General features: G+C 45.3%; 2 protein-coding genes and 1 long non-coding RNA gene across 9 annotated transcripts in view; 2 read left to right on the top strand and 1 right to left on the bottom strand.

Annotated features, from left to right (window-relative positions):
- The first annotated feature begins 32,114 nt into the window (after nucleotides 1-32,114).
- On the top strand, nucleotides 32,115-60,292 carry LOC125537997 (cysteine-rich receptor-like protein kinase 10). Its single transcript, XM_048701310.1, has 6 exons — nucleotides 32,115-32,575; nucleotides 58,392-58,457; nucleotides 59,097-59,320; nucleotides 59,419-59,656; nucleotides 59,751-59,901; nucleotides 59,996-60,292. The coding sequence occupies exons 1-6, from the start codon at nucleotides 32,115-32,117 to the stop codon at nucleotides 60,290-60,292; spliced, it is 1,437 nt and encodes a 478-aa protein (XP_048557267.1).
- A 7,487-nt stretch (nucleotides 60,293-67,779) lies between these two features.
- Nucleotides 67,780-72,089, bottom strand: part of LOC125539856 — an 8,662-nt gene continuing 4,352 nt past the window's right edge. The window contains exon 2 of the long non-coding RNA XR_007297065.1: nucleotides 67,780-68,134. This is a non-coding gene — a long non-coding RNA (uncharacterized LOC125539856). The remainder of the gene's footprint in view (nucleotides 68,135-72,089) is intronic.
- The window catches only part of LOC125539855 (G-type lectin S-receptor-like serine/threonine-protein kinase B120), a 4,761-nt gene continuing 3,747 nt past the window's right edge, over nucleotides 71,076-72,089 (top strand). For 2 of the 7 annotated variants that reach the window (XM_048703385.1, XM_048703384.1), the window contains exon 1: nucleotides 71,077-72,089. This exon is cut by the window's right edge and continues 518 nt beyond it. In XM_048703385.1, coding sequence (XP_048559342.1) covers nucleotides 71,344-72,089 — 746 coding nt within the window. In that variant the 5' untranslated portion in view covers nucleotides 71,077-71,343. The other 5 variants (XM_048703390.1, XM_048703386.1, XM_048703387.1 and 2 more) reach the window with 4 other exon arrangements.

The following is a 72,089-nucleotide window of genomic DNA, read 5'->3' as shown; positions in this document are numbered from 1 at the left end:
ACCACGCCGCGCGGAGAGCACCACGGCGGTGTACGACGGCGAGGCCTGGGAAGGGGACGACTCAGAGCCGGGGAAGACGCAGCAGTGGATGCCCACGTGAAGAGGAGTACGAGGGTTCACTGGTTCGGCTGCGGTATGAGCCTGCTGTCACCGCAGAATAACAGGGGGTGTGGGTGAGTAGAGGGATGGCCTGGCTAGTGGTGGGAGTAGTAGGGGGCGGTGAGGCCTCCGTGGCATCACAACCGGCCACGGGAGACAGGAGCACGCGGCACGACCGGTGCTGGTTTGGGCGGCTGGAGCAAGAAGACCAGAGGTTGAAGAAGCACTACGGCCGTTGGATGAATATCGTACGATAACAGGAGCTAGAATCGTTCATATTGACTAAGTTGACAAAGCCCTCCGTCCCCGTCAACTTGGTAGGCCCACAAGTCAGCCTCCCACTATGCTGGGTTCCAGCTGGCAGGGGGAATATTCATTTTTTTGTGCGTAATAAGGAGGCACTTCCTTGCGTGCGAAGATTGCTGGTGGGTCCGACATGTCAGCGGGGGCACTTTATTTCACGAAATATAGAGGCCCTTCCCGTGGGTCCCAGATGTCAGGTGGAGGAATCATTATTTTGCGCGTAATAAGGAGGCATTTCCTTGTGTGCGGCCGTGGACCCAACTGTCAGCCTCTCCATGCACAGTCTACTTCCGATGGTGTCGTTCGTTGACCACGTTGACCACGCAACGCCGAGCGCATCCAAGGTGGTGGACGACGGCGAGGTCCCGGACAGCAACGAGCCGGAGATGGGAAGACGCGGGAGTAGAGTCGCAGACAGAGAGGTGTACGAGATTTAACGGGTTCTAGTGCGGTGTGGTTCGGCAGTCGGTGGAGAAGGACAGGAGGTGTGGAGGGGTGGAGGGATGGCGTGGCCAACGGTGGAGTAGCGCTTCATAGCGAAGCGTGCTAAGTAGAGTTGTTAGCAGCAGGAGGCGGGAGGTGGTCCCGGCAGCGCTGGAGGAAGAAGACGAGAGATTGAAGATGGATGTCGGTCGTTGGATGTAAATCCAACGGCTAACATGTCAGAATCCTTTGTTGACTAAATTTACAATGACTTGCATTGGCTTCGACCTATTGACCCACATTTCAGCCTCCAAAAATGTGGCACATATTCAACCCATTTTTCAGAATTTACAGTCTTTTTTGCGCGGTAGAATTTACAGTCAATTTGATCTTTTTTTGAATTACAGCCATTAGCTGGGCTGGGTGAACAAATAATGTAGCATCCATGCGGCCCGTTTATTTTATTTCCTAAAAAATTACAGCCCATTTGCACTGTCTCAAAATACACGATTTTGTTGGGCTGATTCTAATTATAATGTTGGGTTGGGCCAGCAATGTTATCAAAAAATAAAAAGGGGCTGAGCATTTTGTTATAAATATATTTAAATAATAAGTGATATTATTACAATCGTCCTTAAATTTACAGTCTTACCAAGCTTTATATAATAACATATAAAATAATTTTTTTAGAAAAACAGGGAGCATCTCCCCGGTTCCATTGCTGAGAACGAAACCACAACATATTCTGATACAGCAGCTCAAAGAGCAGTTCGAAAGCAAAGGTAGAAAAGCTACAAACTAGGGGGGTGGATGAACAAGTTCTCTGAATAACACAAATCACCAGAGCGGTGCCAAAGGCAGAGCGGATAGAGCACTCAAATGACACAATGAGGGTCCAGCGAAGCCTTCATCGTCTTCAGCCGAGGGGTCGTGTCAGCCTGCGGCGACCAGTAAGCAAGCGGAGACATCGGGCTGGAAGGAGTAGCATGATGGATGTCCCTATTTTTCGGCTCCAGGTGCCCATCATCTTCATCAGAGATCTTGAGACGAGCCCACGGGTCCAGCCCCAGAGCAGGTCGAGCCTTGTTCAGCCACAAGTGATCGCCAACGGTTTCTGGAGGGATCTTGTTAGGGTTTCCACGAAGCTCATCAACTTGTCCTTGTCCGATCCGGAGGAGAGAATCGCCCAGTTCCTCACCATGTTCCTGATCAACCTCAAGACCTGCAGAATGGAAATCCAGGAGGTGTTACTGAAAATCATAGCATTTCTATATTTCCAGAGGCACCAAAGGACAGCTGAGCTAACAGTGTTTTAAACTGGGCACTTTTTGGTAGCAATCCAGAATCTGGCGACAGATTCGAAGGATGAGCCAATCTGACTAGAGAAATATTCCTCAATGTGGGCCCATAGATGTTTAGCAACTATACATTCAAAAAATAGGTGAGAACAAGACACTTGTTCCAAGCAGTAAACACAATCAAGGGGTTTGATGATGTGTCTCTTCCTAAGGTTATCCCTAGTCATCAATTTGTTTTTGGAGAGAAGCCAGAGAAATACATGAATTTTAGGGGGAACTCGCAATTTCTAGACAGCAGGGATAAACATGGGTTGAACCCCTCTAAAGTTGATAACATGATAGAGGGAGCTGGAGGAATACTTCCCCTTATTGTCCAGCTGCCAAATCAGGGCATTCGGCTCGGCAGTAAAGGTAATGATTTTGGCAATTTCCTCCAACTGGAACCAATGTTCCATGAGACTATCGCTAAAGTTCCTTCTAAAAGTTCCTGCCAAATCAGGGCATTCAGCTCGGCAGTAAAGGTAAAAACATGGGATTATAGTGGAACATCGTCTTGAATCCTACAGGATTGTACGAGTGTTTGATTGTGCATAGAAACAACACAGAATTCTTTCAAATAGGTTTGAGTGGATGGGATGTTTCCTATGAAATCAAGTGCAAATGAATCATATGGAAAAATTCCTATGGTTTACAATTCTACGAATCAAACAACCAAGATAACAAAAATTCCTAATGATTAGAATCCTCCAAAATTCCTTTGAGAATCCTTTGAATCAAAGAAGCCCTTAATCTATTTTATGATTCATGGAATTGTGCGTTGTAAAGCATAAAGTAAAAACAAATGATGGCAATTCAACTAGAAAAAAGTTTGGGCAGTTATGATACGGAAGATTCTAGAACAAAAGAGAACCACTGTTGTTTTGAGGTTTGTGCATTATGCTTAAGTTCAACCATGGAGTCTGCTAGATTGTACATGTGGCAAAATCTGGTGGGGGCTAGAAGATGGTGCGACGGGCCGAGTGGAGGGAGACTATGAAGGAATGCACAAGTGCGAGATCGATATTTAGAGAGAGAGGGCGAACATGTGCACTGATGCACGCAGTGGCGGGGCCATGAAAAATAAATGAGCTAGGGGGCCAAGCATTGCTAATCCTTTACGAGGAGGGTCAATTCATGAACTTAAACCATTTTTAGCAGCAATTATCTAATGATCACATTCATATTAGCCTTGATATAAAGTGATGTTAGGGGGGAGGGGGCAGGGCCCTTACTGCCCCCTGTCTTCGCCATTGTGCACGCGTCTGAGAGATGAAGCGAAAGGCATGGATGATGAGAGGGGGACGTTGGATACATAATTAATGTGGGTGTATTAGCTATATATATGTTAATCCTATATAGAGAGGTACAGATTGATCGATGTGGATGTGGGAAAGAGGGTGAGACCTCACTGAATATATCGATTGATCGGTTTGTGTGGAAAACTATGAAAGACCTAGCTATATACACACATACATAGAGGAACATCGATCATTGCGCATGCACGCGTGAGAGATAAAGAATGCCCGATATGATGGAGAGGGGGATGTGTGTTGGTGTGTGTTGGGGAACGTAGTAATTTCAGAATTTTCCTACGCACACGCAAGATCATGGTGATGCATAGCAACGAGAGGGGAGAGTGTTGTCTACGTACCCTCGTAGACCGACAGCGGAAGCGTTATGACAACGCGGTTGATGTAGTCGTACGTCTTCACGGCCCGACCGATCAAGCACCGAAACTATGGCACCTCCGAGTTCTAGCACACGTTCAGCTCGATGACGATCCCCGGACTCCGATCCAGCAAAGTGTCGGGGAAGAGTTCCGTCAGCACGACGGTGTGGTGACGATCTTGATGTTCTACCATCGCAGGGCTTCGCCTAAGCACCGCTACAATACTATCGAGGATTATGGTGGAGGGGGGCACCGCACACGGCTAAGAGAACGATCATGAAGATCAACTTGTGTGTCTATGGGGTGTCCCTGCCCCCGTATATAAAGGAGTGGAGGAGGGGAGGACCGGCCCTCTCTATGGCGCGCCCTAGGGGAGTCCTACTCCCACCGTGAGTAGGTTCCATGTAGTAGGAGTAGGAGACAAGGAAGGGGAAGAGGGAAGAGAAGGAAGGAGGGGGCGCCGCCCCTCCCCCTAGTCCAATTCGGACTAGTCAATGGGGGGCGCGCGGCCTGCCTCTCTCTCTCCCCTAAAGCCCAATAAGGCCCATATACTTCTTCCCCCGTATTCCCGTAACTCCCCGGTACTCCGAAAAATACCCGACCCACTCGGAACCTTTCCGATGTCCGAATATAGTCGTCCAATATATCGATCTTTACGTCTCAACCATTTCGAGACTCCTCGTCATGTCCCCGATCTCATCCGGGACTCCGAACTCCTTTGGTACATCAAAAACTCATAAACTCATAATATAACTGTCATTGAAACCTTAAGCATGCGGACCCTATGGGTTCGAGAACAATGTAGACATGACCGATACACGTCTCCGGTCAATAACCAATAGCGGAACCTGGATGTTCATATTGGCTCCTACATTTTCTACGAAGATCTTTATCGGTCAGACCGCATAACAACATACGTTGTTCCCTTTGTCATCGGTATGTTACTTTCCCGAGATTCGATCATCGGTATCTCAATACCTAGTTCAATCTCGTTACCGGCAAGTCTCTTTACTCGTTCTGTAATACATCATCTCGCAACTAACTCATTAGTTGCAATGCTTGCAAGGCTTATGTGATGTGCATTACCGAGAGGGCCCAGAGATACCTCTCCGACAATCGGAGTGACAAATCCTAATCTCGAAATACGCCAACCCAACATGTACCTTTGGAGACACCTGTAGAGCTCCTTTATAATGACCCAGTTACGTTGTGACGTTTGGTGGCACACAAAGTGTTCCTCCAGTAAACGGGAGTTGCATAATCTCATAGTCATAGGAACATGTATAAGTCATGAAGAAAGCAATAGCAACATACTAAACGATCGAGTGCTAAGCTAACGGAATGGGTCAAGTCAATCACATCATGCTCCTAATGATGTGATCCCGTTAATCAAATAACAACTCTTTGTCTATGGTTAGGAAACATAACCATCTTTGATTGACGAGCTAGTCAAGTAGAGGCATACTAGTGACACTCTGTTTGTCTATGTATTCACACATGTATTATGTTTCCGGTTAATACAATTCTAGCATGAATAATAAACATTTATCATGAAATAAAGAAATAAATAATAACTTTATTATTGCCTCTAGGGCATATTTCCTTCAGTCTTCCACTTGCACTAGAGTCAATAATCTAGTTCACATTTCCATATGATTTAACACCAATAGTTCACATCATTATGTGACCAACACTCAAAGGGTTTACTAGAGTCAATAATCTAGTTCACATTGCTATGTGATTAACACCCAAAGAGTACTAAGGTGTGATCATGTTTTGCCTGTGAGAGAAGTTTAGTCAACGGGTCTGCCATATTCAGATCCGTATGTATTTTGTGAATTCTATGTCTACAATGCTCTGCACGGAGCTACTCTAGCTAATTGCTCCCACTTTCAATATGCATCTAGATTGAGATTTAGAATCATCTGGATCAGTGTCAAAGTTTGCATCGACGTAACCCTTTACGACGAACCTTTTGTCATCTCCATAATCGAGAAACATATCCTTATTCCACTAAGGATAATTTTGACCGCTGTCCAGTGATCTACTCCTAGATCACTATTGTACTCCCTTGCCAAACTCAGTGGTAGTGTATACAATAGATCTGGTACACAGCACGGCATACTTTATAGAACCTATGGTTGAGGCATAGGTAATGACTTTCATTCTCTTTCTATTTTCTGTTGTGGTCTGGTTTTGAGTCTTACTCAATTTCACACCTTGTAACACAGGCAAGAACTTTTCCTTTGACTGTTCCATTTTGAACTACTTCAAAATCTTGTCAAGGTATGTACTCATTGAAAAAACTTATCAAGCGTCTTGATCTATCTCTATAGATCTTGATGCTCAATATGTAAGCAGCTTCACCGAGGTCTTTCTTTGAAAAACTCCTTTGAAACACTCATTTATGCTTTGCAGAATAATTTTACATTATTTCCGATCAACAATATGTCATTCACATATACTTTTCAGAAATGTTGTAGTGCTCCCACTCACTTTCTTGTAAATACAGGCTTCACCACAAGTCTGTATAAAATTATATGCTTTGATCAACTTATCAAAGCATATATTCCAACTCCGAGATGCTTGCACCAGTCCATAGATGGATCGCTGGAGCTTGCACATTTTGTTAACACTTGTAGGATTGACAAAACTTTCTGGTTGCATCATATACAACTCTTCTTTAAGAAATCCATTAAGGATTGCAGTTTTGTTATCCATTTGCAAGATTTCATAAAATGTGGCAATTGCTAACATGATTTGGACAGACTTTAAGCATCGATACGAGTGAGAAAATCTCATCGTAGTCAATACCTTTGAACTTTGTCAAAAACCTTTTTCGACAATTCTAGCTTTGTAGATAGTAACACTACTATCAGCGTCCGTCTTCCTCTTGAAAATCCATTTATTTTCTATGGCTTCCCGATCATCGGGAAAGTCAACCAAAGTCTATACTTTGTTCTCATACATGGATCCTATCTCAGATTTCATGGCCTCAAACCATTTCGCGGAATATGGGCTCATCATCGCTTCCTCATAGTTCACAAGTTCGTCATGGTCTAGTGACATGACTTTCAGAACAGGATTACCGTACCACTCTGGTGCAGATCTCACTCTGGTTTACCTACGAGATTCGGTAGTAACTTGATCTGAAGTCATATGATCATCATCATTAGCTTCCTCACTAATTGGTGTATTAGTCACAGGAACAGATTTCTGTGATGAACTACTTTCCAATAAGGGAGAAGGTACAGTTACCTCATCAAGTTCTACTTTCCTCCCACTCACTTCTTTCGAGAGAAATTCCTTCTCTAGAAAGGATCCATTCTCAGCAATGAATAACTTGCCTTCGGATCTGTGATAGAAGGTGTACCCAACAGTCTCCTTTGTGTATCCTATGAAGACATATTTCTCTGATTTGGGTTTGAGCTTATCAGGATGAAACTTTTTCATATAAGCATCACAACCCCAAACTTTAAGAAATGACAACTTTGGTTTATTGCCAAAGCACAATTCAGATTGTGTTGTCTCAATGGACTTAGATGGTGACTTAGATGGTGCCCTTTTAAACGTGAATGCAGCTGTCTTTGATGCATAACCCCAAAACGATGTTGGTAAATCTGTAAGAAACATCATAGATTGCACTATATCCAATAAAGTACAGTTATGACGTTCGGACACACCATTATGCTATGGTGTTCCAGGTGGCACGAATTTGTGAAACTATTCCACATAGTTTTAATTGAAGACCAAACTCGTAACTTAAATATTTGTCTCTGCAATCAGATCGTAGAAACCATATTTTTCTTTTTATGATGATTTTCCACTTCACTCTGAAATTCTTTGAACTTTTGAAATGTTTCAAACTTATGTTTCATCAAGTAGATATACCCATATCTGCTCATGTGAAGGTCAAAAAATAACGATCCCCGCCGCGAGCTTCAACACTCATCGGATCGCATACATCAGTATGTATTATTTCCAATAAGTCAGGTGCTCGCTCCATTGTTCCGGAGAACGGAGTCTTTAGTCATCTTGCCCATAAGTCATGGTTCGCAAGCACCAAGTGATTCATAATCAAGTGATTCATAATCAAGTGATTCCAAAATCCCATTAGCATGGAGTTTCTTCGTGTGCTTTACACCAATATGACCTAAACGGCAGTGCCACAAATAAGTTGCACTATCATTATTAACTTCGCATCTTTTGGTTTCAATATTATGAATATGTGTATCCCTACGATCGAGATCCAGTGAAATATTTTCATTGGGTGTGTAACCATATAAGGTTTTATTCATGTAAACAGAACAACAATTTATTCTCTTACTTAAATGAATAACCGTATTACAATAAACATGATCAAATCATATTCATGCTCAACGCAAACACCAAATACCACTTATTTAGGTTCAACACTAATCGCAAAAGTATAGGTAATGTGCGATGATGATCATATCAATCTTGGAACCACTTCCAACACACATCGTCACTTCACCCTTAACTAGTCTCTGTTTATTCTGCAACTCCCGTTTCGAGTTACTAATCTTAGCAACTGAACTAGTATCAAATACTGAGGTGTTGCTATAAACACTAGTAAAGTACACATCAATAACATGTATATCAAATATACTTATGTTCACTTTGCCATCCTTCTTATCCACCAATCACTTGGGATAGTTCCGCTTTCAGTGACCAGTCCCTTTAAAGTAGAAGCACTTAGTCTTGGGCTTAGGACCAGACTTGGGCTTCTTCACTTGAGCAGCAACTTGCTTGCTGTTTTTCATGAAGTTCCCCTTTTTCCCTTTGCCCTTTTCTTGAAACTAGTGATCTTGTCAACCATCAACACTTGATGTTTTTCTCAATTTCTAACTTCATCGATTTCATCATCATGAAAAGCTCGGGAGTCGTTTTCGTCATCCCTTGCATACTATAGTTCATCACGAGGTTCTACTAACTTGGTGATGGTGACTAAAGAATTCTGTCAATCACTATTTTATCTGGAAGATTAACTCCCACTTGATTCAAGCGATTGTAGTACCCAGACAATCTGAGCACATGCTCACTAGTTGAGCGATTCTGCTCCATCTTTTAGCTATAGAACTTGTTGGAGACTTCATATCTCTCAACTCGGGTATTTGCTTGAAATATTAACTTCAACTCCTGGAACATCTCATATGGTCCATGACGTTCAAAACGTCTTTGAAGTCCCAATTCTAAGCCATTAAGCACGGTGCACTAAACTATCAAGTTGTCATCATATTGAGCTAGCCAAACGTTCATAACGTTTGCATGTGCTCCTGCAATAGGTCTATCACCTAGCGGTGCATCAAGGACATAATTCTTCTGTGCAGCAATGAGGATAAACCTCAGATCATGGATCCAATCCGCATCATTGCTACTAACATCTTTCAACACAATTTTCTCTAGGAACATATCAAAATAAACACAGGGAAGCAACAACGCGAGCTATTGATCTACAACATGATTTGCAAAATACTACCAGGACTAAGTTCATTAAGAACTCCCACTTAGACAGACATCTCTCTAGTCATCTAAGTGATCACGTGATCCAAATCAACTAAACCATGTCCGATCATCACGTGAGATGGAGTAGTTTTCAATGGTGAGCATCACTATGTTGATCATATCTACTATATGATTCACGTTCGACCTTTCGGTCTCCGTGTTCCGAGGCCATATCTGTATATGCTAGGCTCGTCAAGTTTAACCTGAGTATTCCGCGTGTGCAACTGTTTTGCACCCGTTGTATTTGAACGTAGAGCCTATCACACCCGATCATCACGTGGTGTCTCAGCACGAAGAACTTTCGCAACGGTGCATACTCAGGGAGAACACTTCTTGATAATTAGTGAGAGATCATCTTAAAATGCTACCGTCAAACTAAGCAAAATAAGATGTATAAAAGATAAACATCATATGCAATCAAAATATGTGACATGATATGGCCATCATCATCTTGCGCCTTTGATCATCATGTTGCGCCTTTGATCGTCACCGGCATGACACCATGATCTCCATCATCTTGATCTATATCAATGTGTCGTCACGTGGTTGTCTCGCCAACAATTGCTCTTGCAACTATTGCTATCGCATAGCGATAAAGTAAAGCAATTATTGGGCGCTTGCATCTTATGCAATAGAGAGACAACCATAAGGATTTTGCCAGTTGCCGATAACTTCAAAAAAAATGATCATCTCATACAACAACTTATATCTCATCATGTCTTGACCATGTCACATCACAACATGCCCTAGAAAAACAAGTTAGACGTCCTCTACTTTGTTTTCGCAAGTTTTACGTGGCTGCTACTGGGCTTAGTAAGAACTGTTCTTACCTACGCATCAAAAACCACAACGATAGTTTGTCAAGTTGGTGCTGTTTTAACCTTCAAGGACCGGCCGTAGCCACACTCAGTTCAACTAAAGTTGGAGAAACTGACACCCGCCAGCCACCTGTGTGCAAAGCACGTCGGTAGAACCAGTCTCGCGTAAGCGTACGCGTAATGTCGGTCCGGGCCGCTTCATCCAACAATACCGCCGAACCAAAGTATGACATGCTGGTAAGCAGTATGACTTATATCGCCCACAACTCACTTGTGTTCTACTCATGCATATAACATCAACACATAAAACCTAGGCTCGGATGCCACTGTTGGGGAACATAGTAATTTCAAAAATTTCCTACGCACACGCAAGATCATGGTGATGCATAGCAACGAGAGGGGAGAGTGTTGTCTACGTACCCTCATAGACCGACAGCGGAAGCGTTATGACAACGCGGTTGATGTAGTCGTACGTCTTCACGGCCAGACCGATCAAGCACCGAAACTACGGCACCTCCGAGTTCTAGCACACGTTCAGCTCGATGACGATCCCCGGACTCCGATTCAGCAAAGTGTCCGGGAAGAGTTCCGTCAGCCCGACGGTGTGGTGACGATCTTGATGTTCTACCGTCGTAAGGCTTCGCCTAAGCACCGCTACAATATTATCGAGGATTATGGTGGAGGGGGGCACCGCACACGGCTAAGAGAACGATCATGAAGATCAACTTGTGTGTCTATGGGGTGCCCCTGCCCCGTATATAAAGGAGTGGAGGAGGGGAGGGCCGGCCCTCTCTATGGCGCGCCCTAGGGGAGTCCTACTCCCACCGGGAGTAGGATTCCCCCTTTCCTAGTCCAACTAGGAGTCCTTCCATGTAGTAGGAGTAGGAGACAAGGAAGGGAAAGAGGGAAGAGAAGGAAGGAGGGGGCGCCGCCCCTCCCCCTAGTCCAATTCGGACTAGTCAATGGGGTGGGGGGCGCGCGGCCTGCCTCTCCCTCTCCCCTAAAGCCTAATAAGGCCCATATACTTCTTCCCCCGTATTCCCGTAACTCCCCGATACTCTGAAAAATACCAGAACAACTCGGAACCTTTCCGATGTCCGAATATAGTCGTCCAATATATCGATCTCTACGTCTCAACCATTTCGAGACTCCTCGTCATGTCCCCGATCTCATCCGGGACTCCGAACTCCTTCGATAAATCAAAACTCATAAACTCATAATATAACTGTCATTGAAACCTTAAGCATGTGGACCCTACGGGTTCGAGGATAATGTAGACATGACAGAGACAACGTCTCCGTCAATAACCAATAGCGGAACCTGGATGCTCATATTGCTCCCACATATTCTACGAAGATCTTTTATCGGTCAGACCGCATAACAACATACGTTGTTCCCTTTGTCATCGGTATGTTACTTGCCTGAAATTCGATCGTCAGTATCTCAATACCTAGTTCAATCTCGTTACCGGCAAGTCTCTTTACTCGTTCTGTAATACATCATCTCGCAACTAACTCATTAGTTGCAATGCTTGCAAGGCTTATGTGATGTGCATTACCGAGAGGGCCCAGAGATACCTCTCCGACAATCGGAGTGACAAATCCTAATCTCGAAATACGCCAACCCAACATGTACCTTTGGAGACACCTGTAGAGCTCCTTTATAATCACCCAGTTACGTTGTGACGTTTGGTAGCACACAAAGTGTTCCTCCGGTAAACGGGAGTTGCATAATCTCATAGTCATAGGAACATGTATAAGTCATGAAGAAAGCAATAGCAACATACTAAACGATCGCGTGCTAAGCTAACGGAATGGGTCAAGTCAATCACATCATTCTCCTAATGATGTGATCCCGTTAATCAAATAACAACTCTTTGTCTATGGTTAGGAAACATAACCATCTTTGATTAATGAGCTAGTCAAGTAGAGGCATACTAGTGCCACTCTGTTTGTCTATGTATTCACACATGTATTATGTTTCCGGTTAATACAATTCTAGCATGAATAATAAACATTTATCATGAAATAAGGAAATAAATAATAACTTTATTATTGCCTCTAGGGCATATTTCCTTCAGTGTGTGCCTTCATGGGAGATCGACCTGAAGAAAAAGATTGCATGCGTGCGATGGATAATGCCAACTAGTAGTGTGTGTGCATGCATGCACGAGAGAAGGTTAGTGGTACAATTATAAAGAGAAGGCTACTGCGTGGGTGTAAAAGAATAGCTGAATAGGTGAGGTCACAATCAATGTAAAGTTGAATTCAAATATTTGAATAAGAGATCCTGATGTTTGAAACCCATGCATGAATGAATATAACGGAGATCTGCGCGGTGTTGTTTGGAAACGAGCATGTTGTAATGTATACACATTGAACAAGGTCAGACTGATTTGAATTTGAGATACCGATGGCAGACATCATTTGGCCACGTCGCATCCGTGCATGGACACACTATTCTAATTGGAGATGATGGGCGGCTTTTGCATCACATATCTATATCTATACCCCTATATATATATATATATATATATATATATATATAGCAAAAGTGCCCGTGCGTTGCAACGGGTGAACAACGAAAAGTTCATATTATAAATTTTGACAATCAAGGCAATTTTTTTACATGGTAGATTCTGAACAAAAATATCATTTATAACTCTTAAATTTATTTAATTCAGTGCTAAAGATTAACCGGAGATAAAGGGATAAATTCAAGTATCACAGTTCAGAAAATTAATTGACAGCCATAGAAGTGATTTCTTTTCTATTGGGGGCAGGAATGTTAATAAAGCTTTCACTAATTTATATTAACATCGAGTAGATTCCAACATTTATTTCGCACGTTTGTCCATCTCTCACTTATGCCACGTTCTCACAAATATGTGCAAACTTCACATGTTTGCTGCTGATGTCATAGGTCCTTTCGTAATCGCTAAAATTCTCTTAAAAATCTTCTTGCGAGAATTGAATTGTTGTTCTGGTTGAATAATACGTGCTCCCAACTCAGAGACACCTCATAAGAATATTAATAACTGGGAACATTCAGATTTATTTTGTATAGTTGAATATCGATCAAATCAAAGACAGGAAGATTGTCATGTAGCAATCTGGAGCGAACAACTCGCCTTCTTTTCCTCTCTTCTTTCCCCCTGTTTACTTTGATCTTATCTTTATCACACGAGGACGGCTACAACACATCATAATATTCTCTAGCTTCTTCGGACTCTCCCTCCTCCATCTCTGCATTCATGCATAGGCATGGCAAGGCTCCGCGTGGCTTGTTCAGGTTTAATGATGCCATGACTTCACAATTTCGCACAAAGTTTGTGCAAACCTATATTAGAAAAGGAACAGAAAAATAAGCATCAGACTCACGCATCTTGTACCAAAAGCAAACAATTCATGTGTGCACTTAACACAGCAGGAGCTGATTGATCAGCATATGGTTACTGCACTACTGAGCCTAAGCTATACATTTTAAGCATCCAATAATCCAAACGGATGGCACAAACGAAGTAGCAACAGATAGCATTGTGATATCCATGCGCCACAACCACCCAAATGTAACATGTGGATAATATATATATGGCCAATCTTACTTTCATCTAAGAAAATAAAAATTATGTTTGCATGACAGAATATAACTTCTACAGCAGCCAAATCTTAAAGCAGGAAAACTAATGTGAGCACTTTTTTCCCATCAAGTTGTGATGTTGTCTCTTCTCCTCTAGCAATAATGTGGTCAATATCTTCTCCTTAGAACTGGATACCATTTCAGCAACAAATCTCACCATCAATTCATTCTTATTGGCAGCTAATAAAGAACACAACAACAAAAGCACATTAATACTTGTTCCACTTTAACATAAAAAATAATTACATTACATGCAGTGAGAAGAAACAAAAGCAACTTTTCTATTCTGGCAATCAATCTTGTTGAATGACCAAAGCATCTAAGTCAAGCTTCTTATATGCTCTCTCGATTACTTTTGCCTCAATAGTAATACTACAATGGAACATTTTCTGTATGGCACAACTAAAACATACCGCTACCCTTCTATTTCCAAATAGAAATTAAGAACCTCGGTGCAAAAACGGAAAGACATGAACTTTTTTGTTACAAGTTCTATATGCACGGTCTTCACCTTGCAAACCCACTCGAGTGTTCCTAAGAAATAGAAGAATTCAACCCCAAACACCATGGTAACAATAATAAAAGGGAACTATCGCATGGATGTGCTGGCAGTTTAACGTCTGACCATCTCGTTGTTGTGTCTACCGTACATCTGAAAGCATGTGCAGATGATGGTGGCATGACATGTCAAACTGCGAGTATCGTGCGGATGTAGCATCACTTGGTAGTGCATTCCATAAAGAAAATACTATTTGAGAAGACTATACCAGTCACTATCACAAAGAACTGCAATATTAACGGTGGAGAGATTGATCCCACCACTTTCCCTAGTTGAAAGCCAGAAGATGAACATTTCACTCTCTGGCTTGTTGAAAGCTTAAATAAAAGGATCACGATCACCGCCACCAGTTTTGCGATCAATCTAGCAATACTAATACCCTCTGTATGTTTGATAATCTCCCAAGATGTGTAAAAGATGGGTCATCTGCAGGATACACAACTGTGATAAAATACTGAAATGGCAGGCATACATAAGAAAATACGGGATAACCATATAAGATGGGTCACAAAACTCAAGATAGAATGTGAGCATGGACACAAAATCACCTCACAAGCAGAATTTCTGTAACTCATATTGCTATCATATTTTTATCATAGTCATGATCCTTTCTGAAGCAACCAAGCTAGGTGCATAAGTAACAGAGAGAATCAGTACCTCACAGAATATTAGTACTTCAGAGCCATGGGCCTTTAGCTTGGGAATACATTTATCTAACAGAACCATCTTTTCCTGTAGAAAGGGAAGTAATTTTCCTTATCTCAAAGAAAGGAACCATTTTTCCTGTAGAAAGCATCAAGCCTTGAGGAGGCGCACAAGGACGATGCCCTCGAGCTGCTTCAGGACTCCAAGGAGACCGCTGATACTGTGGTCCGCGGCAGGGCAGGGGAGGGTTGCTACCGGTGGAATCGTCGGGGCGCACGGCGGACATAAAAATTTACAAAACATTGTCACGTACTTTTATATATTTTTACTCACTACTGCAGTTAGTGAATCATGAAAATGTATTCAAGGACAAGACTGAATTCTATACACCAAATATATTTTTCAGGATGAGGATAGCATATACGTGAAGGACTGTTCTTTGTTGAGTCACCATCCCGACGGACGGTGGGCGGATGGTTCAGAATTCTTCAGATTCAGAAGCCTACAGATAGATAAGACACTGAACATGGTGAGGCAGACTTCAATTCAAAGATGAACCTAGCCTTCTTTGCTGCCCCACAGTTGAACGCCTGTTCTTCCCATTGAATTTTAGATTTATTACTTCACATTTTCTTTTTGTCTACTATTCTTCGAGCGAACTGGCGTTGCAGAAACTACATTGATGTATCTTTTGTTGATAAAAACACAAACTGGGCTATCCATGATGAAAGGCCGAAGAATAAAAAGAACAGTTACGGAGCGGCGATGGCCGCCAGGGGTACAAACCATGCCACAGACCTGCTGCACAAGCACTACGCGAGCAGGCCATCCACTCAGATGAATACGGCAGGCGAGTGATGCATAGAAAGACCACAAGGTACTGACAAATGTCTTTTCCATTCCTCCTTTGATTTTTCTTTGAGGTGAATCTCTCTCACCTGGGCTTGTTGGTCGAGGAAAGGGTGTGTGGCCACCAGTACAGCATGAAGAGATCTCACTGTGCGTGGTGGAGATGAGATGGTACTCCCGTCCCGCCTACTGCGAGTGCCGTATGGCGGCCTCGCGCCAGGTCCGGGCCTGCGAAAGAGCAGGAGCAGCACCAACGGTTGAGCATGGAGAGGATCCGCCGAGCAGGAGCATGACCAATTGCTCAAGCACGAAGAGGATCCGTCGCCGCGTGGGCAGCAACATCGACTCGCTGATCTGCCCCGCTATGGCCTTGGAGGTCTCCCTGCTGTTAGAGTATAGCGTACTGGTAGCCTAGCGTATGTATATGCATATGTACGCGTACAGAGCACGACCTGTGGTCAGTGCGTGCGTGTGAGTAGTGGGCATGTCGACCACGATCAGCCAGGGTAGTGGCGCACTATGATCTCTGAAACTGTATATAGTTCGAGCCTAGAGACCTAATACAAGTGCGTTGAATCCTATAGCTTCTCTTCCTTCTTCATGGTATCAGATACCGGCGACCGGCTCAATCCCTTCGCTCCGGTCGACGATCCCGCTTCCGCCGCTATGGAAAACAACCCCGACTCTCCCTCCTCTCCTGCTCCGGACGGCCCTGGCGCTCCCGTCGCCCCGCCTCCACCCGCTCTTCTCCCGGCCGCGCCCGTGGCTCCTGCTCCGGTCGGTCCTCCTCTGCCCGCGACTGCTGTCTCCCCCACGGTGCTGCAAACCATCGACATCCGGCGTCACGTCCCGGTCACCCTGGACCTCCTCGCCGGCAACTACGCGCAATGACGCCGCCACTTCGACACCGCGATCGGCATGTTCGGGCTCCGTGACCACGTGGACGCCGAGGCCGTTCCGCGCTTCGACGACCCCAACTGGGCCATGGCGGACCACGCCGTGGTTCACTGGTTGAACGCCACTGTCGCTCCTGATCTTCTGGATGCTGTGATGGCGGACGACGACACGGCCCTCACCGTCTGGCTGGCCATCGACGGGCTCTTCCGCGACAACCAGCTCGCCCGCGCTGTGTACATCGACGCCGAGTACCACGCTGTGGTGCAAGGCGATCTGACTGTCATGCAGTACTGCACCAAGCTCAAGACGTACGCCGACCAGCTCTGCGACCTTGGCCAGCCCATGTCCGAGTCGCACCAGGTCTTCCACCTCTTGCGTGGCCTCAACCGTCAATACCACGGCGCCATTCCCCACATTACGTCGCAGTCGCCCCTGCCCTCGCTCCTCCAGACGCGCTCCTTCCTACTTCTCGAGGAGCACCGCGCCGAGCAGACCGCGCGTCTCCAGGGCGCGCACGCGCTCTACGCCGGCCGTGGCACCACACCGTCGCCTCCCGCGCCACCTGCTGCTTCCCCACCTGACAACACCGGTGGTGGATGTGCGCGCGATGGCCGTGGCCGTCGCCGCGGTCGTGGCAACGGTGCTGGGGGTGCGCCGCCCTCGCCTGCGCCTGCGCCCCCCCGTATCCCCGGTCTGCCTGCTCCCGTCCCCGGCACCAACTCTTCGACGGGGCTCGTTCAGGCCTGGCCCATGCCGTGGCGTGCACCGGGGTCTGGCGTGCTTGGCCCCCGTCCTGGAACGCCGCCTCAACAGGCCATGTACGCTGCCCCCGCTGCTCCTGGTGCGCACGGCTACAGGCCTCCCCCTGGCTATGTGCCCCCATACGGCTACGCCCCGACGCCCGTCTACGCCGCTCCTCCTGCTGCGCCGCAACAGCAATCGCCCCTGGACATGGCCTCTCTCCAGGCCGCGCTTCACAGCGCCACGGCGGGGCCGTCGTCCTCCGGCAGCGCCTCCGAGTGGTACATGGATTCCGGTGCGGCGTCCCACATGACCAACTCTCCTGGTACACTTCAAACCCTCCTTCCCTCTTCTTCCTCTTCACACATCATAGTTGGCAGTGGTGAGCATCTGCCATCACGCACACCGGCACCGGATCCCTCATCTCCGGTACCTCTCCCATTCAACTACGCAACATCCTTATCTCTCCCTCCCTGATCAAAAACCTTCTCTCTGTCCGTCAGATTTGTCGAGACAACCCTGTTTCGGATGAGTTTGACTTGTTTGGTTTCTCTGTCAAGGACCTCCGAACTCGGGCGGTGATCCTGCGATGTGATTCCACTGGCGACCTCTACTCCGTGACGGCGCCGCCCAAACGCTCTGCGCTTCCCTTCGCCAGCGTTGTCACTGCTGCCTGGCTTCACCAACGGCTTGGTCATCTCGGTTCCGCCCAGCTTCAGCTCGTTGACAGTAGTTTTTCTTTCAGTAAAACTGCGCCGCATCCTTGCCATGCCTGTCAGCTTGGCAAACACGTGTGCCTCCCGTTTTCAGAGTCCGTCAGTTGTACTTATTTCCCCTTTCAACTATTGCATCTTGATCTATGGACAGCTCCAGTTTCTAGTGTTTCCAGTTATCAATTCTACCTTGTCATTCTTGATGATTACACACACTACGTTTGGACGTTTCCTCTCAAGCACAAATCTGATGTTCTCCCCATTCTGCGCGATTTCTATGCCTACGCCCGCACGGAGTTTCAGCTGCCGGTGTTCTCAGTCCAAACTAACAACGGCCGCGAGTTCGACAGCCATGCCTCCCGTGAGCTCCTTGCTTCCCAGGGCACTGTCCTCCAGTTGTCCTGCCCTTACACCAGCCAGCAAAACGGCAAGGCCGAACGCACTTTGCGCACTCTCAACGATAGCGTTCGCGCCCTCCTTTTCCACGCTTCGATGCCGCCGCAGTTCTGGGCTGAAGCTCTGAACACCGCCACCTATCTGCTGAATCAACGACCCTACCACCACAGCGCGCCGCGCACACCGCATGAACTCCTGCTCGGTGTTGCTCCCGACTACAGCTTCTTGCGCGTCTTCGGATGCCTCTGCTACCCAAACGTCGCCTCCACTGCACGCCACAAGCTCGACTACCGCTCGGTGGCCTGCGTCTTCCTCGGCTATCCTGCCGATCACCGCAGGTATCGATGTTCCGATCTTCAGTCTAAACGCGTGATCACCTCGCGCCATGTTTATTTCCATGAGGATATCTTTCCCTTTGCGCGTCGTGAGGCTGCTCCTTCACCGCAGCTTGGGGCTCAGCCGCAGCTCTGGGCTCCACCGATCCTGCAGCTTCTCCCCTCCTCGCCCGCGCCTCGCTGGAGCCCTCCTACGAGTGCTCGATCGCCCGCGCCTCCTCCGCATTCACCCGTGGCTGTTGGATCGTCTCTGGACGGCTCACGCGATCTCGCCTCTAGCGCGGGCTCGGCTCGTTCAAACAAGGGCGTCCGATCACCATCCAATGGCCGTGGCTCTTCCTCCTCAGCAGGACAGCGCTCTGCTTCAGATTCAGACATGGCGTCAGGTTCAGAGGCCAGTGGCCCGCGCGCTCCCACACCTGCTGCATCGCCTCGCCGCATGGTGACCAGCGCCCAGGCCGGGGTCTTCAAACCCAATCCCAAGTACTACGACGCCGCTGCTGCCTCCTCCACCACCTCGCTCTTGCCGCTGCCCAGCTCGGTCCGGGTTGCCGTGCGCGACCCCAACTGGCTCGCCGCCATGCGCGAAGAATTTGCTGCGCTTGTCACCAATCGGACCTAGGAGCTGGTTCCTCGGCTGCCCAACGCCAACTTGATCAGTGGCAAATGGGTGTTCAAGCACAAATTCCGCGTTGATGGCTCTCTCGAGCGGTACAAAGCGCGGTGGGTGGTCAGGGGCTTCAACCAGCGTGGTGGCGTGGACTACGATGAGACCTTCTCTCCGGTGGTCAAGCCGGCGACGATCCGCGCTGTCGTCACCATTGCTGCATCGCGCGGTTGGCCCGTTCATCAACTGGACGTCAAGAACGCATTTCTGCACGGGACGCTGGCGGAGGAGGTGTACTGCCTCCAGCCGGCCGGCTTCATCGACGAGCAACGGCCTCAACATGTCTGCCGCCTAGCCAAGTCGCTGTACGGGCCCAAGCAGGCCCCGCGCGCCTGGTTCCAGACGTTCGCCGCCTTCCTCAAGACGATCGGCTTCACCGCGACACGCTCTGACTCCTCGCTGTTCACCTACACGCGTGGCGCGGATGTGGCCTTCTCCTCTACGTCGACGACATCGTCCTCACCGCCTCGACCCCAGCTCTTCTCCAACGGATCGTCCTCGCACTCACCAATGAGTTCGCCATGAAGGACCTCGGTGACCTGCGGTTCTTCCTCGGCATTCAGGTGACGCGCACCGCGTCCGGCTTCTTCCTCTGCCAGCAACAGTACGCTGAGGACGTCCTCGAGCGCGCTGGCATGGACACTTGCAAGCCGTCACCCACGCCGATCGACACGAAGGGCAAGCTCCCGCAGGCTGCTGGCCCGCGCGCGGCCAATCCGTCTGGCTATCGCAGTATTGCCGGTGCCCTACAATACCTGACGATCACCAGGCCTGAGCTGGCGTATGCCGTCCAGCAGATATGCTTGCACATGCATGACCTGCGGGAGTGCCATCATGCTCTCATCAAGCGCGTGTTGCGCTACGTCCGGGGCACGCCCACGCTCGGTCTGCATCTCCGCGCTTCCTCCACACTCGATCTCCGTGGCTACACTAACGCTGACTGGGCCGGCTGCACGCACACCCGTCACTCGACGTCTGGGTTCTGCATCTACCTCGGCGACGCGCTCATCTCCTGGTCCTCCAAGCGTCAGGCCACCGTTTCTCACTCGAGCGCCGAAGCGGAGTATCGTGGCGTCGCCAACATCGTTGCAGAATGCATCTGGCTCCGGCAGCTCCTCGGCGAGCTTCTTCTTCCCATTCGCTCGGCGACTGTGGTCTACTGCGACAACGTGTCCGCCTGCTACCTCTCCGCCAACCCCGTCCACCATCGTCGCACGAAGCATGTCGAACTCGACATCCATTTCGTGCGGGAACGAGTGGCGCTCGGCCAGTTTCGCGTGCTTCACATCCCCACCACCCAGCAGCTCGCTGATGTCATGACGAAAGGCTTGCCCACGGACATTTTTCTTCAGTTCCGGGCCAGTCTTTGCATCTCGCGAGCCGACGCCAAGACTACGGGGGGGTGTTAGAGTATAGCGTACTGGTAGCCTAGCATATGTATATGCATGTGTACGCGTACAGAGCACGACCTGTGGTCAGTGCGTGCGTGCGAGTAGTGGGCATGTCGCCCACGATCAGCCAGGGTAGTGGCGCACTATGATCTCTGAAACTGTATATAGTTCGAGCCTGGAGAGCTAATACAAGTGCGTTGAATCCTATAGCTTCTCTTCCTTCTTCACCTGCCAGCCATGGAGGCGAGCCCCCACCTGCAAGGACTTTGCGCTGCCGTGCCGGAACCCTCCGTCTCTGCGCCTGGCTCCGGTGAGCTCCTTCCTAGGCCGCCCCCTTCTTCTCTCCCTGCTGCGGATGCCATGAATCTGCACAGAAAGCCGCGATCTGGCCTTGGTGGGTCGAGTGGCGTGGTCCGCACGCGCGAGACGCGTCGCCGCCGCTGCCGTCCCCATGCATCTCCTGGACTTGGGACGGGAAGAAGGCTGCCGGGGAGGTCGAAGATCGAGGGAGAGGGAGGAGCTGGAGAGATGGAGACCGCTGCTCCTGGCATGGAATTTGGTCGCGGACTCGGCGAGGAAGGCAGCGGCGCGCCCGCTCGTGCGTGGGAGGATGAAGGGGATCGTGTATGGGGAGGATAAAGGGGATCGGAGGAGGCCGGCGGCGTGCGGGGTGAGGTAGGCGGGGCGGACCGCTCGAGGGATAGCGTGGCTGCGTTTTCTTTTTTTCCTTCGTACCGGTTTGACTTGGACGGCGGGTTAGTTCCTAAAAAGCACAGGGACCTTTATGTAAAAACTCCACGACGGTGAATCCGGAGACTCAATGCATGCTTTATTATTAGGGAGAGATATATATTATTTTATATATTTTTATATTGTCTGCGGGTAACTTTAACTTTGAAAGATGGTCGTTGGATGAGGCGAGTCCGATGGTCCAAAGATGGCAAATTTGAGCACTACTGGCCGTTGGATATCATCTAGATTCCACCAGATTTTGCCACATGTATAATCTAGAAGACTCTATGGTTGAGCTTAAGCATAATGCACAAACATCAAAACACAAGAACTTCTCATTTGTTCTAGAATCTTCCGTATCAGAATTGCCCAAATGTTTTTCTACATGATTTGCCATTATTTGTTTTTACTTTATGTCTTACGACGCACAATTCCATGAATCTTAAAATAGATTAGCTTTCTTATAAAAACTAGATGATTTTGAGAACTATAAGAATTAAACGAACATCTACACCATGCATATATGACTCAAATCTTGCATGCTATAATGTGGTATTTATTCATAATTTGGTTGCCAAATCTCATGCGTGCAATGCACATGTACCTTACTCTAGTCTAAATGGTGTTTGTGTGTGTGTTGTGCGTGTTGAAGTGAAAATTGTCTTTTTTGGTACACGTTAAGCTTGTTCTTCTGAAATTTCAAGCCGCGCCTTGTTATGCCGAAAATTCAAGCTAGCGTCTCTGTCTATCGTGCTGGGAAACTCCCGCCTCTTCAACCCGCGCCTTATTAGCCTGAAATATTTAAGATATATCTTTGTCTCGTTGTGCTCTGACAACTCCCTCCATCTCAACCTGCGCCTTGCTATTCCGAACTTACAACGCGCGCGAAAACTCCCACCTCCTGTGAAATCCCGACACGGGAAATGCTCGTGGTACCCCTGAACCGAAAGAACCGCCTCAAATCGGTGGGGGTACTTTCATAACTTACCCCACATTTCGGACAAGCGTGTCTCTAAGCCATGGTTCCCCACTGCCATCCCATCTGCCCACCCATTCGTACACCGAGGCCGTGAAAACCCGCAACGAAACCCCACACCCTGCTCCGTCCGCCACCCAGCCGGAGCCTCTTCCCCGACGACGTCGTCCATAGCAACACCTCGACGTCCCTCATCCACCATACCGGATGAGGATCCATCGTCGATCTCATCATCCCGTCGGTTCAGCCACACCGTCCTCCACCTCCAAGGAGCTGCCCCGATATTCCCCTCGTCTTTCATGCCACCTCCATTCCCACACCGCCGTCTTCACCTGCACCACCGGAAGAGCATCATCATCACCGTATTCTCGGATGAAGCTGCGGCCTAATCGGCACCACCAAAGAGGTTGTACACTAATCGCCGCATTTTCTTCTTGATTCGATCTCATGGTGCTGCCGGCGCTCGGTCCCGAGCCGACACGGCGCAGCTCCATCCACGGCAGCGTTGCTGGCCACTTCCTCCACGATGTCGCTCCCTCGGCGGCGACGTCCACATCAGTAGGACCTGCTGCTGCTTTAGCTCTCGCTCGCGCTGCTGCTGTGCTCTTGCTCTTGGTCCCCTGCCTGGTCTGCTCTTGCTATTGCTCTTGCTCGCGCTGCTGCTCTCGCTCTTGCTCTTGCTTGTGATGCTGCTCCGATTTAGCTACACTTCACTCCGATGCCGCCGGGGTGAAGGAAGAACCAGCCGCAGCGGGGAGGGGGGCTCGCCGGAGAGGTACCCCACTATCTATCTTAGGGTTTAGGATGGGGGCGGTGGTCGCCGGCGGTGGCGGGGCGGTGGCGTGTGGATCGCTGGAGAAAAAGCTCGGCACAGGGGGGCCTAGAGGGATGGTCGGGGCAGCGGCGGACCGGCGGTGGGGAGTGTTTTCAGGGCGGGCGGGGCGGCGGGGGCGACGGGGGGCTGCTGTTTGGCCGGCTAAGGGGGGTGGAGGTTGAAGATAAACCGCAGGCCCTTGATTTCGTATCCAACGGCTGAAAAATCGACTGACCAGAGATAAAAAAGTTAGTCGACCGACGTGTAGCCTCACCTTGCTAGTGCGTCCAGTTTCGACAGCAAAATTCAGTTTCGACAACAAAATTCAGTTTCGATAGTTAAGTTCAGTTTCGACAGTTAAGTTCAGTTTCGACAGTTAAATTCAGTTTCAACAGTTAAGTTCAGAGATGAGCGGCTGATGTATTTTACATATAGCACTTTGTGTTTATGTATTTTACGTCATGTATTGGAGATGCTATTAGAATTCCACTCAGGTTAATGTTGTTCGTTGTCTCTCTTGTCCTGCTTCAGCCTCGGCGTCGTACAACTCACCAGAGCTGCTCCAACGACGAAACCCTCCATCATAGCAGAGCAGTACCTCGGGCTCCATCTCCAGACGCCTAAGATCTTCTTCCCCTCCTCCGACAGCCAAGTCAGCCGGAGCATCCTCACCGGCCAACCCAATCACGCTGAGATCGACATGGCTTCGCCAAAGAGGTTGTACACTTGTTGCATCTCTTTTTTACTCTACATGTTATATATATTGTCCACTGAGCACTCGTAGTAACGGGAAATACGATTATTTTATCCTACTATATGACAAGCAGTGAGGTACCAGGCAACTTAGCTATCTGTGATGGACTCTCTTGAACACCATCATTATTTATCTCTGCGCGTTTGAGCTGTGCATTTGTCGATGGGCCTGGCAGTTGAGCTAGTATGGCAGTGGCCTGGGTCCAAAGTAATAGAAGTAGCACAAAAACATTTTTTAGTGTAGGATTTTCCTTGCTCAAGCCTGCCTACTAGAATCGCCAGTGCTTGAAAGGAAAAGTGAATGAAAAACATCAGAATTGGAAAGTTTCCTATGGTACTACTTCTCATGAATTTGGTGCAAAGGAATGGAGCAAAGGAAAACTGTAGGATTTGTTCCTTTAGTGTCTCCTTGAAAGAAAAACTATAGGAATTCTAATTTCCACTTCTCCTCCTTTTCATATTCCTATTCATCAAGCACAAGACTAAGAGATAGTAGCATAATAGCATTATAACCATACATTTTCTTGTGGTTTGACTTAATCTCACCATGCTTTTTTGCATCCTTTGATCTTCCAATTGTTGTGAATCAAACACCCAGATTGGCAGAAATCTTGTGTTTTAAAATTCTCTGTTTTGCACATGCATTCCTATCCTATTCCTGTCTATTTTCAATCCCTGCATTGTTAGAATCCTCAAATTCAAACAAGCTCTTACTCAATTACTTCTGTTACAGATATGTGTCAAAGAAAACCTTGTGTGGTTTGTCCTGCTCCTGCGGCGCTGTGTTCCACCCCAGCTCAGCTGCTCCAACGACGGAAGGGTTCACCACAACAGGGATCCGCTCTCCAGACTTTCTTTCGCCGCCTCAGATCTTCTTCCCCGCCGCCGGCAGCCACGACAACTGCATTACCATCATCAACTGAGCAGGTGACCTTGAGGACTACACGGGTCCGCAAGAGAGGTCGCACTCTTCCGTGTCTGCTTACGTTATGCATCGCTTAATATGATGACATGCTACATTATCGTCGTGTTCACCTATTAGACTCCGAGTCAGGTCCAAACTAATGCTGAAACTTGAGTTTTTAAATGGTTGTGGGGTACATATTGGGGCAGCAATCAGTACTATATGTCTACTACCTGGTTAATCTCCGGTGTCTACTATGAGTTTCATGTTGGGTGCAAACAAACATTAAAGGAGCCAGTATCTGTATTTTTTAACTAAAGCTATTATCTGCCTGCTCTCATTGGTTTTGGGTCTATCCACAGTTTTCTACCATCACTCTGGATTTGTGCATGCACTCCTTACATAATCTCACTATGTTTTATTCCTATGCAAGCCAGTTATTGTACATAATGGAACAGATCATGTAGAGCAAAAGAGACGAGCCTTGTGTGGCAATAAAATTTCATGCAGACGTCGTTCCATGGTGGGCGCAAAGGCAGCCCCCCCTCCACCCATTTTGGATCGTAATCAAGAGGAAGATAACTATTATGAGGGGGATTCAGAAGGAGAAGACCACTCCTATTTACCCCAAGAGGTCTTCGCTCTAACTTGGCATGCTGATGTTGGTAATATCATGCATATGGTGCCTTGCATTGCTTACTGTATACATTAAAGATGTCATCTGCTTAGTTTACACATGCTTTGTGTCAATGCCATCTGTTTAGTTTCTTTATCGTATATGTGAATCAGGCAATGCCATCTTGTCTAGCCAGGCATCATATATGTGAATTTTGCAATGCCACCCTGGTTAGCTAGTCATCTTATATGTGAATTATATCATGCCATCATTTTTTTATTACGTGTTAAATTTGTCAACAATTTTAGTACATTCAATTAATCTTCCTGTGCATCAGCCATTTGGCACCGTCATGGAAAAATCTGGAGTGGAAACAAGGTCTTCAGAGAAGACAATGCTATCTGACGAAGCGCATGTCTTGCTGGTTACCGATAGCTCCTCAGAGGAGGATTCAGAGACAGATGACCAGTCATATCCCCCCCCCCCGAGGTGCATGCCCTAACTTGGCAGGGTTATGTTGCTCATATCGTGCGTATGGTATCTTGCATTGCTATGTCATTTGCTTAGTTTAGACATGCTTTGTGTGAATGCCACCTGTTTAGTGTCTAATTACCATATATGTGAATTATGCAATGCCATCTTGTTGCAAGACATTATATATGTGAATTATGCAATGTTATCTTGTTGCAAGGCATTATGTATGTGAATTATGCAATGCCATGTTGTTTAGGCAAGCATCATATATGTGAATTATATCATGCCATCCTTTTTTTTGTATTTCTCATTGCTTTTGTCGACAATGTTTGTATATTCAACTGCTCTTCCTGTGCATCAGCCATTTGAATTGGTGATGGAGAAATCTGGAGTGAAAACAAGGTCTTCAGAGCAGACAATGCTACCTGCTGAAGTAGATATCTTGCTGTTTACAGATAGCTCTTCAGAGGAGGATTAGGAGGTAGATGACCAGTCCTATTATCCCCCTGAGGTGTATGCTCAAACTTGGCAGGGTTATATTACTCATATAATGCATATGTTGTATTGCAATGCTTAGTTTTTACATCATATACACAATATTGAATGCCATCTCCTTAGTTGACACATCATATATGCGATTGCCCTCTGCTCACTTCCTTAGTATATAAATCATATATTTGAATTATGTCATGCCATGATGTTTACATAGACAGCATCTATCTGAATTATGGCATGCCAACCCATTTTCTAAAGACATAATATAGTTATATCATCTCATCCTTTTTACATAGTCATCATATTTAAATTATGTCATTCTATCCGTGAATTATATCATGCCATCATGTTTCCATCGACGGCATGTTTGTGATTTATGGCATGCCAACCACTTTAATAGACACATCGTATAGTTATATCATGTCATCCTGTTTACATAGTCATCATATTTTGAAGTATGTCATTCTATCATGTTTAGTTAGCCATCATACATGTGAAATTGTGTCATGCTATCCTGTTTAATTAGCCATCATATATGTGAAATTATGTCCTGCTATTCTGTTTGCTTAGACAACATAAATGTGAATTATTTCATGCCCTATTTTCTTCCCTACTATCCATTGCACCTGTCTATCTTACAATGTCTGTACATTCAATTACTTTTCTTGTTTATCAGCCATTTCAATTGGAGGGAGTGATGACAGTATCTGTGGGAGTAAAAACACGGTCTTCAGAAAAGATCGTGCTACCTGTTGATGCAGATAGAACCATGGTTGTACTTGCCCAAGAACCAGCCCCACCACACATAACCCACACTCATGCAGATTGTACCCCTACCCAGTTGGACAGAGAACCAGCTACACCCCTTCTAACCCCAACCCCAGCAGATAGACACCCAGTTCCCGTTGACACAGCACCGTCTCCACCACAGAGCACCCAAACACGAGCAGTTAGTAAGGCAACTGCAGTGCCCAAATCACGAGGACCACCACTCCGAACTCGAAGTCAACGCTTAAAGTAGAAGAAGAATTGTTCCCAGGTCAGGTTCCGTAGCTATGGTTCATACTACTTTGCTCTTGCATCACTGTATTTACTGATACCAACTAATTTCAAATTTGAAGGATGCAATTGAAACTCCAATGGCGCAAGAGGTATGTTTTAAACCTGTTTCTTCAATGTGTTTGGCTGTTTGCTGTTGTAACTTGCTCTATGTTGATTTCAGTTTCAATTGAATAAACAGTTATGTTCTCATGCCATGCACATTACAAGTGTTGTTATTGCTGTGTAGTTTCCCACGCTTATATTCTGTCTATGCTGCTTTGTCTTAAATAGATATGATTCGAACTGTATCTATCTTGATTTGGCAACATAAACTAGAATGATATAGACCATACAGTGACCATACTACATAGATATATGTTTGTTTCATGCTGTTATCCTGTCCACCTTACTACTGAACTGGTTTACCAAAATGAGTTTCATATACTACATTGTAAACCTGAGATGTGTTTGTTTGTTTCTCTTTTTTAGAACGCGGATAAAATATTGGAGAAGAGTACCCTGTTATGCAATGGTAAAGGAAGTAATGCGGATAAGGTTCAAGATAGTGAGATATCCTTGTTGGTCTCCAAGAAAGCTGATAAAAACTATATTGAAGACACTAAGACAACCCCAAAGTCCTGGCTTGATGTAGTGTTCGAGTTACTGGCTACCACTGCTAACACCAGCTCTTCGAACTCATTGCCTGAATCAGTTCGACTTCTTGAGTCTCAACTTCAAGTTGAAAGACATCGATCAGATGTTATGCGACAGGAAGCCGAAGGACTGAGGAAATCCCTGCAGAATTCAGATGCATACTTTCTGGTGCAACAGCAAGCGCTGGAGGACTTAAGCGCCAAACAAGAGAAACTTAATAAGCTTGCTAAGCATCTTGCCAACATTATGGGTACCCAGGATATTGTTTCTTGAGCTCTTCTGAAGTGGTTTGAGTTCTGGACTTGTTTTGCTGCGGCGTTTATATGCTGCTGTGTTCCCTATATTTGCACTAGTGGCGAACTTTGATGCCCAATGGATGTAATATGTGTAATAGCCGTGATAGCCTAGTGTAAGTTGCTTGCTTATTTATTTCCTTATTGTCTTGTTTATTTGTTTGCTTGCAGTCAGTGCAGTTCTTTTTCTGCGGTTTGCTAGTGGCTGCAATAACCTATTTTTTAAACTAGGCCACAATAACCATGTGCTAATATTTACTGTAGTGACACTGGGCCTCCTATGGGCCGTAGAAACAGTGGGCCTTCTACGGGTCGTAGAAACAGTGGGCCTTCTATGGGCCGTAGAAACAATGGGCCTTCTACGGGCCGTATCATCAATGGGCCTTCTACGGGCCGTATCATCAATGGGCCTTCTACGGGCCGTATCATCAATGGGCCTTATATGGGCCGTATGATCGATTGTCCAAACATGTGCCAAACAGACCACATTCTGGCCGTAAACGGGCTAGAGTTGGAATCGTCCGTTCATGGGCCGACCATAACGGGCCATCGTTAATAGGCTGTATTTGATGACGCCATGAAAACGGCCCAACGTATTAACGGACCACAAACGGGCCGACTGTAACCACGGGCTGAATTTGGCCCACAAGCAGAAAATGACAGTAACAAGCCGTAAGTAAACGAATGCTGGAAATGAGCCCAAGAATAAATGGGCTCTGAGAAGGCCGAAAGATAACATGGACTGGAGACGGCCCAACGGAATAATGGGCCGTTAATGGGTATAAAGTGATACACTGTTCATTACGGGCCAGTTTCACCATGGGTCGTTAATGGGTGTAAAGTGATACACTGTTCATTACGGGCCAGTTTCAGCACGGGCTGCTAATGGGCTAAGAGTTACAAAGGGCCTCATATGGGCCGAAAGACGTCATGGGCTATACATGGGCCAGAAGTGAAAACGGGCTGGAATCTATTGGACGGCCCAGATGACGCTACTGGGCCTAATTCGGATAGGGCGTAATGGGCCTTGGGTTAGCGGGCTATAAATGGGCTATATGCGAACAGGTCGTTAACAGGCTTTCCATGGGCCGGCCCGCCAGCATTTGACCAAGTCAAATGGGCCGACCTTTTCACAGGAATGGGCCACTGTTGGGCCGTGCCACGTGTTGACGTATCATAGGCGCCTTCTGTCCAGTGAGTGGATGACATCTGTCCCAACGATGAGCCGACACGTGTTTCCTCTAGCCAATGATGATTTTACATGTGGAAAATCCCCATTGGTCGGGGCTGTTAACGGGTTATCGGATGCAAAACCCAACCCGATAGCTTAACGGCATTCCGTTACGGTGGATGCCACGTGTCGGTCACCCTTGACGAAAGCACTTCTGTGACGCGCGATTTATTGTCATGGAAGTGGACACTTCCATGATGATAATTTTGGTAATGTCATGGAACACTTCTACGATAGCACAGGTATGACTATCTTGATTCTGTCATAAATTTGTCATGGATGTACATGCATGACAAAAAAAGTGACCTACTGTGACAAACACGTATCATCACAGAAGTGTATTTTTTGTAGTGGTATATGTTGGAAATGGTAACGAGCTACAAAGCACACAGGAGGTGGTTGATTGTCCCTGGTTTACTCAAGGGCACGCCTTTTCCTCCACATTCAAAGTCTTGCCTCTAGGATCTTATCACGTGATCCTTGGAATGGACTGGTTGGAATACCACCGCTCGATGTTGATCGATTGGCCACGCAAGTGTATGCAGATTGAGGATCGGGGCCACACAATCGTAATCCAGGGAGTGGCAGCCAAACAGCGGACACATGCGCTAGTATCCAATGCACAATTGGCCAGTGTACACAAGCTATAAGTAGTAGCTTTTATAGTTCACTTGTGCCACAACTCTGAAGCAGAACAAGGGTGGAAATACAATACCAAGAACTTCCCCTTGGAGTAGCAGAAATCTTGCTTGAATTTGAAGGTATCGTCAAGGAACCAACCGAGCTTCTTCCCCCAAGATCATGTGACCACAAGATCCCGCTTATGCTAGGAGCACAACCCATAAATATACGGCCATAAAGACACAAACCTGAGCTCAAGGATGAGATCGAGAGGCAGATACGAGAGCTGTTAAAGCAGGGATAATTCAGAAAAGTGACAGTCTGTTCTCTTCACCAATAATCTTCGTGAAGAAGAAAGATGGAACATGGTGTCTGTGCATTGACTGCTGGCATCTGAACGCACTCACAATCGTCAATCGTTATTCAGTGCCCATCATTGAAGAAATATTGGATGAACTGGCCAGAGCCCAATAGTTTTCAAAGCATGATTTACGCGCGGGCTACCATCAAATCCGCCTCGCGCCAGGTGAAGAACATAAAATAGCTTTCCAGTCCCACTCCAGGCACATCGAGTTAAAGGTGGTGCCTTTGGAGCCACGGGAGGACCAACCACCTTCCTAGGTTCTATGAACACAACTCTGCACCCCGTCCTCAGAAAATGTGCAATGGTCTTCTTTGACGACATCATCATCTTCAATCGCTCACTTGCACAACATCTTCAGCACCCGCGCGAAGTGTTGTCGCTATTGCGGAAGGACCAATGGGTCATCAAAGATCTAAGTGTGAATTCGCCCAGCAAGAATTGAACTACCTGGGCCACACTATCTCAGCTGACGGTGTTTCGACGGATAAAAGCAAGATTTAGCAAGTCTCAGTGTGGCCAACACCAACTACAATGAAAGAGGTGCGCTCATTCTTAGGATTGGCAGGCTACTACCAGCACTTTGTTCGCCACTTCGGCACAATTTCACGGCCACTCACCAACCTCCTACGCAAGAACCAACATTTTCAATGGACAACAGCTACAGACGAAGCATTTTCAGCTTTGTAGAACGCATTGGTGTCGGCCCCTACACTGGCGCTCCTGGACTTCACGAAACCATTCATCATAGAGACTATCACCTGTGAATACGGGGTTGGCGCAGTCTTACAGCAGGAAGGGCAACCAATTGCCTACCTTAGCAAGGCCCTGGGTCCCAGGACAAGAGGGCTTTCCACCTATGAAAAAGAATACCTCACAATGGTGCTTGCGGTGGATCAATGGCGTGCCTACCTTCAGTTCTCGGAGTCACCATCAAAACAGACCAAAAATGTCTAGTACATCTGGAAGAATAGCGACTACACACGCCATGGCAGCAAAAGGCTTTCACCAAACTCCTTAGGTTGTAGTACCGCATCTGTTATCGTAAAGGAACTGAAAATAGTGCCACCGATGCCCTATCAAGGCGACCAGTGGCAAGCAATGCCCAACAACACACTGTCTCGGTCTGCCAGCCTGCGTGGATGCAGGAGGTCACTCAAGGCTACGCGCAAGACCCCAAAACCCAACAATTGATCACACAGTTGGCACTGGCGCCCATAGCGGATGGCAAGTTCACGTTCAATCAAGGGATCCTCTGGTTCAAAGGAAGAGTGTGGCTGGGGAATAATCAAAAGATGCAAACACAAATCATGAGAGCTATGCACAACAGCGCGTTAGGGAGGCACTCAGGGTTCCCCGCGACTTACAACCAGATCAAGCAACTTTTTACGTGGCCAAGCATGAAAGCGCAGATCAAGGCACACGTGCAGGCATGCCACATTTGCAAGCAGGTGAAACCAGATAGTTCACCGTACCTGGGGTTGTTGCACCCTTTGCTTGTGGCCAAACGATGCTGGGACATCGTGTCGCTCGACTTCATCGAGGGGTTGCCAGCATCTGGGAGAACAAACTGCATTCTGGTCGTGGTTGACACGTTCTCCAAGTAACTTCTTTCCAGTAGCTCACCCCCTACACAGCTCAAGGAATTGCGCGGCTTTATATCGACCACATCACAAACAACATGGTATCCCAGATGCCCTTGTATCAAACAAAGATCTAGTTTTTACAAGCAAAGTTTGGCAAACCATATTCAAGCTGCAATGGGTGGATTTGAAAATGAGCTCCGCACATCATCCGCAGACGGGCGGCCAGACAGAGCGAGTCAACCAATGTCCTAAGACATACCTTCGTTGTTATGTTCAAAGCGCACCCAAAACTTGGAGTAAGTGGCTGGCATTAGCAGAATTTTGGTACAACACGGCATTTCACTCCATGCTGGGCAAGACACCATTCATGGTGGTGTATGGGCAAGAACCCAAGCAGCTGGGGATCACTTCCTACCATGCAGCACCACTACCAGAACTCAACTCTTGGTTGGAAGAGCGACAACTCATGCAAGACCTCCTGAGATATGATACGTCTCCAACATATATATATTTTTTGATTATTCCATACTGTTATATTATCATTATTGGATGTTTTACAATCATTTTATATCATTTATTGGGACTAACCTAGTGACATAGTGCCCAGTGCTAGTTGTTGTTTTTTGCTTTTTTTTACATCACAGAAAATTAATATCAAACGGAGTCCAAATGTAGCGAAACTTGTTGTGGAATTTTTCTAGACCAGAAGACACCCAATGGGCCAGAGAAGCACCTAGGGGTGCCCCGAGGGGGGCACAACCCCCCAGGGCGCGCCTGGGCCCCCAGGCGCGCCCAGGTGGGTTGTGCCCACCTCGGTGGCGTCCCGCACCGCCTCTTTGCTCTATAAATACCCCAATATTCCAGAAACCCTAGGGTAGTCGACGAAAATCAATTCCAGCCACTACAAGTTCCAGAAACCACAGATCCAATCTACACACCATCATGAAGGGGTTCATCATCCTCATTGGTGCCTCTCATATGATGCGTGAGTAGTCTTTTGTAGACCTACGGGTCTGTAGTTAGTAGCTAGATGGCTTCCTCTCTACCTCTCTCCCCCCTCTCTCTCTCTCTCTTGATTCACAATACAATGGTCTCTTGGAGATCTATTTGATGTAACTCTTTTTGCAGTGTGTTTGTTGGGATCCGATGAACTTTGAGTTTATGATCAGATCTATGTTTTTATCCATGAAAGTTATTTGAGTCTTTTGATCTCTTATATGCATGATTACTTATAGCCTCGTATTTCTTCTTCAAATCTTTGGTCTAGTTAGGCCAACTAGATCGACTTTTCTTGCCATGGGAAGAGGTGCATTGTGATGGGTTCGATCTTATGGTGCTTCATCCCAGTGATAGAAGGGGAACCGACATGTATGTATCATTGCGGTTAAGGATAACAAGATGGGGTCTATTTCTATATATATAGATCTTGTCTACATCATGTCATCGTTCTTATTGCATTACTCCATTTCTCCATGAACTTAATACACTAGATGCATGTTGGATAGCGGTCGATGTGTGGGTAATAGTAGTAGATGCAAGAAGGAGTCGGTCTACTAATCTTGGACGTGATGACTATAGAATTATCATTGCCTGGATATCATCATGATTATTCGAAGTTCTATCAATTGCCCAACAGTAATTTTTTTACCCACCGTTGCTACTTTTCTCGAGAGAAGCCACTAGTGAAACCTATTGCCCTGGGGTCTCTTCTTTATTATATTTGCCTTAGCGATCTATTTTTATTTGCTTTTATTTTCAGATCTATTAAACCAAAATTACAAAAATAACTTGCTGCAATTTTTATTTATTTACTTTATCTCACGTTCCTGCAAGATCTATTTATCCAATCTACTACAATTTTACCTATCTTTTTACCCGTGAGGGGTTGACAACCCCTCTCTTACGTCAGGTTGCAAGTATTTGTTCTTTGTGTGTAGGAGCTGTTTACATGGTGTTTCGTGGTTCTCCTGCTGGTTAGATAACTTGGTCTCATCACTCAGGGAAATACCTACCGTAGCTGTGCTGCATCATCCCTTCCTCTTTGGGGAAATACCGACGTAGTTCAAGCCACATCAAAAGCAATTTTTGGTGTCGTTGCCGGGGAGGATTCACGTCTGCCGTCAACTTGCCAATTTCTGGCGCCATTGCCGGGATACATCATCAACATCTACCATGTTCCTAATCACAAATCTTATCTCCTTGCAATTTACATTATTTGCCATTTGCCTCTCGTTTTCCTCTCCCCCACTTGACAAAAATTTGCCGTTTTATTCGCCCTCTTTTTTGTTTCGCCGTTTTCTCGTTAGATCTATCTTTTTGCTTGCAATCATGAGTGATTTTGGTACGGCAGAAATAGATCATGGCCTAACTCCTAAAATTGGACGATCTGGCAATCTGGATGCTAAAACTTTTATATTGGGGCAAGGGAATGTTATAGGAAAAGAACGTATCCAAGAATTTTTCAATTGTGTTGGAAATTTAAGTCTTGATGATGCTCCTATTCTTAAGAGGGCTAAATCTTATGTGGAAGCTATTTCAAAACTAGTTATGAAACTTGAAAATAAACTTATCCATACCCATCCTACCTTGCAGAGATTATTTTTTGAGCTACCCACTATAAAGAATCCTAAAGCTAAAAAGTTAGCCACCCTTGTTCTTATGAATGAATTTGATTACATAATACAGGAAGCTAGAGAAAATTTTCGGTTCTATGGTATCAATCATGAAAAACCGATCATAGATGAAATTCTTTATAATAGTGATTATGTGCTAAGACATTTGCTTGGGGATAATCAAATCTTTGATGAGAATCTTAAAAAGGAAGTCCCTGCTTTAGATATAATCCAACATGTTTTCAATGATGTTAATTAAAACTATTCTTGGATTGTTGCCGGAAATAAAAAAGGATATGATGATAAGCAACTTGATAGTGCTAAGGTCTGTATGGATAAAATGTTCTATGTTGTCTTTACAAAACCCCTAATAAGGACATCTCTAAGGAAAATAAAAACAAAGATGGCAATACTTGATCCTTTGCATTATGCCTACCTAGGGCATAAAACAATAGCGCTTGCTGGGAGGCAACCCAATGAATAAAATTTATTTTTCTCTTTTTCTTTCTGTTCTTGAGTGTTTGCACAATTATGCTACTGTTATGATTGTGTTTTTCAGTTTTAATTCATGTTTCTGCCAAGCAAACCCTTTGGGATCATGTTGGGTGATAGTTGATTTGATCTTTCTGAAAAACAGAAACTTTTGTGCCCAGAAAAATAATTTTCATTTTTAATAGAAGCGCGATAAAATACTAATTGTTTTTTCAGAAGATTATTATACAAATTGCTGATGTTGTCCTAATTTTTCAGAATTTTTGGAGTTACATAAGTATTTGAAATGTCCAGATTACTACAGACTATTCTTTTTTGACAGATTCTGTTTTCTTTGCGTTGTGTGCTTGTTTTGATGATTCTATGGCTTTATTTGAAGAGTTTTGCCATAGAAGAGTTGGAATACAGTATATATAATGTAAAAATAAAATATGAATGGGTTTGCAATAGTACTGATAGTATGATTTGCTTGCTTATACTAACGGATCTCACGAAGGTTTTGTTGAATTTTGTGTGATTGAAGTTTTCAAGTTTTGGGTGACTTTATGATGGATGAAGGAATAAGGATTAGCAAAAGGCTAAGCTTGGGGATGCCCATGGCACCCCAAGATAATATCCAAGAAGTATTAAGCAACTAAGCTTGGGGATCCCCCCAAGTGGCATCCCCTCTTTCTTCTAACGACCATCGGTATTTTACTTGAAACTATATTTTTATTCATCACATATCTATGAGTTTTGCTTGGAGCGTCTTGTATGATATGAGTCTTTGCTTGTTTTGCTTTGTGTTTTTAGTCATGAATCCTTGTTGGACACACTTATTTGAGAGATCCAAAATTATGCCATGACTTGTTAGAATTGCTCTCTATGCTTCACTTAAATCTTTATGAGCAATGGAATTGCTCTTGTGCTTCACTTATATCTTTTTGAGCACGGTGTTCTTTAGTATTTTTGAAGAAACACTATCATTCTTCACTTAGATTTATTTGAGAGTTAGTAATTTTTTTAGAAATACTCTCTTGCCTCACTTAAATTATTTTCAGAGAAGAAAATGTTTATGCTCATGTTCTTCACTTATATTTGTTTGAGCTTATTAAAAGCAACATATGAAATTAGTCCCAAAGTGATAGATATCCAAGGAGGATATAATAAAAACTTTCATGAAGATCATTGGACAAAATAAACTTGATTCCTTCTAATAGTTTTGAGATATGATGGTAGTGATATGTGAGTCATGTTGATGACTAATTATGCTTTAGTAAGAATATTGGTGTTAAGGTTTGTGATTCCCTATGCAAGCACGAAAGTCAACAATTATGCAATGTAATTACATCCTACTTGTGGTGCATTATTCAGTGTTAGTTATGCCTAATGCTCGCTTATGAGATTTTCTGTTTCTTGGTTGGTCGCTTCTCAATCTTTTGCTAGCCTTCATTTTGCACTAAGTATGATCACTACTTGTGCATCCAAAATCCTTTAAACCAGTCTTGCCACATGAGTCCACTATATCTACCTATATGCTGTATTCTTTTGTCGATCTAAGCAATTTTGTATATGCCATCTCTAATTTTCAAAATAAACTTCTCTTTTGTGTGCTCGTACCACTCATGAAACAGTAGGGGGTGGCTGATATATTTCCATGCTAGATGTGTTATTCTCAAGATGAGTGTTTATTCACTTGTCATTGCACGAGACTACGGCAAAGGTATTAGGGATGCCCAGTGCCGAGATGAAAAACGAATTTACTTTATGTTGTCAAATAATAAATTCCTTGGAAAGTGTTGGTATGGAAGTCACCCGTGGATACAGTTAGCCATGGAAAGTGAAAGTATGGTGGAAAAAGGAATAAACTTTATTTTCTTTTTTGGGAACTGCCTATGATATATCTAGCATGGAAAGTATTGGGTGAAGGAAATATGCCCTAGAGGCAATAATAAAGTTATTATTTATTTCCTTATATCATGATAAATGTTTATCATTCATGCTAGAATTGTATTAACCGGAAACATAATACATGTGTGAATACATAGACAAACAGAGTGTCACTAGTATGCCTCTACTTGACTAGCTCGTTAATCAAAGATGGTTATGTTTCCTAACCATGAACAAAGAGTTGTTATTTGATTAATGGGATCACATCATTAGATGAATGATCTAATTGACATGACCCATTCCGTTAGCTTAGCACCTGATCGTTTAGTATGTTGCTATTGCTTTCTTCATGACTTATACATGTTCCTATGACTATGAGATTATGCAGCTCCTGTTTGCCGGAGGAACACTTTGTGTGCTACCAAACGTCACAACGTAACTGGGTGATTATAAAGGTGCTCTATAGGTGTCTCCAAAGGTACATGTTGGGTTGGCGTATTTCGAGATTAGGATTTGTCACTCCGATCGTCGGAGAGGTATCTCTGGGCCCTCTCGGTAATGCACATCACATAAGCCTTGCAAGCATTGCAACTAATGAGTTAGTTGCGAGATGATGTATTACGAAACGAGTAAAGAGACTTGCGGTAACGAGGTTGAACTAGGTATTGGATACCGACGATCGAATCTCAGGCAAGTAACATACCGATGACAAAGGGAACAACGTATGTTGTTATGCGGTCTGACCGATAAAAGATCTTCGTAGAATATGTACGAACCAATATGGGCATCCAGGTCTCGCTATTGTTTATTGACCAGAGACGTGTCTCGGTCATGTCTACATTGTTCTCGAACCCGTAGGGTCCGCACGCTTAAGGTTTCGATGACAGTTATATTATGAGTTTATGCATTTTTATGTACTGAAGGTTGTTCGGAGTCTCGGATGTGATCACGGACATGACGAGGAGTCTCGAAATGGTCGAGACATAAAGATTGATATATTGGAAGCCTATGTTTGGATATCGGAAGTGTTCCGGGTGAAATCGGGATTTTACCGGAGTACCGGGAGGTTACCGGAACCCCCCGGGAGATATATGGGCCTTAGTGGGCCTTAGTGGAAGAGAGTAGAGGTAGCCAGAGATGGGCCGCGTGCCCCTCCCCTCCCTTGGTCCGAATAGGACAAGGAGAGGGGGACGGCCCCCCTTCCTCCTCTCTCTCCTCCGTGAATCCTATTCCAACTAGGAAAAGGGGGGAAGTCCTACTCCCGGAGGGAGTAGGACTCCTCCTGGCGCGCCTCCTCTTGGCCGCCCCCCCCCCTTTGAGCCTTTATATACGGAGGCAGGGGCACCCCCTAGAGACACAAGTTGATCCTCGTGATCATATTCTTAGCCGTGTGCGGTGCCCCCTTCCACCATAGTCCTCGATAATATTGTAGCAGTGCTTAGGCGAAGCCCTGCGACATTAGTACATCAAGATCATCACCACGCCGTCGTGCTGACGGAACTCTTCCCCGACACTTTGCTGGATCGGAGTCCGGGGATCGTCATCGAGCTGAACGTGTGCTAGAACTCGGAGGTGCCGTAGTTTCGGTGCTTGATCGGTCGGGCCATGAAGACGTACGACTACATCAACCTAACGCTTCCGTTGTTGATCTACAAGGGTACGTAGATCACACTCTCCCCTCTTGTTGCTATGCATCACCATGATCTTGCGTATGCGTAGGAAATTTTTTGAAATTACTACATTACCCAACAGTGGTATCAGAGCCAGGTTTTATGTGTTGATGTTATATGCACGAGTAGAACACAAGTGAGTTGTGGGCGATATAAGTCATACTGCTTACCAGCATGTCATACTTTGGTTCGGCGGTATTGTTGGACGAAGCGGCCCGGACCGACATTACGCGTACGCTTACGCGAGACCGGTTCTCCCGACGTGCTTTGCACAAAGGTGGCTAGAGGGTGATAGTTTCTCCAACTTTAGTTGAACCGAGTGTGGCTACGCCAAGTCCTTGCGAAGGTTAAAACAGCACCAACTTGACAAACTATCATTGTGGTTTTTGATGCATAGGTAAGAACGGTTCTTGCTAAGCCCGTAGCAGCCACGTAAAACTTGCAACAACAAAGTAGAGGACGTCTAACTTGTTTTTGCAGGGCATATTGTGATGTGATATGGTCAAGGTGTGATGAGATATAAGTTGTTGTATGAGATGATCATGTTTTGTTGAAGTTATCAGCAACTGGCAAAATCCTTATGGTTGTCTCTCTATTGCATAAGATGCAAGCGTCCAATAATTGCTTTACTTTATCGCTATGCGGTAGCAATAGTTGCAAGAGCAATTGTTGGCGAGACAACCACGTGACGACACATTGATATAGATCAAGATGATGGAGATCATGGTGTCATGCCGGTGACGATATAGATCATGACAGTACTTTGGAGATGGAGATCAAAGAAGCAAGATGACGATGGCCATATCATGTCACATATTTTGATTGCATATGATGTTTATCTTTTATACATCTTATTTTTGCTTAGTTTGACGGTAGCATTTTAAGATGATCTCTCACTAATTATCAAGAAGTGTTCTCCCTGAGTATGCACCGTTGCGAAAGTTCTTCGTGCTGAGACACCACGTGATGATCGGGTGTGATAGGCTCTACGTTCAAATACAACGGGTGCAAAACAGTTGCACACGCGGAATACTCAGGTTATACTTGACGAGCCAAGCATATACAGATATGGCCTCGGAACACGGAGACCGAAAGGTCGAGCGTGAATCATATAGTAGATATGATCAACATAGTGATGTTCACCATTGAAACTACTCCATCTCACGTGATGATCGGGCATGGTTTAGTTGATATGGATCACGTGATCACTTAGAGGATTAGAGGGATGTCTATCTAAGTGGGAGTTCTTAAGTAATATGATTAATTGAACTTAAATTTATCATGAACTTAGTCCTGGTAGTATTTTGCAAATTATGTTGTAGATCAATAGCTCGCGTTGTTGCTTCCCTGTGTTTATTTTGATATGTTCCTAGAGAAAATTGTGTTGAAAGATGTTAGTAGCAATGATGCGGATTGGATCCGTGATCTGAGGTTTATCCTTATTGCTGCACAGAAGAATTATGTCCTTGATGCACCGCTAGGTGACAGACCTATTGCAGGAGTAGATGCAGACGTTATGAACGTTTGGCTAGCTCAATATGATGACTACTTGATAGTTTAGTGCACCATGCTTAACGGCTTAGAATCGGGACTTCAAAGACGTTCTGAACGTCATGGACCATATGAGATGTTCCAGGAGTTAAAGTTAATATTTCAAGCAAATACCCGAGTTGAGAGATATGAAGTCTCCAACAAGTTCTATAGCTAAAAGATGGAGGAGAATCGCTCAACTAGTGAGCATGTGCTCAGATTGTCTGGATACTACAATCACTTGAATCAAGTGGGAGTTAATCTTCCAGATAAAATAGTGATTGACAGAATTCTCTAGTCACCATCACCAAGTTAGTAGAACTTCGTGATGAACTATGATATGCAAGGGATAACGGAAATGATCCCCAAGCTCTTCATGATGCTAAAATCGATGAAGGTAGAAATCAAGAAAAACATCAAGGGTTCATGGTAGACAAGACCACTAGTTTCAAGAAAAGGGCAAAAGGAAGAAGGGGAACTTCAAGAAGAACGGCAATCAAGTTGCTGCTCAAGTGAAGAAGCCCAAGTCTGGTCCTAAGCCTGAGACTAAGTGCATCTACTGCAAAGGAACTGATCACTGGAAGCGGAACTACCCCAAGTGATTGGCGGATAAGAAGGATGGCAAAGTGAACATAAGTATATTTGGTATACATGTTATTGATGTGTGCTTTACTAGTGTTTATAGCAACCCCTCGACATTTGATACTAGTTCAGTTGCTAAGAGTAGTAACTCAAAACGGGAGTTGCAGAATAAACAGAAACTAGTAAAGGGTGAGGTGACGATGTGTGTTGGAAGTAGTTCCAAGATTGATATGATCATCATCGCACACTCCCTATACTTTCGGGATTAGTGTTGAAACTAAATAAGTGTTATTTGGTGTTTGCGTTGAGCATGAATATTATTTGATCATGTTTATTGCAATACGGTTATTCATTAAAGTCAGAGAATAATTGTTGTTCTGTTTACATGAATAAAACCTTCGATGGTCATACACCCAATGAAAATAGTTCGTTGGATCTCGATCGTAGTGATACACATATTCATAATATTGAAGCCAAAAAGATGCAAAGTTAATAATGATAGTGCAACTTATTGGTGGCACTGCCGTTTAGGTCATATTGGTGTAAAGCGCATGAAGAAACTCCATGCTGATGGGCTTTTGGAATCACTTGATTATGAATCACTTGATGCTTGCGAACCATGCCTCATGGGCAAGATGACTAAAACGCCGTTCTCCGGAACTATGGAGCGAGCAACTGACTTATTGGAAATAATACATACTGATGTATGCCATCCGATGAGTGTTGAGGCTCGCGGCAGGTATCATTATTTTCTGATCTTCACAGATGATTTGAGCAGATATGAGTATATCTACTTGATGAAACACAAGTCTGAAACATTTGAAAAGTTCAAAGAATTTCAGAGTGAAGTGGAGAATCATCGTAACAAGAAAATAAAAGTTTCTACGATATGATCGCAGAGGTGAAATATTTGAGTTACGAGTTTGGCCTTCAGTTAAAACAATGTGAAATAGTTTCACTACTCACGCCACCTGGAACACCACAGTGTAATGGTGTGTCCGAACGTCGTAATCGTACTTTACTTGATATGGTGCGATCTATGATGTCTCTTACAGATTTACTGCTATCGTTTTGGGGTTATGCATTAGAGACAGCTACATTCACATTAAATAGGGCACCATCTAAGTCCGTTGAGACGACACAATCTGAATTGTGGTTTGGCAAGAAACCAAAGTTGCCGTTTCTTAAAGTTTGGGGTTGTGATGCTTATATGAAAAAGTTTCATCCTGATAAGCTCAAACCCAAATCGGAGAAATATGTCTTCATAGGATACCCAAAGGAGACTGTTGGGTACACCTTCTATCACAGATCCGAAGGCAAATTATTCATTGCTGAGAATAGATCCTTTCTAGAGAAGGAGTTTCTCTCGAAAGAAGTGAGTGGGAGGAAAGTAGAACTTGATGAGGTAACTGTACCTGCTCCCTTATTGGAAAGTAGTACATCACAGAAACCAGTTTCTGTGACACCTAAACCAATTAGTGAGGAAGCTAATGATGATGATCATGTAACTTCAGATCAAGTTACTACCGAATCTCGTAGGTAAACCAGAGTGAGATCCGCACCAGAGTGGTACGGTAATCCTGTTCTGGAAGTCATGTTACTAGACCATGACGAACTTGCGAACTATGAGGAAGCGATGATGACCCCAGATTCCGCAAAATGGCTTGAGGCCATGAAATCTGAGATGGGATCCATGTATGAGAACGAAGTGTAGACTTTGGTTGACTTGCCCGATGATTGGCAAGCCATAGAAAATAAATGGATCTTCAAGAAGAAGACTGACGCTGACGGTAATATTACTGTCTACAAAGCTCGACTTGTCGCAAAAGGGTTTCGGCAAGTTCAAGGGATTGACTACGATGAGACCATCTCACCCGTAGCGATGCTTAAGTCTGTCTGAATCATGTTAGCAATTGCCGCATTTTATGATTACGAAATTTGGCAGATGGATGTCAAAACTGCAGTCCTGAATGGGTTTCTGGAAGAAGAGTTGTATATGATGCAACCAGAAGGTTTTGTCAATCCTAAAGGTGCTAACAAAATATGCAAGCTCCAGCGAATCATCTATGGACTGGTGCAAGCATCTCGGAGTTGGAATACACACTTTGACAGGTTGATCAAAGCATATAGTTTTATACAGACTTGCGGTGAAGCCTGTATTTACAAGAAAGTGAGTGGGAGCCCTACAGCATTTCTGATAAGTATATGTATGACATATTGTTGATCGGAAATAATGTAGAATTATTCTGCAAAGCATAAAGGAGTATTTGAAAGGAGTTTTTCAAAGAAAGACCTCGGTGAAGCTACTTACATATTGAGCATCAAGATCTATAGAGATAGATCAAAACGCTTGATAAGTTTTTTCAATAAGTACATACCTTGACAAGATTTTGAAGTAGTTCAAAATGGAACAGTCAAAGAAAGAGTTCTTGCCTGTGTTACAAGGTGTGAAATTGAGTAAGACTCAAAACACGACCACGACAGAAGATAGAAAGAGAATGAAAGTCATTCCCTATGCCTTGGCCATAGGTTCTATAAAGTATGCCATGCTATGCACCAGATCTATTGTATACCCTACACTGATTTTGGCAAGGGAGTACAATAGTGATCTAGGAGTAGATCACTGGATAGTGGTCAAAATTATCCTTAGTGGAATAAGGATATGTTTCTCAATTATGGACGTGACAAAAAGGGTTCGTTGTAAAGGGTTACGTCGATGCAAATTTTAACACTGATCTAGATGACTCTAAGTATCAATCTGGATACATATTGAAAGTGGGAGCAATTAGCTAGAGTAGCTCTGTGCAGAGCATTGTTGACATAGAAATTTGCAAAATAAATACGGATCTGAATGTGGCAGACCCGTTGACTAAATTTCTCTCACAAGCAAAACATGATCATTCTTTGGGCGTTAATCACATAGCGGTGTGAACTAGATTATTGAATCTAGTAAACCCTTTGGGTGTTAGTCACATGGAGATGTGAACCAATCACATAAAGATGTGAACTATTGGTGTTAAATCACATGGTGATGTGAACTAAATTTTAGACTCTAGTGCAAGTGGGAGACTGAAGGAAATATTCCCTAGAGGCAATAATAAAGTTATTATTTATTTCCTTATATCATGATAAATGTTTATCATTCATGCTAGAATTGTATTAACCGGAAACATAATACATGTGTGAATACATAGACAAACAGAGTGTCACTAGTATGCCTCTACTTGACTACCTCGTTAATCAAAGATGGTTATGTTTCCTAACCATGAACAAAGAGTTGTTATTTGATTAACGGGATCACATCATTAGATGAATGATCTGATTGACATGACCCATAACGTTAGCTTAGCACCTGATCGTTTGGTATGTTGCTATTGCTTTCTTCATGACCTATACATGTTCCTATGACTATGAGATTATGCAACTCCTGTTTGCCAGAGGAACACTTTGTGTGCTACCAAACGTCACAACGTAACTGGGTGATTATAAAGGTGCTCTACAGGTGTCTCCAAAGGTACATGTTGGGTTGGCATATTTCGAGATTTGGATTTGTCACTTCGATCGTCGGAGAGGTATCTCTGGGCCCTCTCGGTAATGCACATCACATAAGCCTTGCAAGCATTGCAACTAATGAGTTAGTTGCGAGATGATGTATTACAAAACGAGTAAAGAGACTTGCCGGTAACGAGATTGAACTAGGTATTGGATACCGACGATCGAATCTCGGGCAAGTAACATACCGATGACAAAGGGAACAACGTATGTTGTTATGCGGTCTGACCGATAAAAGATCTTCGTAGAATATGTAGGAACCAATATGGGCATCCAGGTCCCGCTATTGGTTATTGACCGGAGACGTGTCTCGGTCATGTCTACATTGTTCTCGAGCCCGTAGGGTCCGCATGCTTAAGGTTTCGATGACAGTTATATTATGAGTTTATGCATTTTGATGTACCGAAGGTTGTTCAGAGTCCCAGATGTGATCACGGACATGACGAGGAGTCTCGAAATGGTCGAGACATAAAGATGATATATTGGAAGCCTATGTTTGGATATCGGAAGTGTTCCGGGTGAAATCGGGATTTTACCGGAGTACCAGGAGGTTACCGGAACCCCCCGGGAGATATATGGGCCTTAGTGGGCCTTTGTGGAAGAGAGGAGAGGTAGCCAGAGATGGGCCGCGCGCCCCTCCCCTCCCTTGGTCCGAATAGGACAAGGAGAGGGGGCCGGCCCCCTTCCTCCTCTCTCTCCTCCGCGAATCCTATTCCAACTAGGAAAAGGGGGGGGGAGTCCTACTCCCGGAGGGAGTAGGACTCCTCCTGGCGCGCCTCCTCTTGGTCGGCCGCCCCCCCCCCCTTTTGAGCCTTTATATACGGAGGCAGGGGCACCCCCTAGAGACACAAGTTGATCCTCGTGATCATATTCTTAGCCGTGTGCGGTGCCCCCTTCCACCATAGTCCTCGATAATATTGTAGCAGTGCTTAGGCGAAGCCCTGCGACATTAGTACATCAAGATCGTCACCACGCCGTCGTGCTGACGGAACTCTTCCCCGACACTTTGCTGGATCGGAGTCCGGGGATCGTCATCGAGCTGAACGTGTGCTAGAACTCGGAGGTGCCGTAGTTTCGGTGCTTGATCGGTCGGGCCGTGAAGACGTACGACTACATCAACCTAACGCTTCCGTTGTCGATCTACAAGGGTACGTAGATCACACTCTCCCCTCTTGTTGCTATGCATCACCATGATCTTGCGTGTGCATAGGAAAATTTTTGAAATTACTACGTTACCCAACATTGGGAACTACTCAATCGTTTTCGTTGACAGGAAAAGCATGCCAGCCAAAATGTTTTGTATCTATCTTTTTCACTTTGAGCTCTGGCACCTCTACAAATCTCTACTTCCCTCTGCGAAGGGCCTTTCTTTTACTTCATGCAATTTTTATTTTTACTTGAGCCTCCATCTTCACTTATAAAGCACCAACTAAGGGGCAGTATGATCGTACTTGAGTATTGGGTGTAGCTAATATCCGAGTGTGTTTCATGAATGGATCAATGATTGAGCATAACGAGCTAGGGATAACTTGCTTTTGTTGGGGAATGTAGTAATTTCAAAAAAATTCCTACACACACGCAAGATCATGGTGATGCATAGCAACGAGAGGGGAGAGTGTTGTCCACGTACCCTCGTAGACCGAAAGCGGAAGCGTTATATCAACGCGGTTGATGTAGTCGTACGTCTTCACGATCCGACCGATCCAAGTACCGAAAGCACGACACCTCCGAGTTCTGCACACGTTCGGCTCGGTGACGTCCTCGCCTTCTCGATCCAGCAAGAGGGGCGAAGTAGTAGATGAGTTCCGGGAGCACGGAGGCGTGGTGACGGTGTTGGTGAAGAACAATCTCCGCAGGGCTTCGCCTAAGCACTACGAAAACTAGGACGGAGGATAAACTAGAGGGGACGGGGTTGCCGGCACACGGCTTGGTGTTTATTGATGTGTCTTGGGTGCTAGACCTACCCCTCTATTTATATGTTGAGCCTTGGGGTCAAAACTTGGAGTAAAAGCCTCCACAAAGTCGGTTTCACCCGAAAGGCAAGAGTCTTTCTCGGACTCCAGGGCCAGATGCTAGGGTTCCCGGCGTCTGGACCCTGATGCCAGGGACCCTGGCGTCTGGCCCCTAGACTCTGCAAAACTTCCTTTTGCGCTTTCCAAAAACCATGTGTGCTTTCCCCTTTGGCCCAAATAAAGTGTTCTCGTACCCAAACATTTCGGGAAACATCCGGAACCCCTTCCGGTGAATTCCAGAACCCTTCCGGTGACCAAACACTATTATCCCATATATCAAACTTTATCTCCGAACCATTCCGGAGTTCCTCGTCATGTCCGTGATCTCATACCGGACTCCGAACAACATTCGGTCACCAACATACATAACTCATATAGTACTATATCGTCAACGAACGTTAAGCGTGCGGACCCTACGGGTTCGAGAACTATGTAGACATGACCGAGACACCTCTCTGGTCAATAACCAATAGCGGGACCTGGATGCCCATATTGGCTCCTACATATTCTACGAAGATCTTTATCGGTCAGACCACATAACAACATACGTTGTTCCCTTTGTCATCGGTATGTTACTTGCCCGAGATTCGATCATCGGTATCTCAATACCTAGTTCAATCTCGTTACCGGCAAGTCTCTTTACTCGTTCCGTAATACATCATCCCGCAACTAACTCATTAGTTGCAATGCTTGCAAGGCTTATAGTGATGTGCATTACCAAGTGGGCCCAGAGATACCTCTCCGATAATCGGAGTGACAAATCCTAATCTCGAAATATGCCAACCCAACAAGTACCTTTGGAGACACCTATAGAGCACCTTTATAATCACCCAGTTACATTGTGACGTTTGGTAGCACACAAAGTGTTCCTCCGGTAAACGGGAGTTGCATAATCTCATAGTCATAGGAACATGTATAAGTCATGAAGAAAGCAATAGCAACAAACTAAATGATCAAGTGCTAAGCTAACGGAATGGGTCAAGTCAATCACATCATTCTCCTAATGATGTGATCCCGTTAATCAAATGACAACTCATGTCTATGGTTAGGAAACGTAACCATCTTTGATCAACGAGCTAGTCAAGTAGAGGCATACTAGTGACACTCTGTTTGTCTATGTATTCACACATGTATTATGTTTCCGGTTAATACAATTCTAGCATGAATAATAAACATTTATCATCATATAAGGAAATAAGTAATAACTTTATTATTGCCTCTAGGGCATATTTCCTTCAGTCTCCCACTTGCACTAGAGTTAATAATCTAGTTCACATCGCCATGTGATTTAATACCAATAGTTCACATCACCATGTGATTAACACCCATAGTTCACATCGACATGTGACCAACACCCAAAGGGTTTACTAGAGTCAAATCGCTATGTTATTAACACCCAAAGAGTACTAAGGTGTGATCATGTTTTGCTTGTGAGAGAAGTTTAGTCAATGGGTCTGCCACATTCAGATCCGTAAGTATTTTGCAAATTTCTATGTCAACAATGCTCTGCACGTAGCTACTCTAGCTAATTGCTCCCACTTTGAATATGTATCCATATTGAGATTTAGAGTCATCTGGATCAGTGTCAAAATTTGCATCGACGTAACCCTTTACGACGAACCTTTTTTTTCACCTCCACAATCGAGAAACATATCCTTATTCCACTAAGGATAATTTTGACCGCTGTCTAGTGATCTACTCCTAGATCACTATTGTACTCCCTTGCCAAAAACAGTGTAGGGTATCCAATAGATCTGGTACACAGCATGGCATATTTTATAGAACCTATGGCCAAGGCATAGGGAATGACTTTCATTCTCTTTCTATCTTCTGTCGTGGTCGGGCTTTGAGTCTTACTCAGTTTCACACCTTGTAACACAGGCAAGAACTCTTTCTTTGACTGTTCTATTTTGAACTACTTCAAAATCTTGTCAAGGTATGTACTCATTGAAAAACTTATCAAGCGTCTTGATCTATCTCTATAGATCTTGATGCTCAATATGTAAGCAGCTTCACCGAGGTCTTTCTTTGAAAAACTCCTTTCAAACACTCCTTTATGCTTTGCAGAATAATTCTACATTATATCCAATCAACAATATGTCATTCACATATACTTATCAGAAATGTTGTAGTGCTCCCACTCACTTTCTTGTAAATACAGGCTTCACCGCAAGTCTGTATAAAACTATATGCTTTGATCAACTTATCAAAGCGTATATTCTGACTCCGAGATGCTTGCACCAGTCCATAGATGGATCGCTGGAGCTTGCATATTTTGTTAGCACCTTTAGGATTGACAAAACCTTCTGGTTGCATCATATACAACTCTTTCTTTAATAAATCCTTTAAGGAATGCAGTTTTGTTTATCCATTTGCCAGATTTCATAAATGCGGCAATTTGCTAACATGATTCAGAAAGACTTAAGCATCACTACGAGTGAGAAAATCTCATCATAGTCAACACCTTGAACTTTGTCAAAAACCTTTTTCGACAAGTCTAGCTTTGTAGATAGTAACACTACTATCAGCGTCTGTCTTCCTCTTGAAGATCCATTTATTTTCTATGGCTTGCCGATCATCGAGCAAGTCAACCAAAGTCCATACTTTGTTCTCATACATGGATCTCATCTCAGATTTCATGGCCTCAAGCCATTTCATGGAATCTGAGCTCATCATCGCTTCCTCATAGTTCGTAGGCTCGTCATGGTCAAGTAACATGACCTCCAGAACATGATTACCATACCACTCTGGTGCGGATCTCACTCTGGTTTGCCTACGAGGTTCGGCAGTAACTTGATCTGAAGTTACATGATCATCATCATTAGCTTCCTCACTAATTGTGTAGTAGTCACAGGAACAGATTTCTGTGATGAACTACTTTCCAATAAGGGAGCAGGTACAGTTACCTCATCAAGTTCTACTTTCCTCCCACTCACTTCTTTCGAGAGAAACTCCTTCTCTAGAAAGGATCCATCCTCAGCAATGAATATCTTGCCTTCAGATCTGTGATAGAAGGTGTACCCAACATTTTCTTTTGGGTATCCTATGAAGATGCACTTCTTCGATTTGGGTTTGAGCTTATCAGGTTGAAACTTTTTCACATAAGCATTGCAACCTCAAACTTTAAGAAACGACAGATTAGGTTTCTTGCCAAACCATAGTTCAGATGGTGTCGTCTCAACGGATTTAGATGGTGCCCTATTTAATGTGAATGCAGCTGTCTCTAATGCACAACCCCAAAACTATAGCGGTAAATCGGTAAGAAACATCATAGATTGCACTATATCCAATAAAGTACGGTTATGACGTTCGGACACACCATTACACTGTGGTGTTCCAGGTGGCGTGAGTAGTGAAACTATTTCACATTGTTTTAACTGAAGGTCAGACTCGTAACTCAAATATTTCACCTCTGCGATCATATCGTAGAAACTTTTATTTTCTTGTTACGATGATTCTCCACTTCACTCTGAAATTCTTTGAACTTTTCAAATGTTTCAGACTTGTGTTTCATCAAGTAGATATACTCATATCTGCTCAAATCATCTGTGAAGATCAGAAAATAATGATACCTGCCGCGAGCCTCAACACTCATCGGATTGCATACATCAGTATGTATTATTTCCAATAAGTCAGTTGCTCGCTCCATTTTTCTGGAGAACAGAGTCTTAGTCATCTTGCCCATGAGGCATGGTTCGCAAGCATCAACTGATTCATAATCAAGTGATTCCAAAAGCCCATTAGCATGGATTTTCTTCATGCGCTTTACACCAATATGACCTAAAACGGCAGTGCCACATATAAGTTGCACTATCATTATTAACTTTGCATCTCTTTGGCTTTAATATTATGAATATGTGTATCACTACAATCGAGATCCAACAAACCATTTTCATTGGGTGTATGACCATAGAAGGTTTTATTCATGTAAACAGAACAACGATTATTCTCTAACTTACATGAATAACCGTATTGCAATAAACATGATCCAATCCTATTCATGCTCAACGCAAACACTAAATAACATTTATTTAGGTTCAACACTAATCCCGAAAGTATAGGGAGTGTGCGATGATGATCATATCAATCTTGGAACCATTTCCAATACACATCGTCACTTCACCCTTAACTAGTCTATGTTCATTCTGCAACTTCCGTTTCGAGTTACTATTCTTAGCAACTGAACTAGTATCAAATACTGAGGGGTTGCTATAAACATTAGTAAAGTACACATCAATAACATGTATATCAAATATACCTATGTTCACTTTGCCATCCTTCTTATCCGCCAATTACTTGGGGTAGTTCCGCTTCCAATGACCAGTCCCTTTGCAGTAGAAGCACTCAGTTTCAGGCTTAGGTCCAGACTTGGGTTTTTTCACTTGAGCATCATCTTGTTTGCCGTTCTTCTTGAAGTTCCCCTTTCTTCCCTTTGCCCCTTTACTTGAAACTAGTGGTTTTGTTTACCATCAACACTTGATGTTTTTCTTGATTTCTACCTTCGTCGATTTCAGCATCACGAAGAGCTTGGGAATCATTTCCGTTATCCCTTGCATATTATAGTTCATCATGAAGTTCTACTAACTTGGTGATGGTGACTAGAGAATTCTGGCAATCACTATTTTATCTGGAAGATTAACTCCCACTTGATTCAAGTGATTGTAGTCCCCAGACAATCTGAGCACATGCTCACTGCTTGAGCTATTCTCCTTCATCTTTTAGGCAAAGTACTATCAGAGGTGTCATACCTCTCGGCACAAGCATGAGTATGAAATACCAATTTGAACTCTTGGAACATCTTATATGCTCCAGGGCGTTCAAAACGTCTTTGAAGCCCTGATTCTAAGCCGTTAAGCATGGTGCACTAAACTATCAAGTAGTCATCATATTGAGCTAGCCAAACGTTCATAACGTCTGCATCTTCTCCTGCAATAGGTCTGTCACCTAGCGGTGCATCAAGGACATAATTCTTCTGTGCAGCAATGAGGATAAACCTCAGATCACGGATCCAATCCGCATCATTGCTACTAACATCTTTCAACTTAGTTTTCTCTAGGAACATTTCAAAAATAAAAACAGGGGAGCTAAAGGCGAGCTATTGATCTACAACATAGATATGTTAATACTACCAGGACTAAGTTCATGATAAATTTAAGTTCAATTAATCATATTACTTAAGAACTCCCACTTAGATAGGCATCCCTCTAATCCTCTAAGTGATCACGTGATCCATATCAACTAAACCATGCCCGATCATCACGTGAGATGGAGTAGTTTCAATGGTGAACATCACTATGTTGATCATATCTACTATATGATTCACGTTCGACCTTTCGGTCTCCGTGTTCCGAGGCCATATCTGTTATATGCTAGGCTCGTCAAGTTTAACCTGAGTATTCCGCGTGTGCAACTATTTTGCACCCGTTGTATTTGAACGTAGAGCCTATCACACCCGATCATCACGTGGTGTCTCAGCACGAAGAACTTTCGCAACGGTGCATACTCAGGGAGAACACTTATACATTGATAATTTAGTGAGAGATCATCTTATAATGCTATCGTCAATCAAAGCAAGATAAGATGTATAAAAGATAAATATCACATGCAATCAAAAAATATGTGACATGATATGGCCATCATCATCTTGTGCCTTTGATCTCCATCTCCAAAGCATCGTCATGATTTCCATCATCACCGGCATGACACCATGATTTCCATCATCTTGATCTATATCAATGTGTCGTCACATGGTCGTCTCGCCAACTATTGCTCTTGCAACTATTGCTATCGCATAGCAATAAAGTAAAGCAATTATTTGGCGCTTGCATCTTATGCAATAAAGAGACAACCATATGGCTTTTGCCAGTTGCTGATAACTTCAACAAAACATGATCATCTTATACAATACCTTATATCTCATCACGTCTTGACCATATCACATCACAACATGCCCTGCAAAAACAAGTTAGACGTCCTCTACTTTGTTGTTGCAAGTTTTACGTGGCTGCTACGGGCTGAGCCAGAACCGTTCTTACCTACGCATCAAAACCACAACGATAGTTTGTCAAGTTAGTGTTGTTTTAACCTTCTCAAGGACCGGGCGTAGCCACACTCGGTTCAACTAAAGTTGGAGAAACTGACACCCGCCAGCCACCTGTGTGCAAAGCATGTCGGTAGAACCAGTCTCGCGTAAGCGTACGCGTAATGTCGGTCTGGGCCGCTTCATCCAACAATACCGCCGAACCAAAGTATGACATACTGGTAAGCAGTATGACTTATATCGCCCACAACTCACTTGTGTTCTACTCGTGCATATGACATCTACGCATAAAACCTAGCTCGGATGCCACTGTTGGGGAACGCGGTAATTTCAAAATTTTCCTACGCACACGCAAGATCATGGTGATGCATAGCAACGAGAGGGGAGAGTGTTGTCCACGTACCCTCGTAGACCGAAATCGGAAGTGTTATATCAATGTGGTTGCTGTAGTCGTACGTCTTCACGATCCGACTGATCCAAGTACCGAAAGCACGGCACCTCCGAGTTCTGCACACGTTTGGCTCGGTGACGTCCTCGCCTTCTCGATCCAGCAAGAGGGGCGAAGTAGTAGATGGGTTACGGCAGCACGACGGCGTGGTGACGGTGTTGGTGAAGAACAATCTCCGCAGGCCTTCGCCTAAGCACTACGAAATCTAGGATGGAGGATACACTAGAGGTGACGAGGTTGCCGACACATGGCTTGGTGTTTCTTGAAGTGTCTTGGGTGCTAGCCCTACCCCTCTATTTATATGTTGATCCTTGGAGTCGAAACTTGGAGTAAAAGCCTCCACAAAGTCGGTTTCACCCAAAAGGCAAGAGTCCTTCTCGGACTCCAGGGCCAGACAACAGGGTTCCCGGCGTCTAGACCCAGACGCCAGGGACCCTGGCCTCTGGCCCCTGGACTCCGCAAAACTTACTTTTGCGCTTTCCAAAAACCTTGTGGGCTTTCCCCTTTGGCCCAAATAAAGTGTTCTCGTACCCAAACATTTCGGGAAACATCCGGAACCCCTTCCGGTGAATTTCGGAACCCTTCCGGTGACCAAACACTATTATCCCATATATCAAACTTTATCTCCGGACCATTCCGAAGTTCCTCGTCATGTCCGTGATCTCATCCCGGACTCCGAACAACATTCGGTCACCAACATACATAACTCATATAGTACTATATCGTCAACGAACGTTAAGCGTGCGGAACCTACGGGTTCGAGAACTATGTAGACATGACCGAGACACCTCTCTGGTCAATAACCAATAGCGGGACCTGGATGCCCATATTGGCTCCTACATATTCTACGAAGATCTTTATCGGTCAGACCGCATAACAACACACGTTGTTCCCTTTGTCGTCGGTATGTTACTTGCCCGAGATTCGTTCGTCGGTATCTCAATAACTAGTTCAATCTCGTTACCGGCAAGTCTCTTTACTCGTTCCGTAATATATCATCCCGCAACTAACTCATTAGTTGCAATGCTTGCAAGGCTTATAGTGATGTGCATTACCGAGTGGGCCCAGAGATACCTCTCCGACAATCGGAGTGACAAATCCTAATCTCGAAATACGCCAACCCAACAAGTACCTTTGGAGACACCTGTAGAGCACCTTTATAATCACCCAGTTACGTTGTGACATTTGGTAGCACACAAAGTGTTCCTCCGGTAAACGGGAGTTGCATAATCTCATAGTCATAGGAACATGTATAAGTCATGAAGAAAGCAATAGCAACAAACTAAACGATCAAGTGCTAAGCTAACGGAATGGGTCAAGTCAATCACATCATTCTCCTAATGATGTGATCCCGTTAATCAAATCACAACTCATGTCTATGGTTAGGAAACATAACCATCTTTGATCAATGAGCTAGTCAAGTAGAGGCATACTAGTGACACTCTGTTTGTCTATGTATTCACACATGTATTATGTTTCCGGTTAATACAATTCTAGTATGAATAATAAACATTTATCATGATATAAGGAAATAAATAATAACTTTATTATTGCCTCTAGGGCATATTTCCTTCAGCTTTAGCGTTGATATTTTGAAAGACATGGTTGCTTGTTGATATGCTTGAGTATTAAAGTCCTCATGTCAAAACTAGACTATTGCTTTGAACCATATAAAAGTCCAATTGTCCATGCTATAAAAGAAAGAATATGTTATGAACATGTTAGGCAGCATTCCACATCAAAAATTCTGTTTTTATCATTTACCTACTCGAGAACGAGAATTAAGCTTGGGGATGCTGATATGTCTTCAATGTATCTATAATTTTTTATTATTCCATACTATTATATTATCATTCTTGGATGTTTTACAATCATTTTATATTATTTTTTGGGACTAACCTATTGACATAGTGCCTAGTGTCAGTTGTCGTTTTTTGCTTGTTTTTTACATCATAGAAAATCAATATCAAACAGAGTCCAAATGCAGCGAAACTTTTTTTGAAATTTTTAAGGACCGGAAGACACCCAATGGGCCGAAGAAGCGCCTAGGGGTTCCCCGAGGGGGGCACAACCCACCAGGGCGTGCCTGGGCCCCAGGTGCGCCCAGGTGGGTTGTGCCCACCTCGATGGCTTCCCGCACCACCTCTTTGCTCTATAAATACCCCAATATTTCAGAAACCCTAGGGGAGTCGACAAAAACCAATTCCAGCAGCCGCAAGTTCTAGAAACCATAGATCCAATCTAGACACCATCACGGAGGAGTTCATCATCCTCGTTGGTGCCTCTACGATGATGCGTGAGTAGTTCATTGTAGACCTTCGGGTCCGTAGTTAGTAGCTAGATGGCTTCCTCTCTCTCTTTTGATTCTCAATACAATGGTCTCTTGGAGATCTATTTGATGTAACTCTTTTTGTGGTCTGTTTGTTGGGATCCGATGAACTTTGAGTTTATGATCAGATATATGTTTTTATGCATGAAAGTTATTTGAGTCTTTTAATCTCTTATATGCATGATTACTCATAGCCTCGTATTTATTCTTTGAATCTTTGGTTTAGTTAGGCCAACTAGATCGATTTTTCTTGCCATGGGAAGAGGTGCTTTGTGATGGGTTCGATCTATGATGCTTGATCCTAGTGACAGAAGGGCAACCGACACGTATGTATCGTTGCTATTAAGGATAACAAAATGGGGTCTATTTCTACATAAATAGATCTTGTCTACATCATCGTTCTTATTGCATTACTTCGTTTCTCCATGAACTTAATACACTAGATGCATGCTGGATAGCGGTCGATGTGTGGAGTAATAGTAGTAGATACAGGCAGGAGTCGGTCTACTAATCTTGGACGTGATGCCTATATAATGATCATTGCCTGGATATCGTCATGATTATTCGTAGTTCTATCAATTGCCCAATAGTAATTTGTTTACCCACCATTGCTATTTTTCTCGAGAGAAGCCACTACTGAAACCTACGGCCCCCGGCTCTCTTCTTTATTATATTTGACTTCGCGATATATTTTTATTTGCTTTTATTTTCAGATATATTAATCCAAAAATACAAAAATACCTTGCCGTAATTTTTATTTATTTATTTTATCTCGCATTCCCACGAGATCTATTTATCCAATCTACTACAATTTTACTTATCTTTTTACCCATGAGGGATTGACAACCCCTCTCTTACGTCGGGTTGCAAGTACTTGTTCTTTGTGTGCAGAAGCTGTTTACGTGGTGTTGCGTGGTTCTCCTACTGGTTCAATAACCTTGGTCTCATCACTGAGGGAAATACCTACCGTAGCTGTGCTGCATCATCCCTTCCTCTTTGGGGAAATACCGACGTAGTTCAAGGCGCATCAAGACAGCACTTGATGAGAGCGAAGCAAATCATGAAAGACCAAGCAGATAAGAAGCGATCCTGGCATGAATTCCAAGTGGGGATCAGGTTTTTCTGAAGCTACAGCCCTACATTCAGACATCTATCGCACGGCGAGCCAGCCACAAACTTAGTTTCAAGTTCTTTGGGCCATTTTCGGTGGTCAGAAGATTCAACGCAGTCACATACGAGCTCAAGCTACCCGACGGGTCTTCCATCTTCACGGTGTTCCATGTCTCACAACTCCGGCACACCCTCACTCCAGGTAAGAGTGCTTCATCCCAATTACCTGCAGATTCAAGCGTGGCTGCCACACCAAGCAAGATTCCAGATCATCGTTGGCGCCGCGACACCCGCAAGACGCGCGAACAAGGACTCGTGCGGTGGATAGACAGCCAAACGACACCAGATACATGGGAAGATTTGGATGACCTGCGTCGCCGTTTCCCCACAGCCTCGACTTGGGTTCAAGTCGGGTCTAAAGGAGGAGGGGGTGTCAGCGACCTGCCAGGCAACGGCACTGGCGTGCCGGACCAGCAGGAGGAAGGCGCCAAGACCACCAGGCCCAAGAGAGAAAGGAGGCCCAACCACAAGTTAATAGGCCCGCTGTGGGTCTCCTACATGTTCGAGCCCAAGGACATATGATTTCTCATGAAAATACCCAGATTATAAAATGTTGTATTAGTTATATGACAGTACTGCTTATGACTAATTATTCAAGTGTGTCCATCTAATTTGCCCCATCACCTTGACATGATATTTTGAATGATGACATGGTAATCAAAATGTGAACATTGTTTCCTACTTCAATATATGTACTAAACCCAACAAGATTACATTACTATAGAAGTAATGCCTGGGGAAAATTTAGGCATATAATTTTGAAGTACCTAATCTAAATTTTGAATAGTATCAACAACTAAAATTTAGACATATCCAAAACATCACCGTTACAATAACTGGAGGAAGTGATATTGAACATCCATTTTAACAAACTGGAAATTCCTTTCGACATTATTTACAAATGCAATATATATGCTTTTCAATTATGTCGAGCCTTCAGTTTCAAATGTGTTTACAGTTCTTTTCAGATTTCATGTCTTACCTTTTCCATAAGGAAATGACCAGTTACAAGAATTAAGGAAATAACGAGTTACTGCAATGAACTGACTCTAGCCAAATAATTATTTAGTTGGACCGGTAGTTTCTACATGAGCATATTTGGCAAGATCAAATACTTAATTTACCACAAGTCATGGTAGCACAATTAGCTAAATTGTGTTAGTCTAGGCACCTGGATTAGTTCCACGGACCCACCATGGTATTTATGCAGGTAAATTCCAAATTTCTGGTTTGTTGCACTTCTGCAGTTGACAAGGAGATCAGTTCAGTAAAGATTACAATCCTAATTACAGCATGCCTGTTGCTACTAACATGCCTAGGCCTTGACTGGATGTACAAATACATAGGTAGAGTAACAAACGTCCTCTTGTTTTACATATGACACTAGTGTAAATTTTAAGAAAAATAATTGATGTCCTAACAAGCAAGCAAATTGCAAAAGAAGGAAAAGCAGAAGAAATTGTCGCAGGGATACTTTAGCACATCCAACAATCTTGAAGGCAAACATACAGAATTTCCATTTGTTAGCTATGGAGACATCCTTTCAGCAACAAATTATTTCGCTGATTCCAACTTGCTTGGACGTGGAGGTTTTTGCCAACATTTACAAGGTAATAGATAGTGGTGATTGGAATGTGTTTTGACAGAAGACCGTACAAACATATTTTAGACGTCAATCGTTGTCTGACTCCTAAAACACCCTTGACTCTTGAATCGTTTTTATCCGATAGTAAAATTATTGAGAGTAATATGTTAGTGGGGATCACCTATTTAGTAATACTATATAGGATTGGGTTATCGAAAATAAGTAGCATAATAGAATGGAGTATTTTTCTATGCATGGTTGCATGTTGAGGTGGGTTATTTCCTATGCATGGTTGCATGTTGAGTTGACATGTTGAGAGAAATTGGCTAATGGGGATACCCTGTTAGCAATATGTAATTACTGAAATATATGTACATGTTGATGCCATATAGTCCAAAAATCAGTGTGGTTTTCAAGGGCATAACAGAACAATTTTAGAGTTGAATAATATCTTGTGGGATCAGAATTAAAAGGTGCTAAAGTATACTTATTTTTGCTAAATAAAACAGTTATGGAAATGATAACCTGCAGGGCATATCCTTATTGGTCTTTGGTGTCATACCATCTACCTACTACTGCATAAAACCCGTGAAAGGGTAACTTTAGAAGTAAGAAAAGTCGGTTCCAACTTGTTCAAGTGAAAAATATGCGCTCATGTATGGCATACTGGAAGGTGGAAATGGGGTTGCTGTGAAGAGGCTTAGTCAGAGTACCGGACAAGGTATAGTGGAGTTTAAAAATGAAGTAATTCTAATTGCGAAGCTGCAGCACAAGAACCTAGTCAGACTTCTTGGATCGTGCATTCATGAAGATGAGAAGTTACTGATCTACGAATACTTACCTAACAAAAGCTTGGATGCTTTTCTTTTTGGTATATCCTTCTCTTTTGTTAAATGCACATTAGAAAGTTCTTTAAATGAACAAAGTGCTATTCATTTGACAAGCTTCATCTCATATTAAACATGAAAGATGCTTCACGGAAACATGTGCTTGATTGGTCGACACAGTTCAAAATAATTAAAGGAATAGCAAGAGGTCTTCTTTATCTCCATCAAGATTCAAGATTAACAATAATTCATAGAGATCTCGAAGCAAGCAACTTCTTGTTGGACACAGAAATGACTCCCAAAATTTCAGATTTTGGTATGTCAAGAATTTTTGCTACAAACCAAAACCAAGCAAACACTACCCAGGTCGTTGGGACATAGTAAGTAATTGTTCAACAAACCCTTGACATTGCTATTCTATAGTTTCGTATAGTTCATTTTGTGGATTCCTTGACTTGTTTAATGTTTAAACAGTGGGTACATGTCGCCTGAATATGCGATGGGAGGTGCTTTTTCTGTAAAATCAGACACATATAGCTTCTGTGTTCTTCTCTTAGAGATTGTTAGTGGCTTGAAGATCAATTCACCTCAGCTCATAACAAACTTTTCTAGCCTTATCACTTATGTAAGTATGATTACAAGATATTTTCAATCTCCCCTCCCTCCTTTCCCATCAGAAAAGTTCGTAACTTGATGTTGACCTTATTCTAATTGCTCAGGCATGGAGATTGTGGGAAGATGGAAACGCAATTGAACTTGTGGACTCTTCCTTTGTTGCAAGTTGCCAACTTCAAGGAGTTCTGTGTTGTATTCACGTGGGACTCTTGTGTGTTCAGGACCATGCTAGGGATAGGCCACTTATGTCACCGGTTATGTTTATGTTAGAGAACGAAAGTGCACCGCCCGCTCCAAAGCAACTTGTATATTTTGCTCTAAGTACTTGCGCAGAAGAAGGAAGGGAGATTACAACAAATTCAGTGAATACAGTGAGTATCACAACAGTTGATGGACGTTAGAGATTAGAGATCTTAGTACAACATAATTGTATACTTTATGGCTTGCTCTCCGTGAACTGATTTTTTGTGTGGTTATTTACAATAACTTGTAGATGAGTTTATTATATAAGAAAAGTTTTGATTAACAGAGGGGGGTCGTCCTCACCCCTACCCCTGCCCTGCAACTCAATATGCCGTACTAAATGTATAGTACCTTCAGATTTTTTTTTGATAAAAGAGTTTAATCAGATATTTTTTTTACTTTCAGAAGCCATCCATGATATAATATCCTAATAAACAAGACTATCACCTGCTGTTGTTTGATCAGTTAAAAAAATGTGTTCAAAACATTACGTAATACTATAGTCATGATTTAGTTCATGTAACTGTAGCACATGACATTTGATTCATTAAGCAAATTGTGCGCTTCACGTCACTGTGGCAAACACCAGTTGTTTCATTCAACAAACAACTTGTACACTGAACTCACCTCCTTTGCACCTCAACCAAATGACTATACAAATTACGTAGAACAGGAATCCAAATGCGGGTCAGTACCTTTGCTCAAGCCGAGACTATGAAGGCATCTTGTGTCCTGCTCCACATTTCATCAAACAGGACCTGGGCAGACCTGCTCCACCATTTTGTAAGCCTGATGATGTCTGCTCTGCTAAGAGCATCTCCAGCCATTGGCCCCCCATGGGGCGCGTAAAACCGCCACAAGGCGCGAGCCGGCGCTAAAATCGGCATGGGGGCGAGCGGGTTCCTAGCCGCTCGCCCCAGGGTCACCCCAGACACAGGTTTTAAATAACGGAATTCAGCAAAGTTCGGTAAATTGGACAAAATGTTCGGCTAAAGTTTGGCAAACTTGACGTATATTCAACATGTTCGATGTTACATAGGTTATTAAAAAAACTAACTAAGGGGCGAAGAAGTCGCCGACGTCACCGCCATCCTCATCGTCGGCGGCGGCCTTCTCCTTCTTAACGTGGCCGCCCATGCTGGACCCCTGCCCGACGTCGCCCTGGCAGACCGGTGGCGGCGGCATGTCATCGTCGCTGTCGTCGAAGAAGACAACGCCTCCCTCGTCCCGGCCACGGCGCCGAGCTTCGAACCGCTCGTAGGCGAGGCGCTGGCGCTCTAGCTCCGTGCGTGCCCAGTCTTCACGCACCCATTTGAGGGTCGCCGCATCGTTGAGCTCCTCCTCCTTGACACCGTCGGTGAGCCCGGGCACCGTCTTCACAATGGGGAGCCCCGGCTCCGTCTTGACGGCGGCGAGCCCAAGCTCCGTCTTTGGCTTAATGTAGCACAGAGGAACCGACGAGGAGGCGCGCCGGCTGCCCTCGTTGTTAACGATGCCGGCGCTGCGGGTGCGCCGACCGAGTGGCGTCTCCACGGCGGGCTCGGCCTTGATGCCGAACAGCGCCGGCGAGCCGGAGGAATGGGAGGAGCGGGAGGAGGACTGAGAGGAGGAAGATGAGGAGGATCCGAACCTCCTAGGCACCCATTGCCCGGCGCTCCGGCAGGGGGGGCGCCGCGGCAGGGTATTCCAGGGGCGGGGCAGCCGCCACGGCAGGGTATGCCATCGGTGGGTTCTTGCCGCCCTCGAGGTCGTGGAGCGTGCGGCTGGGGACGCCCCACCATACGCGGCGCCCATCGCTGTTCTTGACGCCGCCCACCATGGGCACCCCGTTGGTGGACGCCAGCCGCTGCGCCTACCGGCGCTGGAAGTACGCCACCCACGATGCATGGTTGTCGGCGGTGTACTGGGGGAGGGCGCGCTGCTCCTCCGGCAGGGACGCCCACACGCGGTCGACCTAGGTGGCGAAGATGTCGGGGCGCGCGTCGACGTCGGGCACCGAGGGGATGGGGACTCCCCCATTGCTGAGCCTCCACCCCGTCGTCCTGGCGCATATGTCCGACGGTGCCGGGATGTTGGCCTCGAAGAGGAGGTGCGCCTCCCACTCGTGGAGTGAGTAGCGGCCAATGCCATTGACCGCCGCCGTGTCGCCGGGGAAGCGTTCGGCCATCGCTAGGAAGGGGAGGGAAGGAGAGATAGGCAGAGGTTGGCGGCGGACGGAAGAGATGCAGAGCTCGGCGGCTGGTTTGGGCTCGGGCTGGTGTGGCCAGCGGCGAGGGGCAGCCGCAAGTTTTATAGCCCCGTGTCGTGTGTACGCGTGGTGGAAAGGGAGGCGCCACCGCGCCCGCCCGCCCGTGACGCGCCGTCCATGAGGAATCAATGACAAGGCTGACCGGCGGCAGCCTTACCATTGATTCCCTGCGAGAAACCGAGGCGTTCCGGGGAAGACAAGGCGCGTGTCGCTGACTCGGCGGGCCCGTGGCTCTTTCGCATCAAAACCGCTCACTCCGGCGCCCCCAGCGCGCCGGGTTCGGCGTGAGGCCGCAGGCACCAGTTTCGGCCTAAACCGACGAAAAACAGGCTTCTGGGGATGCAACTGGACCAATTTTTGGGCGCCTGCGCGGAAAAAACGCCTGGAGAGGGCCTGTTGGTGGCGCGGCTGGAGATGCTCTAAATCGCTTTGGATTCAACGGACAGCCGGACCGCCCTTGGTCGCATCGGCTGCCACTGCGCCAACACGGGCTGCTGGCCGGTTGCTTCCTCCGAGGCCTGTACATCTCGACCGGCGCGCCGCACTGGTGGTGGCCGACGCAGGTTTCCTCATCCTCATCCTCTCAAAGAACTAGATGAAACCCCGCACATTGTTGCGGGAATATTTTACAATATATTCTAAAGAGATTTGCTTATATGGAACATGAAGATTTGGAATAATATGATAACTAAAGTAAAACAAATGGTTTATTGTGTAAAATTATTGTATAATTATAAATACCATTGTTGAGGAAATCGTTAACTGGTAACTGCTCGGTTGGCTGGCGAGTAGGGGATTAATAGGCTAATCGGCAAGTTAATCGGATGATTTATCAGTTTATCGGCTTCTCGGTGAACCTACGAATATGGATTAATCGGCAAGTTAACTGGTTAATCGGATCAATTCTTGAATAGGGATGAATACTTATTAAATATTAATAAAATGAAATTTCCATACATGTTTGCATGTTGAGGTAGCATTTACTTATGCATGGGTGCATGCTAAGGTGTGCCTTTTTACATCTTTGTTGAATGATGAAATGGCATGCTTGCATGTTGAGAGAAATAGACTAATGAGGACTATAGCTATTTGGATATAGAAGATGGCAGTTGTAGTGTGGTAGGCAGGCCTTGGCCCATCCCTTCCGTGTCGACTGAAGTGCTTACGAGGCCGAAAGTCCTTGATGGTCCACGGTTTGGAGGCCCATATCGACCGCTGGTTGCTCCCCAACTTAAAAAAAAAACAACAACGACAACAAAGTATTTAGTCCCAAATAAGTTGGGATAAGCTAGAGGTGAAACCCATAAGATCTCGCAACCAACTCATGGCTCTGGCACATGGATAGCAAGCTTCTACGCACCTCTGTCCATAGCTAGCTCTTTGGTGATACTCCAATCTTTCAGGTCTCTCTTAACGGACTCCTCCCATGTCAAATTCAGTCTACTCCGCCCTCTCTTGATATTCTCCGCACGCTTTAGCCATCCGCTATGCACTGGAGCTTCTGGAGGCCTGCGCTGAATATGCCCAAACCATCTCAGACGACGTTGGACAAGCTTCTCCTCAATTGGTGCTACCCCAACTCTATCTCGTATATCATCATTCCGGACTCGATCCTTCCTTGTGTGGCCACACATCCATCTCAACATATGCATCTCCGCCACACCTAACTGTTGAACATGTCGCCTTTTAGTCGGCCAACACTCCGCGCCATACAACATTGCGGGTCAAACTGCCGTCCTGTAGAACTTGCCTTTTAACTTTTGTAGCACTCTCTTGTCACAAAGAATGCCAGAAGCTTGGCGCCACTTCATCCATCCGGCTTTGATTCGATGGTTCACATCTTCATCAATACCCCCATCCTCCTGCAACATTGACCCCAAATACCGAAAGGTGTCCTTCCGAGGTACCACCTGGCCATCAAGGCTAACCTCCTCCTCCTCACACCTAGTAGTACTGAAACCGCACATCATGTACTCGGTTTTAGTTCTACTAAGCCTAAACCCTTTCGATTCCAAGGTTTGTCTCCATAACTCTAACTTCCTATTTACCCCCGTCCGACTATTGTCAACTAGCACCACATCATCCGCAAAGAGCATACACCATGGGATATCTCCTTGTATATCCCTTGTGACCTCATCCATCACCAATGCAAAAAGATAAGGGCTCAAAGCTGACCCCTGATGCAGTCCTATCCTAATCGGGAAGTCATCGGTGTCGACATCACTTGTTCGAACACTTGTCACAACATTATCGTACATGTCCTTAATGAGGGTAATGTACTTTGCTGGGACTTTGTGTTTCTCCAAGGCCCACCACATGACATTCCGCGGTATCTTATCATAGGCCTTCTTCAAGTCAATGAACACCATATGCAAGTCCTTCTTTTGCTCCCTATATCTCTCCATAAGTTGTCGTATCAAGAAAATGGCTTCCATGGTCAACCTCCCAGGCATGAAACCAAACTGATTTTTGGTCACGCTTGTCATTCTTCTTAAGCGGTGCTCAATGACTCTCTCCCGTAGCTTCATTGTATGGCTCATCAGTTTAATTCCACGGTAATTAGTACAACTCTGAACATCCCCCTTGTTCTTGAAGATTGGTACTAATATACTCCGTCTCCATTCTTCTGGCATCTTGTTTGCCCGAAAAATGAGGTTGAAAAGCTTGGTTAGCCATACTATCGCTATGTCCCCAAGACCTTTTCACACCTCAATGGGGATACAATCAGGGCCCATCGCCTTGCCTCCTTTCATCCTTTTTAAAGCCTCCTTCACCTCAGACTCCTGGATTCGCCGAACAAAAAGCATGCTGGTCTCATCAAAGGAGTCTCCAGTTCAATGGTAGAACTCTCATTCTCCCCATTGAACAGCTTGTCGAAGTACTCCCGCCATCTATGCTTAATCTCCTCTTCCTTCACCAAGAGTTGGCCTGCTCCGTCCTTGATGCATTTGACTTGGCCAATATCCCTCGTCTTCCTCTCTCGGATCTTGGCCATCTTATAGATGTCCCTTTCACCTTTCTTCGTGCCTAACCGTTGGTAGAGGTCCTCATATGCCCGACCCCTTGCTTCACCAATAGCTCGCTTTGCGGCCTTCTTCGCCATCTTGTACTTCTCTATGTTGTCTGCACTCCTATCCAGGTATAGGCGTCTGAAGCATTCTTTCTTCTTTTTAATCGCCTTCTGGACATCATCATTCCACCACCAGGTATCCTTATCTTCACTTTTCCTTCCCCTGGACACTCCAAACTCCTCCGAGGCCACCTTACGAATGCAAGTCGTCATCTTCATCCACACATTGTCCGCATCCCCTCCTTCCTCCCAAGGGCCCTCCTTAATGACCCTCTCCTTGAACACCTGAGCTACCTCCCCCTTGAGCTTCCACCACTTCGTTATAGCGACTTTGGCACGCTTATCCCGCTGGACACGAATCCGAAAGCGGAAGTCAGCAACCACCAGCTTATGCTGGGGTACAACACTCTCTCCAGGTATCACCTTACAGTCTAGGCACGCACGCCTATCTTCTCTTCTCGAGAGGATGAAATCAATCTGGCTAGAGTGTTGGCCACTACTAAAAGTCACCAGATGTGATTCTCTCTTTCTAAAGAGGGTGTTAGCTACAATCATGTTGTAGGCTAGAGCAAAGCTTAAGACATCTTCTCCTTCTTGATTCCTGATGCCATAGCCAAAGCCCCCATGTGCCCCTTCAAAACCCGTGTTAGATGCACCCACGTGACCATTGAGGTCTCCTCCTATGAAGAGCTTCTCACCAATCGGTACACTCCTAACCATGTCTTCAGGCCTTCCCAGAACTCCCTCTTGGCGTTCTCATTGTGGCCTACTTGCGGGGCATACGCGCTGATAACATTGAGAACCAAGTCCTCAACTACCAGCTTGACCAGGATAATCTGGTCCCCACGTCTCTTGACGTCTACCACTCCATACTTGAGGCTCTTGTTGATCAAGATGCCTACGTCATATCTGTTCATGGCCGTCCCCATGTACCACAGCTTGAAGCCGGTATCCTCCACCTCCTTCGCCTTCTGTCCTCTCCATTTGGTTTCTTGGACGCAAAGGATATCAACACCTCTCCTCACCGCTGCATCAACTAGCTCCCGAAGCTTCCCTGTCAGAGACCCTACGTTCCAGCTACCTAAGCGAATCCTCCTAGGCTCGGCTAGCTTTCTTACCCTTCGCACTCGTTGAGTCAAATGCGAAGACCCTTGCTCATTTTCCACTACATCCAGGCGCCGATGTAGCGCGCCACTAAGGATGCGACGACCCGATCCTCGCTTACTTGCCACCGTATCCGGATCAAGATACGGCGCGCCACTTGGGGGGTGACGGCCCGACCCTTACCCATTTTCCACCACACCCGGGTTCCGATGTGGCGCGTCGCTGAGAGGGTTACACCCCAACGAAAATCTTTTGGGTTTCATTTCCATAAGAGTGGCTGAGTTTTTACGTTGGCTTGCCAAGCCTATCACAACCCTCCTCCTTTACCCGGGCTTGGAATCGGCTATGTTGAGACAACATAGGCGGAGTTTAAACAACACATTCTTCCCCAAACCCTCGTCATCGTCTCCTCGACCAAATCCACGCCGGTCGCCGCGATACATCTCTAGTAGAGCAATCCGGGCGCGAATGGAGAAGCCACGCCGTAGCTCCGATCCCAATCGACCTGTTCCTCCTGGCCCGGCACCGGGAGGAGGCGACGGCGTCGTCCGCGGCTACGGCGGCACGGTAGGGAGCTCCCCGCGGTGGCTGGTGCCTCGGCGGCGGCGGAAGGAGGTCGCCATCCTGGGTTGAGGGGGCAGCAGGAGATCGCTGTCGTGGCGTGACCCTCCATCCGGCCCACGCCTCCGAGCCATGAGGTTTCCCCTGTCGCACTCTCGGTCCAACTGCAAAGGGAAAACTCCCACATGGATACCTGAAATCCGAACTCGTAGCGACGACTTTTCTCTGCGCCAGTAGCATCGTCGACGACTTCTCTTGCTCTTCCTTGCATCTTACTTTTATGTTGGAGAATGAAAGTGCACTGCTCCTAGCACCAAAGCAGCCTACATATTGATATTTTCCTCTACGAAGCTTCGAACCTGGAAAAATAACGGAAAAAAGGAAAATTTCTATGAATGTAGTGAGTATCACAACACTTGTGGGGCGCTAGATGGGAGGTCGTACACTTTATCATAGGCTGATAGTTTGTGATGTACAAATATGTGGAGTGCAAATTTTTTCAGTAGGTTGTTGGGTGAGAGCGAAAAGGCTGTGAATAGGGAACTAACAAGGAATGTAGGCACTGTATCAGTTGTATTGTTAGCCTATAAAAGTTCCACAAATCAATCAAACTGGGAACACTTCTATTAGCTGCACTTTTATCCGCTTGACAGATACATGCCTTACCGAAAAAGCCTTTCGCCCCGCTTTATAAATAAAGCAAACCACCGAGTACAAAGTCAACAAGGTACCATCCGAACAACACACACACATACAACGTCACCGCAAGCAAGGTCCAACACACGCGCGCACAAACACTACACAAGGTTCAGTTGTTGGCACAGCACAACAAGCCCAGCACATAAAGAGGCACGCACAACACATAAATGGCGGTGGCGGCGAGGTAGAGAAGATCTAATCCGGCTCTAGTGGTGGTGGGGGAAGCGGAAGAGCCATCCGGAGAATCATCGCACGAAGCTGGCTGACGATGGAGGTGATGGCGTCTCTCTCCCTAGGGCGGCTAAGCGGCCGCCAAAACTGCAAGTAACCAGACCATTTGAACAAAGCGTCAGTAGCGCGACGAAGAGGGACATGCTGAATCACAAGCTTATTTCTAATAGTCCACAGCATCCAGGCTAGCACACCGATGGTCAACCACCTAATGTGGCGAGACGCGGGTGGTAACGCCTGAAGTTCGGCGAAGAGAGCGGGAAAGTTGTTGTGGTCCCAGCTTTCGCCCACTAATTCGCGAAAACAGCTCCAGAGGAACTGCGCAGACACACAGGTGAAGATGATATGGTTTGTATCCTCTTCAGGCCCTCAAAGCGGGCACCGCCCATCACCAGGGCCGTTGCGCTTCAGGACCTCTACGTCGGACGGAAGGCGGCCGCGAATCCATTGCCACAAGAAGATCCTAATCTTCAAGGGGAGCCGAATCGCCCAGATGATGGTGAGAGCCTCAGGGCCGAACGAAGGGGCTATAGCCTGGTAGAGAGATTTAGAGAAGAATTGCCCAGATGGCTCTAGCCGCCACCTGGTGCGGTCCTCTCCTATCTCCAGATCCGGCTCGTGCAAAGCAATGCAGTCGAGCAGGTCCTGCCACTCAGCATTCTCCGCCGGTCCAAATGGTCTCCGGAACGCGAGGTGCCCTAAGTCAATAAGGGCCACCGCTACAAAAATCCGCGGATCTACCGCGATGGTGAACAGGTCAGGGAAGCGAGTCGCGAAGGGGGAGTCCCCAGCCATCTATCGAACTAGAACAGCATGGCGGTGCAGGATCCAACTGCAATCGAGGTCCCGATAGGGAGGACTGGGAGGAGCTGTATGATGGATTGCCAGAACTGGGACCCACCGGATCGCTGGCAGAAAGCGAGTGGCTGACCACGGAGGTATTTCTGTTGGATGATGCAAAGCCACAAGACACCCTCTCCGTTCGCAGTCTGCCAAAGCCACCTAGTCAGGAGAGCTATGTTCATGCGTTTAGAGGACATGATCCCAAGTCCACCCTGATCATGAGGTTTACAGATCTCCGACCACCGGACCTTTAGTCCTGTATTATGGACTTGAAGTTGTCTTTACCCATATGAATGTTGGTGATGGTAAAACTAACCTGCCACATAACTTCCTTGTTGCCTTGATTTTGAATTTTTTGACATGTATTCCTGAAGCCCTTCTTTCCTGTATAAAGGTACTGTTTTCACATACTGATATATTGTGTGACATGAATGTCGATAGAACTTCTGATTTCCTGACAGTATATAAATTTAATTTCTGCAGCGAATTTATACTAAGTAGTCTGTATCATCCTGAGATTAATCTTGGTCAGACGCGATTTTATGCCGACGGAAGAGAAGTCGCCACGCACGACGCGGCCAACAGCGTACCATTATCCTCGTCTGTACCGCAGCAAACATACCCACGTATGCCCGGCCATGAGGTTTTTCCCCTGTCGCCCTCTCACTTTATACTCCAATCTGGACTTCCCAGTAGTGACGATTTTTCTTTGCATGAGCAGCACCATCAGTGCTGACTTTGGGGTCTGCTCTACTTTGTTATGGTCTAGGTCGACCTTAGTGTCTCATCAATACCAGTCCTTTCTAGACTGTTTTATTGAAGTGCAATAAAAGTCCAGTCTAGATTGGAAGGACGAGGAAGAAGTCTCCAACCACACATCCACTCACTAAACTGTTCCGAAGAAGAAGAAAACTGTCCCAGGAACCATTACCTCAATTGTTTATCTTCTATGGCAGCATGCCATTTTCTTCACTTCGGCACAAAGCATTTTCCGATGAATATGGCCACATCTTGCACCCCCATTTTCACCCTCTTTTTCCGGAGCTCATTCTGAAAATCTGATGATACTCTTACACATGCAAAACCACTCTTTCCCGGCGACAAGCTCGGCTCCAGCAAGGATGTCTTTGCTCTCGGCTTCTTCTCCCAGCAAGCTCCAACACAAGCCTATACCTTGGTATATGGCACAACCAGATCCCTGATCGACGCTTTGTGTGAGTCGCCAACCACGATGACCCAATCACTGCACCTTCTTCTGCCGCGTCGGCCTGAATGCCAGGAAGGCGGATGAGCTCCGCCTGATGCGGGAGGAAATCGTCCTCTCACCCGTCCGTTCATGTTTGATTGGAAACGACATTGACGCGCTGTAAGCGGCGCGCCGGAGCAGCTTTCTCGACCACCACACCGGTATGAATGCCACGTCATTGAATAAATTAGTATTGGTTTTCATCCAATTTAACTTATTGACCCTGGTCAATTCTACTTTCTCTTAATGTGTAGGCGTCTTGTGAGTTACTCGGAAGAAAAGGCACATAGTGATTATGTCGACCACAGCGTCCACCGGCTCCGACGATATCAAGCATTGCATTATCTCAGGAAGCGATGAGCGCGTGATCATGAGCTGTCACTACTCAAGTTTGAACTGTTCGTAGTAACGACTTTTCTTTGGGCGTATGGCATTATTCAAGTCTATGAGACTTGCTGGCGTGCTGTTGTCCAGCCATCAGTACCAGTCAAGGTCCCTGAAGAAAGGTTGTTCTCCTTGCCGTCTCTATAGATTAGTCCGAAAATCGAGACTTTGCCACTTTAATATCTTCAAATCAATTTCTCTTATTCTTTGATACTACCTCTGTATCAAAATATATATAAAAAAATTTGTAGGCTAAACTAACCTAAAAAATGCCTTATATTTAGGAGGGAGTATATATTTTCAAATCCTTCGATTGGGTCTTACCCTTTTGGGCCCATAGTGAGATGTCAATGCCAGAGCCCTCTGTGCCCACTCATGCATGTTCATAACTCCATACACAAATCGATCGGAATTCGGAAACAACACAAGGCTTTACCACACACGTCGCTCTTCCAGTGTGGGTGAAGCTCATGAATCATCAGCCGACCGTTTTGTGGCCCTGACGAGGCCGGTGATAGCCGTCAGGTATGGCCGTAGATGATGCCAACGAGGTTTCTCCTGTCGCCCTCTCACTCTAGGCCCCAATCCGGACCTGTAGCTATAGTGACGATTTTTCCTTGCGCGTTGAATGCCGTTTGTAGACTTTTTCAGTCTGGCCAGTCATCTATGCCATGGTCTAGTCGACCTTGATATTTTTATATATATCATCACTAGCCTACCCAGCTGTGTCTTTTTTCCACATCATTTCAAGATTCTGCCATCTCTCATTTATATCAGTGACACACTTTCGTCCTCGGCACAACCAGATGAATGAAGGAGCCTAATGGGTATGCACTACATCTCCATCTTCTTCCTCTTGTTCTTGAGTTCTTTATGCAAATCGGATGACCAGCTAACACAAGCAAAGCCACTCACCCACGATGACAAGCTCGTCTCCAAGAGCGGTGACTTCGCTCTTGGCTTCTTCTCCCTGACCACCTCCAACAAGAGCTTTTACCTTGGCATATGGTACCATAGCCTTCCCGGACCACACACCGTCGTGTGGGTTGCCAACCGAGACAACCCAATCGTCGCCCCTTTGTCCGCGAAGCTCATCGTCACCAACAATTCTCAAATGGTATTGTTTGACTCCAGAGGCCACAATATTTGGATGACACCAAGCAATATCACTGCTGGAGCGCCAGGAGCTTACGCAGAGCTAAGCAACTCTGGGAACTTTGTTCTCCGGTTGCCAAGTAACACTGACATATGGCAGAGTTTTGATCACCCAACCGACACAATCCTTGCAGGCATGAGGTTTTTGGTGAGCCACAAGGCACAGGTCATCACGCGGCTTGTTGCTTGGAAGGGCTCGGATGATCCATCTTCTGGGGACTTGTCAATCAGCGGCGACCCTAGCGCCCCAGACCTTCAGCTTGTCACTTGGAACAAAACTAGGCCATACTGCCGCACTGTGTGGAACGGTGTGTCAGTGTCCGGTGGCACATATCTATCAAACACCAGCTCCATCCTTTATCAGACTGTTGTCAACTCTGGAGACGAGTTCTACTTCACGTACGCAATCTCTGA

This window comes from Triticum urartu, chromosome 2 (assembly GCF_003073215.2).
Source record: "Triticum urartu cultivar G1812 chromosome 2, Tu2.1, whole genome shotgun sequence".
Classification (NCBI taxonomy): Eukaryota; Viridiplantae; Streptophyta; class Magnoliopsida; order Poales; family Poaceae; genus Triticum; species Triticum urartu.
This window is presented reverse-complemented; position numbering and strand designations above follow the sequence as displayed.

Bases quoted from the DNA above. Each gene is read 5' to 3' on its own strand.
- LOC125537997 (XM_048701310.1), top strand. From the start codon at position 32,115: ATGCAGGAGGTCACTCAAGGCTACGCGCAAGACCCCAAAACCCAACAA. The intron at 58,458-59,096 runs TTGCCAACATTT...AAGTGAAAAATA, and splicing joins TTGCTTGGACGTGGAGGTTT to TGCGCTCATGTATGGCATAC. The intron at 59,321-59,418 runs GTATATCCTTCT...TAAACATGAAAG, and splicing joins CTTGGATGCTTTTCTTTTTG to ATGCTTCACGGAAACATGTG.